Raw genomic sequence first — 72,089 nt, 5'->3', positions numbered from 1 at the left:
ACCATTAAAACCAAGACTACTGAGAACTGTAGTTCAGCAGCATCTGGAGGTCCATAAGATCTCCCATCCTTGTATGTATTAGAACAGGGGTCTTCAAACTTGACAGCATTAAGACTTGTGGACTTCAACTCCCAGAATTCCTGAGCTAACATGACCAGAGGAGGAATTCTGGAAGTTGAAGTCCACAAGTCTTAAAGTTGTCAAGTTTGAAGACCCCTGATCTACAGTATCAATCTCCATCTCCATCCATCTATCCATCCATCTATCTATTGATCTAGTCTGTCTGTCTAATGTGTCTGTCTGTCTATCTAATCTAAAGGTCTTCAAACTTGACAGCTTTAAGACTTGTGGACTTCAACTCCCAGAATTCCGAGCTAACATGACTGGAGGAGGAATTCTGGGAGTTGAAGTCCACAAGTCTTAAAGCTGTCAAATTTGAAGACCCTTGTATTAGAACAAAAGAAGTCTGGATTTGGGCCCCCGTCATGCACCTGTCGGAATCTGACTCGGAAGAGGAAGCCGAACAGCTGACAGGGAGTGTGGCTCCATTGGCTGTGGAAGAAACTGGGGAACGGCAAAGTCCAGCTGGGCAGTGCAGGAGAGTGTTAGAACAAGGGAGAGGGAATTCAGAGGAAGACCCAGGCCCACCCCCTCTTCATCCTGGGGCATGCAGGGAGGAACGGAGAAGAGAGCAACATGGCTTGTGTGGCTTATGGGGGAGGAAAGGGCCCTGATTCCCTTCATTAGCTGCAGCTTGGAACACAGTGTATAAAAAAGGCAAGCTGTGTGCAGCAGGCTGTTGGGAGCAAACGTGACTTTATCTTGTATCATTGTGGCTTATCTGTGTTCCTGGCATCTTCCCAACTGTGTGAGTTTTGCCGTGCTTTCAAGTCTGAAATTCCTGCTCCTGCTCCGTCAAAATGATTGCTTCAATTTGGTTTGTTTGGATTTTAAGTTACAGTTTGTGTGTACCTTGTTTTGGGCTGAATTTTCTACAATCAAAGGCTGTTCTCGGGAGAGTTTTTCTGTAGCCCGAAGGTAACCTGGACACTGGAGGCAAAGTTGGAGATAATAAAGGGACTCCTATTGCTTATCTGACTGTGTTGCTTTTGTGCCACACCCCGGGTCATCACAACTCCTCTTTCTGCTTTCACCCTAATCTACACAGTTGGTTCTTTGTGTAACTCACAGTTTTGTGGTAAAGCTCCGACAGAGTCATCTTAAACATTGTGTCCACCATGACATGAACTCAATCTGGGATCTTTTTTCCAACCCTATGGAAGAAAAACATACATGCGCATTAAAAAAAACCTGTAATTTCCCAGCAACGTATTTCTTGGAGTTGCTACAACTCAGCCTTGCTAACAGAGCAGATCGTGTGCACTTGAGGCTTTGAAGAGGAAGTAACAATGAGTTTGTTCTTTTCTGATTAAATACCATTCACAAAGGACACCAAACACACTGCAATCAATAACAGTAAATGCAATCTTGGAAACTAGCAGAGAGGGATGTCAAGAAAAATAAAATTTGTGGAAGGCAAGTCACACTGTGCAGCGGATAACCAGTTCTGAAGATTACTAAAAACTCACTTGCATTTGGTTCTCGCACTAAACTATGATTTAGATTCCTCCTGGACTCTTTTTTCTCTAAGAGAAAAAAGGGTTTTTTCTTTTTCCTTCTTTTTGGCTGGGTTCATTTGTCTTTAATAACTCCACGATAAGCAGAAATGCCACAGAGTTCCATTAGTTGTGTTAGTCAACAGCTCACTTGCTCAAAGAACAGTTCAATCTACCCAAGTCACTCTTGGGGCTAAGGGTGTAAAGGAAGGAAATAAAAACATCCTAGTCAGGAAGGTAGAATACAAGTAGTCCTCGACTTTTGACCACAACTGAGCCCCAAATTTCTGTTGCTAAGTGAGACAGTTGTAAAGAGAATCTTGCTCTGTTTTACAACATTTCTTGCCACAGGGGTTAAGTGAATCAATGCAGTTTTTAAGCTTGTAACGTGATAGCGAAGTGCATCTGGCTTTCCCCATTGACTTTGCAGGTTTACAGATCGCAGATTAACAGAGTTGGAAGGGACCTTGTAGGTCATCTAGTCCAACCTTCCACCCAAGCAGATCCTACACCATTTCTGACAAATGGCAGTCCAATCTCTTCTTGAAATCTTCCAGTGATGAAGCTCTCACAACTTGTGAAGGCCAACTGTTCTCATTGTCAGAAAATTTCTCCTTATTTCCAGGTTGAACCTCTCCTTGTTCAGTTTCCGTCCATTATTCTTTCTCTGGCCTTTGGGTGCTTTGGAATATAGGGTGACCTCTTCCTCTCTGTGGCAGCCCCTCAAATATTGGAACACTGCTATAATGCCACCCTTTGTCCTTCTCTTCACTAGACTAGCCATGCCCAGTTCCTGTAACCGTTCTTCATAAGTTTTAGTCTCCAGTCCCCTAATCATCCTGGTTGCTCTTCTCTGTACTTTTTCTGGAGTCTCAACATCTTTTTAATAGCATGGTGACCAAAACTGAATGCAGTACTCTAGGTGTGGCATTATTAAGGCTTTATATTAATACCTCACTTGATTTTGATTGTATCAGTGGTGGTATTCAGCAGGTTCTGACAGGTTCTGGAGAACCGGTAGCAGAAATTCTGAGTAGTTCGGAGAACCGTCAAATATCACCTCTGACTGGCCCCACCCCCATCTATTCTCTGCCTCCAGAGTCCCAGATGATCGGCTGGGTCTTCTTTGGTTGCCCTGCACAGGAGAAAGGAGCTGGAAAGCAGGTTAGTGGGGAGAGAACGAGATTTTGCAGTAACCTTCCCCCTGGAGTGGGTAGGGAATGGGGATTTTGCAGTTTCCTTCCCCTGCCACGCCCACCAAGCCATGCCCTCCATGCCACACCACACCTGCCACACCATGCCCACAGAACCGGTAGTCAAAAATTTTGAATCCCACCGTTGGATTGTATCCCTCTGTTGATGCAACTTAGGATTGCATTGGCTTTTTTGGCTTCCGCTGCACAGCGTTAGCTCATAAATAGATAAAGTATAAACAAAGTATAAATGGCTTGACTCAAATTATCATATTTTGGACACATTATAGAAAGACCTAGCTGTCTGGAGAAGGCTTTGATGAAGGAAAAGGTGGAAGGACACAACCAGCAGCAAGATTGATGAACTTAATTATAGCAGCAACAGGGGGGGCACTATTAGAAGACTTGAAGGACCAGGTTTAGGACAGATTCTCCTAAAGAAAATGAGGTACCTGGCTCAACAATAACAACCGTGAGAGGGATCTGGGATCCTGGTGGATCATCGCTTAAATATGAGCAGTGTGTGTGGCCGCAGCCAAAAAAGCTAATACAATCCTTGGTTGTATAAACAGAGGCTAATAGAATAAAAATCATGTAAAGTATTAGTACCGATTTATAATACACTTGGAATCAGGGGTAGGATTCAAATTTTTTAACAACCTGTTCTGTGGGTTTGGCCTAGGTGGTGGGCGTGGCTTGGTGGTCATGTTATTGGCTGGATGTGGCCAACTCAACATCACTCACAACGAGGCACGCATCTCCTCGCCTGGCCTCTCATGACTGTGGGGATGCTGCAACAGTCGTAAGTGTGAAAAAAGGTCATAAGTCACTTTTTTCAGTGCCATTGTAACTTTGAATGGTCACTCCACACAAGCAAAATACCAGCAAAGGAGGGGAAAAAAACTCCAGAGAAGTTCCAGAGACAGGAAGTCTAGTCCTGTCAAGAATGTAATAAGGGTTAACGGAGAGGCCGTTTCTGTAAGCAACACCAGAATGTTTCCTTCCTGCCTTCCTTAAAGGATTAGGCCAGTAATTACTTCTAACAACTGCTTAGAAGGTTAACAACCAGTTCTAGCGAATAGGTGCGAACTGGTAGAATCCCACCCCTGCATATGTACCACTTCACAGTCCTTTACAGCCCTCTCTAAGTGGTACCTATTTTAGTGCAGCGATGCTGAACTAATTCAATATTGGGGTGATATAGCAATCTCATGCATTTATGCAGCACATGAATTAGTTTATGCTATCATAACTCTTAAGCACTTTTTTTTTTCTATTCCCTGGGCATAATAACTAAGTAGTAAATGTTTGACAAAATATGTTGGAGGCTCTTTTACATTGCTGAATGCTAATGAAATTATCCTGCATAGGCAAGAATATTTCCTGCACAGATTAATTGATTTTTTGCAGCTACAACATGATCAAACTCAACACAATTTATTAATGGGGGTGGCATAACAATCCTGATTCGTTATGTTAGCAAAAGATGCTGTATTTGTATGACCAAATATAACACGTAATGTTGGAGGAGTGAAATGAAGTTTTAAAAATTCTGTCCCTATATCTAACATGGCTGATGATGTTATTTCCCCTTTTGATCAGAGGGAAAATTGGAAAGAATCAGACAATCCAGCTATTTGTATTGCAGTGGTAAGTGGTAAATGCTAGATCCCACTGTAACTACATACTCCAAAAGGCTTTAAGCATTGTTAACCTAATCTTACGTAGCTTTTTCTCTGTATTATTACACTAATAACTAGAGCATACAAAACATTTGCTAGACCAATACTCAAATACAGCTCATCAGTCTGGAACCCACATTACGTATCTGATATTAGCACAATTGAGAAAGTCCAGAAATATTTCACAAGAAGAGTTCTCCACTCTTCTACTCATTGAAGAATACCTATGCCACCAGACTTGAAATTCTAGACCTAGAAAACCTAGAACTACTCTGCCTTCGGTCTGATCTAAGTATAGTATATAAAATCATACATTGCAATGTTCTACCTGTCAATGAATACTTCAGCTTCAACCATAACAATACACGAGCAAACAGTAGATACAAACTCAAGGTAAACCGCACCAAACTTGATTGCAGGAAATGCGACTTCAACAACAGAATGGATAGTTGTCTGGAGTACTCTACCTGATTGTGATTTCTTCCCCAATCCCCCAAAACTTTAACCTTAGACTGTCTACTATTGACCTCACCCCTTTCCTAAGAGGGGGTAGGGGGCGTGCAAAATCGCATCAACATGCCTACCATCCCTGTCCTATTGTTTCTTTTATTTTTCTTATATGTATCCATGTATTCATAACTATGTTTTTACTTATACCTGTTATCTTGTAAGCAATCGACAAACCAAGTAAAATAAAATAAATAAATAAACAATCCTGCTATTTGTACTGAAGTGGTAAGAACACATTGGAATACTGCATCCAGTTTGGGTCACCATGATAGATCTTGTTGAGTCTAAGAGTGCAAAGATAATAAGGGGTCTGGAGACTAAAGCCTATGATGAACAGTTGTTTGCACTGAGTATGTGTAGTCTGACAAAGAGAAGGACTAGGGCCGTGATGGCGAACGTATGTTATGCGCAGGAGTGGGCTTCAAAAATTTTAACAATGGGTTCTCTGCCCCGGTTGCTGGGTGGGTGTGGCCATAGTGGGCGTGGCCTAATCAGCCTCCTGCACCATGGGGGGGTGTTTTTGCCTTCCCCAGGCTCCGGAGGCTCTCTGGAACGGGCCCATTTCCGGCTTTCCAAATTTCCGGGAGGCCCATTTTTCATCCTCCCCGAGTCTCTGCATGCGCCCTGCACTTACCTGCATCCATAATGGGCCACATGGGGACTCCTGGAAGGAGAGGGGCTGGATGGGCGGGGCCAGCCAGGAGTGGGATTTGGGGGTTCTCTGAACTGCACAGAATCTTAGCTAGGGGCTCTCCCGAACCCCTGTGAACCCCCCAGCAGCCCACCTCTGGCTACAGGTGTCAGAAGTGGCACCCAGAGCCATTTCTCTGGGCACGTCAGCTGTTGCCCGTTGCTCTTCCAGGTTCTGGAAGCTGGTCTTCACATGCGAGGGAGCACCAGAAAGTGAAAGAGCAGCTCTTCGGTGCATATGTGGGAGCGCCGGAAACCGGAAGAGTAGCTGAGCTTCTGGTTTGCGGCACACGCATGCGTGCCAGCCAGCTGGTCTTCATGCACGCATGCATGCCAGAAATTGGAAGACCAGGTGGCTGGTGCACATTTACACACTGGAAACCAGAAGCTCAGCTACTCTTCCGGTTTCTGGCACTCCTGCACATGCACCGGGGAGCTGCTCTTTCAATTTCTGGTGTTCTGCCTCACGCGTGCGCACGCTCCCATTTCAGCACTTGGTGCTTGAAAGGTTCACTAATATTGGACTAGAGGGGTGACATGATAACAGTCTTCCAATATTTAAGGGGTTGTCACAGAGAAGAGGGGGTCAACCTATTCTCCAAAGCAACTGAGGTCAGGACAAGACGTAATGGGTGGAAACGTACCAAGGCAAGAATCAACACAGAACTAAGGAGAAATTTCTAGTCAGTGAGAGCAATTAACCGAGGGAACAGTTTGCATCTGGAATTTGTGGGTTCTTAATCACTTCAGGTTTTCAAGAAGAGATTGGACCTTTCTCTGGAATGCTAATACCATTATTGTATACAGTCTCTTGCTTGAGCAGGGGTTGAATTAGAACAGTGGCCCCCAACCTTTTTTGAACCAGGGACCGGTTTCACGATTATTTATTCTTCCACGGACCGGTACCTGAGTAACGCAAAACTCCACCGCCATCAGGACGGTTCTTCGTTCAAAGCCGCCGCCCCCTTCGACGAAACTTAGGTGCGAGCACCCAAACGCCACTTTCCAACCGAAAACCCGGAAGCGCCGTCAAAACAAGATGGCGGCACCCAAGCTTTGCGGCCCGGTAAAAAATGATCCACGGACCGGTACCGGTCCAGGGACCGGTGGTTGGGGACCCCTGGATTAGAAGACCTCCAAGTTGCCTTCCAACACTGCTATATTTTCCTCTCTGAAGCAGAAAATATGAACATTTCCGTACAGTATACCACAGAAAGCACACAACAGCTTTGAAGCCAGATTACCAGATAGAATATCTTCAAGGAATGGGATTTTACAACGTGTAAAAGAATTTAGAGACAACCTTGATCTTAAAAACAGCAACCACCATAAAGTACAACTATGGAGAAGTAACTATAGTATCTAGGCAGAAGCTGAAGCATAAGAAATAACCTCAATGACTTGTGAAAAAGCAAAGGAATTCTGGGTGGCAATGCAAAAGATACTGAGGATTAATACTGTGATGGAACCAGAGTTAATATATTGTGGCTTATGGATGTTGAGCTAGAAAAGAAATACCGCGTGGGAAAACTAATATTGTACATGGTAACTCTGGCAAAATTATTGCACTCACAAAGATGGAAGAACAATTAAATGCCCACAGTAGAAGATTGGATTATGAAAATTGACAGAACTTATAGAAATGGCAAAGGTGACAAGTTCAGTCAGGAGGGGAAAAAAATGATAAAAGCCTTTAAAAAAAAAAAGATTGGAAACTTTATATTGGCTTTTTACTGAAAGAAGAATAGCTTGAGCTGGTGATTTATGGTTTTGGGAATGTAAAAGGATCAAATGTTAAATTTTTATTGTTTCATTCCTTTACTAGTATTATTTTTGCATTTTAATCTTTGTTTTTTCTGTTTTATTTCTGTAAATTGCCCGCTGTGAGTTCTAATCCTGCCTTAGGCACAAAAGACGGACTTTTGGGGCAATCCCCAGGAGGTGACAGTGAGTTCTAGTCTCACCTTAAGCGTGAAAGTCAACTGGGTGACTTTGGGACAGGCGACAGTGAGTTGTAGTTCCACCTTAGGCATGAGAGTCAGCTGAATGACCTTGGGCCAATCACTCTCTCTCTCAGCTGAACCTACCTCACAGGGTTATTGTTGTGGGGAAAATAGGAAGAGGAAAGAGCATTATGTATGTTCACTGCTTTGAGCCATTTATAAAAATAAGAAAGGCAGGATGAACATCTAACAAACAAATAAATAAATAAAATGTCCTTCATCCGGGATTTTCAAATTCTTAGCCAAACCTTTATTTCTAGCCTCCTATTTACATATTAACTAGACCTGCTCCTGTTTAGCTTTTGAATCCAGACAAGGTAACGCTCCAGTTATTTATCCCTAAGAGATAAATAAAGAGATAAAAACTCTGCTTTCCAGTTCCCCTCAAAACTCTTTAATTCCGCACCTCCCCACCCATCGCACAGACCGATTATTTTAAATCATATTAAAATGATATTGTCTTTGTTAATAGGTAGAGCTTGCCTAAGATATAATGAAGAGGGGGAGTGAGAAGGCATCTGTAAGAAGAAAAATTCAGTTGGGTTCCAAGTCGGGAGAAAAATGCTGGAAATAAAATGGAGGCTGTCTACAAGGAAAGAAGGCCTCTTATTTATTTGGTTTCCAAAAATTTTAGTGGCAGCAGAATGTTTATAGGGTGGCTGACAAAATGGCTGGGTGAGCGGATGGGTTTTTACAGGGTTCTGGGGTTTGGCGATTGAGATGCTCCAGGGGATTGTGCGATGCAGTGAGCCTTGTGTCTTTTACTATTTCAATGGTGGTGGTTAAATGCCATTATATCCTAAAGGTCATGTCCTGTCCTTAGAGTTTGGGGGGCGGGGGGGGATGTAAATTCTGAATCCCATCAGGTCCAGCCTTGGGTGGGAGCTTGTGGCTGAAGGAGTTTTGTTTATGAATAGATTAGCCCAATGTTTCTGGATGGATACAAAATCTGCATTTCTAACAGTCAGCCTCTTCAAGCTTCTTAATTTGAAGCTGTTTCCCTCTAGCAAGAAGACTGGGGGCTGCTTCCTGCCTTGTTAATATTTTTCTCCATTTCTGCTTTGGGGAAATATTCTATCCTGCCTCTTTTTATTGTTAAGAATAACGCATATTTTAATCTGGGGAGGGGAGGGGGCTCTTCATACACATTAGTCAGTTATGTAACAATGTCCAAGGATAGAGGATAGAACCTTCAAAGTCTGGCAAGTGCATTTTTTTTTCTTTCTCAAATTTATTTGTGCAGATGTGCTATATAAACAGAGCTTTCTCAAGGTCACGGAGAAAACCAAACATGTCGGAAGAAGTTGGAAAACAATACCGAAGCAGCGAAGGGAAAGGGCTGCCCACCTCAAAAACATCTTCCAGGGAAACAGGCTTTTAAAAACATGATCCCTTTTCATCATAATTCTACAAATTCTACATTTCTTTAAACACACACACACACACACCTCCCTGGATGTTCAGCTTGCTTTGTTCAGTGGTTATAAACAGGAGTGGGCTGCTGGGACTTTGCAGGGATTCAGGAGAGCCCCTAGCTAAGATTTTGTGTGGTTCAGAGAACCCCCAAATCTCACTCCTGGCTGGCCCTGAGCACCACGCCCCTTCCTTCCTTCCCAGGAGTCCCTACACGGTCCATTTTGGATGCAGGTAAGTGCAGGGCGCACGCAAAGGCTCAGTGAGGGTGAAAAACAGGCCTGCCAGAAGTTCAGGAAGGCCGGAAATGGGCCCGTTTCTGGCTTCCAGAGCACCTCCGGAGCTTAGAGAGGCCCTTTTCGTCCTCCCAGAGACCCGAGGAAAGCCTCCGGAGCCCGGGGAGGGAAAAAATGCCGCACACACCATGGTAACAGATAACAGATAATCAGAGTTGGAAGGGACCTTATAGGTCATCTAGTCCAACCGCCCGCCTAAGCAGGAGAGCCTACACCATTTCTGACACATGGCAGTCCAGTCTCTTCTTGAAACCTTCCAGTGATGAAGCTCCCACGACTTCCAAAGGCAACTTCTGTTCCATTGGTTGATTGTTCTCACTGTCAGAAAGTTTCTCCTCATTTCCAGGTTGAATCTCTCCTTGTTCAGTTTCCACCCATTATTCCTTATCTGGCCTTTGGGTGGCTTGGAAAACAGCTTGACCCCTTCCTCCTCTCTGTGGCAGCCCCTCAAATATTGGAAGACTGCTATCCTGTCTCCCCTGGTCCTTCTCTTCTTTGGGGAATATGGTGCAGGAGGCTGACTAGGCCACGCCCACCATGGCCACACCCACCCAGCAACCGGGCAGAGAACCCATTGCTAAAATTTTTGAAGCCCACCCCTGATTATAAACCCACTGCACCAGGGGTGATTCTGGGTGCAGATGTACAGGCAGTCCTCAACATATAACCACAATGGAGCCCCAAATCTCTGTTGCTAAGTGAAACTTTTAAGTGAATTTTGCCCTATTTTACGACCTTTCCGGGCGCAGCTGTTTAAGCGAATCGCTGCCGCTGTTAAGTTAGTAACACCATCGTTAAGCGAATCTGGCTTCCCCCATTGACTCTGCTCATCCGAAGGTCGCAAAAGAGGATCACACGACCCCCCCAGGACACTGCAATCGTCATAAATATGAATCAGCTGCCAAGCGTCTGAATTTTGGTCACGTGATCCTGAGGCTGCTGCATCGGTCCTGTGAAAAGCAGTCATAAATCACTTCAAACGGTCACTAAATGAACTGCACTGAGTCATATCTCTGCTGCCATCTGCACCCACTTCAGCTTGTTGGGCCACAGACCTCATTATCCTCACAGCAACGGAAGCTTATGTGGCATCAGTCTTGCTCAAACTCTCCCACTTGAAGATATGTGGAATTCTGGGAGTTCAACCAACCAAGACTTCACTAGATGAATGTAGCTCAGTCTTTGCCCAACCTCCAGATATCTGGAGGAGTGAAAATGGAGGAAGTAATTCTCTAATGGGTTACCTTGACTTCCTGGAGATAAAAAAAAAAAGGCAAGAAAAAAGTCAATTGGATCCATACAAAGATTTTCTTCAGCAGAGATTATACTACCTGAGACTTCTCAGAAAACAACAGCTGAATGAAAAACTGCTGGTGACCTTCTACGGCTGCACCACACAGAGTATCTTAACTTGCTGCACCTCTGCATGGTTTGCCAATTGCACAGTGGCAGATAGGACAGCACTCCAGAGGGTTAATGTCATTGCCCAGAAGATCATGGGTTGCCTTCTCCCCTCTTTGGAAGAGCTTTATAGCTCCCACTGCCTTAAGAAAGTTCAAAAGATTCTCAAAGATCCATTTCATCCTGGGCGGCCTTTTTTTTTTTGAACTATTACCACCTGGCAGAGGTACAGGATAATAAAAACAAGGACAAATAGGCTGAAAAACAGCTTCAATCCCAGGGCAGTAGCTCTGTGGAATTCTACTGTATAGTGCAGTGTTGCTGTGGTGTTGGGGTTTTCAATTCAATGTGTGGAGTGTGAAGGATGTGTGTTTGTGTTTATTTTCCTGGTCATGGTGTGCACTGAAGATGGTGTTTGATTTCGTTGTACCGAGGTGCAATGGCAATAAAGTAAACTAAATTCTTCCAATCAATCCCCTCAACATCTTTGTCACTCTTCTCTGCACTCTTTTTAGAGTCTCAACATCTTTTTTACATCATGGCGACCATAACTTAAAAAGTATACGTAGTGATACTACAGGTACCGCTCAATTTACATTTCACTTAGTCACTCAAAGTTACAACAGCACTGAAAAAAGTGATATGATTGTTTTTCATGCTTATGACTATTGCAGTGTCCCCAGAGGTGATATTCAGTAGGTTCTGACCAGTTCTGGAGAACCAGGAGTAGAAATTTTGAGTAGTTTGGAGAACCGGCAAATACCACCTCTGACTGGCCCCGCCCCCATCTATTCTCCGCCTCCCGAGCCCCAGCTAATTGGCTGGGTCTTCTTTGGTTGCCCTGCACAGGAGAATGGAGCTGGAAAGCAGGTTAGTGGGGTGGGGAGGGAATGGGGATTTTGCAGTTTCCTTCCCCTGCTGTGCCCACCAAGCCACGCCCACCAAGCCACGCCCACCAAGCCACGCCCACAGGACCGGTAGTAAAAAAAATTGAATCCCACCACTGAGCATCCCCAGTTGGTCACATGATCAAAATCCAGATGTTTGGCAATGTTTATGACTGCTGCTGCTGTGTCCCGGAATCCTAAGATCCTCTTTTACGACCTTCTGAGCAAGCACAATCAATGTGGAAGCCAGATTCACTCAACGACCAGGTTACTCACTTAACAACTGCAGTGGTTCACTGAACCACTGTGACCGGGGTGGTTGTAAAACGAGGCAAATATCACTTAACAGCTGCTTCACTTAATCACAGGAATCTTAGGCTCCATTGAGGTCATAAGTCAGGAGACTTCAGTTCTGGTGCAGGAGCTTCGTCTCCCTAAATGGATATTTAGCCACCTTCCAAAATTTAATTTCCTCAGATGTGAGAGTCCAGCTCCCATCCTACATTTCAGCCAATGTAGTTGGGAGAAAATGAGAGAATTGAATGTTGGACTCTCCTCTTCGGCTCTGGCCAGACAATGCTACTCAAGCAACGGAATTGTTTTATCTGTGCTCATCTCATTAAATTACATTACTCCTTAGTTAATCAAGGCTAAAAGCTTCAGGGCTGCCTTCCTGAATTATGTTATTTGACGGGGATAGAAAACGGGAAGGAGGAGGCTCCCCTTTGCCTGTTACCATAGCAACAGGCTGAAGTTTCCGGAATGTAGAATCAGTTGCTAAGATGCATCCAATACTTTCATGTGTATATTATACTGGAGAAAGTTAGCACCCACCCTCCTCTCCGAGAAGACTGAACTATTTTGAGAAATATTAAAAAGGCAGAGTATTATATTTCTCTGGATGAGAAGTTTTTTTTAGAGGGAGAAAGCAGCCCCCACCTTTTCTTAATAGCCCACAGCAGATGTCAGCACTTAAGAGATAAAGAGATAGATTCATAAGCAAATACCCTTACCTAAGATCCAACAGAGGTAGGATTAGCCCTCAGCTGCAATAGGAATTGCCCAATGCCCCTTCATTGCACCACCCTCAGAAACTTCAACCAAACTCAGACAAACTCGTAGGATTTGTACTTTGCCTATAGAGCCAGCTATGACCCCTACATGGCCCTGTGGGAGCCTGACAAGAGCCAATAGAATACGTGTTCTTGCATAGGAACAGGAAGCTGAAGTTGAAGCCCAAGAGAAGGTATTAAAACCGTTCACTCTCAACTCCATGCTTGGTGGTTCCGTTTCATCAATAAATGGACCTTGTTTCCAATCAGCCTCCAGCCTCCATTTTGTCTCCAGTGCCTTTCTCCCATCTTGGAACTAAACCAGATGGATATTTCTTCCAACAATACATATATACTGAAAAAAATAAATTACAAAAATGCTATTTTGCTGCCCATTCACACAATTAACAACAAAAAAAAGAGAAGAACTTAGACTAGCATCACCTGTATCTTGGTCAGATGCAAAATTATTATTAATAATAATAATTTTATTAACATTATTAGAATATAAAATACAAATGAAAATAGTGAAAACAAATGGGAAAGGGGGGGAGAGAGATGTAAGATAGAGAGAAAAAAAGAAGAAAGCGTTGACTTCCAATTCTTTTCAGTATGTAAATAAAACCTCAATTCTTCACTTTTACATATTTAATATGTAGAAACCGTTTCTACAACCTTATCTAATCAGCAAAAAACAAAGTCAATGTTTCACGCACACACACACACACACACACCACATCTCAAGCACAAAATCCAGAAAGGGTTTCCAAGGAGAAACAAAGTTGCGTGTTTTCTTTTCTCTAATTGGAGCAGTTAATTTGGGCATTTCTGCTAATTCCATTAGTTTTTCCATCCATTCATCCATTCTGAGAATTAGACTATCTTTCCATTTTTATCCATGAAGCATCCTGGCTACCAACAACAGGAAAAACAACAAAGTTCCTGAATTTTTTTTCCATATTCTTTGCCTATTAAGCCTAAAAGGAGTATCTGGTTTGATTGTTATTTTCACTTTGAGAATCTTCTATATTAAAATATAAATCTTACACTCCAGTGTTTCTTTGCTTTATTACCAGTACAAAAGCCTGTTTTATCTTCTGGTGGAAACTCATCACTGAATAACAGAATAATGGAAGGGACCTTAGAGGGTCATCTAGTCTAACCCCCCCACTCAACCCCTAAACCATTCTGGACAAATGGCTGTCCAATCTCTTCTTAAAATCCTCCAGGATTGGAGCATTCACAACTTCTGATGGCAACATTCCACCTATTAATTGTTCAGTCAGGAAATTCCTCCTTAGTTCTAAAGTTGCTTTTCTCTCCTTGATCAGTTTCCATCCATCACTTCTTGTCTTGCCCTCAGGTGCTTTGGAGAAATGGGTGGATCCTTTCTTCTTTATGTTCTCCATTTAGATATTGGAACACTGCTATCATGTCACCAGAGGGGGTATTCGGCAGGTTCTGACCAGTTCTGGAGAACTGCACTTACCTGCATCGAGAATGGGTCATATGGAGACTCCTAGGAGGGGCAGGGCCAGCCAGTCGGTTCAAATAGTGGTTCGGTAAACCAGATGCAAATTTAACAACCGGTTCATCTGAACGGGTCCGAACCGGTAGAATCCCATCCCTGGAAATAACTGTCGCTACCTAGGATCGAACTCTCAACTTTTCGAGTGAAAGGTGATGGACTTCACCACTATGCTACCATGCCACTCCAAACAACCTCTTCAAACAACTCAGTATAACCTTCATAAACCCAGGACTTCTTCACTTGTCACACCATAAAATGTTTCATTTTGTTCCATGTTATTATCTTTTCCCAGGCCTTCATCTCCCCTCCCCGCCCCAAGTGTTAGTCTGCAAACTATTTCTTGACTGCTTGTTCCTTTACTGTTGGTAGTTGATCTTAAAAGAGAGAAGTTATCCGTCACTTCAATATCTTCATTCTCAGTTCAAAGGCTGTTGCTATAACTTCAAAGGCGGCTACTGTAACTGTTCTCATTAGTTTGGTCTTCTTTGCGTCTAATCTTAGTTCCATTTTCCCCCCACTGTATTCCTTTCCACTTTGCAACGTTCATTACTGAAGCCTCCAGATAATTTGCATTTTGAGCTATCAGAGTAGTGTCATCAGCTAATGCAAGTTAATGATATCTCTCCCTCCAATTTTAAAATCCCAATTATCTTCCAGTACAATCCGGTAACATTGAATTGTTAACTAGGACATACAAAACCATGGAACCACATACAAAACCATGTAATGGAATGGGAAAACGATAATCATTTATTGTATGTTCAATATAATTTGTCAGAGTATATTCATGAACTGAAATAGAGCTTAGGAACAAGATCCGCCAATGAGAACTGAATTGAGGGCTGAAACTTAAAAGAGAGAATCTGAGCCTGGTTTATCTCTGTTCTGTGCTCAGCTCTAAAGTGAAAGAGAAACTTAACTTGCTTGCTTGTCTGCTGAAGTTGAGTTGCTGCTCTGGTCTGAACCTGTAACATGTCTGCTTCTGTTTGAGTTTGCTCCACGTTGGAGAAATCTACAACTGGTATTATAAAATTTACTTTAAGTGTTTATAAAGAAGTTCAATGAAGCCTCAGCGATCTGTGTTTACTTTTCTGGCGCTGAATTTACGCTGCAATACTCTGTACATAATTGATTGGTTAGCTACCCCTCAATCAGTCCTCCATTATAGATTCTGGTAAAATCTGCCTGTGATGAATCAGATCCTAGACTGATGGCAATTTATTTATTGACTCATTGTATTTATATAACTACCCATCTCACATCATATTTATATAACCACTCATCTCACATCCATGACTTTGGGCAACCTACAATATTGTGAGTTTGACAATTCTGGAGAGACATCACAGTGGCTAAATACAATTCTTACTAATTTACTCCTTTATAACCTGGGGGAAGAACTGGGAAAATTAAATCTAGTATATCACACCTTCTAATGATTTTGGCAAAGAGACAGAAAAAAAATTGTCTTCCACGATATTAAAAGAATATATCCTGAGGTGACTATATGAATCTATCCATCAACTTGCCCATTAATTTTTTGCTGCTGTAGTGAAAATACCTTTGCTTGTATTGATCTCAGCTCTAGTTTGGGCACTCAAGATGTTCTGGACTGAAAGCTAAAACCTCCAAAATAAGGAAAATCAGCATCCATTGACCAAATTAAATGTCAGCATGCCTAAGTATGCTAATTAGACTGTCAATACTTGGATTTAGGTCAGGTTTTCATATCTGTGGGATGTTTTGTAAACATCATAGCAAAGAGTTCTCTCTTGCACAATGAGGGGTATCCGTTGTAGTGTAATATCACTTGTATTATCACTAGGGTAAAGGAAGGGAGGGAGGGAAGAAAGGAAGGAAGGAAGGGGAAGGGAGAGGAGGGAGAGAAAGGAAGGAAGAAAGACAGGCAGAAAGAAAGAGGGAGGAAGGGAGGAAAGGAAGAAAGAAAGAGGAGGAAGGGAGAAAGAAAGAAAAAGAAAGAAAGAAAGAAAAAAGAAAAAGAAAAAAGAAAAAGAAAGAAAGAAAGAAAGAAAGAAAGAAAGAAAGAAAGAAAGAAAGAAAGAAAGAAAGAAAGGAGGGAGGAGGGAGGAGAGAAAGGAAGGAAGGAAGACAGGCAGAAAGAAAGAAAGAGGGAGGGAGGGAGGAAGAAAGAAAAAGAGAAAGAAAGAAAGAGGGTGGGGAGAGAGAGGAAAAAAGAAAGAAAGAAAGAAAGAAAGAAAGAAAGAAAGAAAGAAAGAAAGAAAGAAGGAAAGAAAGAAAGTGGGAGGGAGGAGAGAAGGAAGGAAGGAAGAAACTTTGGTTGATTAAAAAGGAAAGGAAGGAAAGTTATTTTAAAAAAAGAATACTATGAGACATGAGGTGGGCTTGGATGAAAAATCTTTGCTTCTGCTGGTTCGTTTGTTACATGCTGACCATCAATTAAAAAACTGTTGCGACTTAACAGCATCTTCCCAAAATATACACTACCAACTGTTACTGATTATATAAATTATAATTACATCATTTTCTTGAGTGTTGAGTCCTCCAGATCTCAGAATCTATCATATCTGAAGCTTTTGGGGACATTTCTTGCAACACAGGTGAGTATTCAACTTACAGCCACAACGGAGCCCTAAATTTCTGCTGCTAAGCAAGACATTTATTAAGTGACTGTTGTCCCATTTTACGACCTTTCTTGCCACACTTTTGTTAAGGGACTCACTGCAGTTGTGAAGTTAGTCACTCAGTTGTTAAGTGGAACCGGCTTCCCCGCTGACTTTGCTTGTCAGAAGGTCGCGAAAATTGATCGTGGGACTCCAGGGACACTGCAATAAATATGAAGCAGTGACCAAGCATCCCAATTTTGATCACGTGACCATGGGGGTGCTGCAATGGTTGCAAGTGTGAAAAAACGGACCTCAGGCGCTCTTTTTAGTGCCGTCGTAACTTTGAATGGTCACAATGGTTGCAAGTCAAGGACTGCCTGCATTGCCACTTGCCCTTCTCAAGCCCCCATTTGCCAATGGGAGGTTTGCCTCAAAGAAATTGAAGCTTTTTGGACAGTGGTGGGATTAAAAAAAACTTGTACTACCAGTTCTGTGGGTGTGGCTTGGTGGGCGTAGTGTTGCTTGGTGGGTGTGGCAGGGGAAGGATACTGCAAAATCCCCATTCCCACCCCACCCCACTAACCTGCTTTCCAGCTCCATTTTCCTGTACTGGACAACAAAAGTGCTCACATTGCAGCCCCGGTCAAAAGGGCCCAGCAGAGATTATACTACCTGAGACTTCTCAGAAAACAACAGCTGAATGAAAAAACTGCTGGTGACCTTCTACCGCTGCACCACACAGAGTATCTTAACTTCCTGCACCTCTGTATGGTTTGCCAATTGCACAAGGGCAGATAGGACAGCACCCCAGAGGGTTAATGTCATTGCCCAGGGGATCATTGGTTGCCTTCTCCCCTCTTTGGAAGAGCTTTATAGCTCCCGCTGCCTTAAGAAAGCTCAAAACATTCTTAAAGATCCATCTTATCCTGGGCGCCTGCCCCTTTTTTTGAACTACCCTGTTTCTCCAACAATACGGCCTCCCCCAATAGGAAGTCCCAGCATGTTTTATAGGCATGAAATGAAATTAAGACCCTCCCCCCAAATTAAGGCCTATATTAAAATATGCGAAATGGGGGGGAATGGTGGGGGGGGCTTGCCGTTAGGAAGCACTTTTGTTGCACACCTGGATATGGTGCTGCCTGCGTTGACCCCGATACGAAGTGCCTCACCAACGCCAAGGTCAACATCCAAGCCGTCGCCGCTCGCCCACCCAAAGATGCAAGGGGGGGGAATTAAGTCACCCCCGAAAAGACGGCCTAGCCATTTTTTCGGTGCTCAAAAAAAAAAAAGAAGAAGACCTGGCCTTATTATATGAGAAACACGGTATTACCATCTGGCAGACGGTACAGGATAATAAAAACAAGGACAAATAGGCTGAGAAACAGCTTCTATCCCAGGGCAGTAACTCTATTGAATTCTACTGTAGTGCAGTATTGGTGCGGTGTCAGGGTTTTCAATTCAATGTGTGGAGTGTGAAGGATGTGTGTTCTGGCCCTTGGCAAGTTTGTCAGTGCATTTAATCATGAATAATCTGTAGCCCTACAGGTGCCCACCCACACAGGTAGAAAAATTTCACTTAAGAAAAACTCTGCCTTGGCCAACTGCTGGCAGCTGCTTTGCAGACCAAATGGCTTGTGAGAAAGCTCCGGAGGAGCAGTGGGTGTAAAGTGGGGAGCAAATTGTGGCTTAATGCAACTCAACAATTCCCTCCCACACTGTGGAGGTTGTGCTTTGAAGCTCAGCCTGGATTGCTTGGCCTAATTACCCTGAATTCCTTTTGGCAGCTGAAATTTGTGCTCGGGCGGCATGCCAGCACTTCTCCTGAAAGTTTGGACAGCTAAGGAGAGCTTTCTTTACAAAAAAAAAAAAAAAAAGCCAGAATTTTAGCACATAAATGTATTTATAGCATTTAGACCTCCATATCTTATGGTTCTCCACATTCCAAGACGGCCCACCAGCCATACTTGGCAGCAGTGGTGGGATTCAATTTTTTTTTTAGTACCAGATCTGTGGGTGTGGCTTGGTGGGCGTGGTGTAGGTTGGTGGGCGTGGCCTGGTGGGTGTGGCAGGGGAAGGTTACTGCAAAATCCCCCTCCCCACTCCACTAACCTGCTTTCCAGCTCCGTTCTCCTGTGCAGGGCAACCAAAGAAGACCCAGCCAATCAGCTGAGACTCAGGAGGCAGAGAATAGACGGGGGGGGACGGGGCCAGTCATAGGTGGTATTTGCTTGTTCTCCAAACTACACAAAATTTCCCTTACCAGTTCTCCAGAACTGGTCAGAACCAGCTGAATACCACCACCTACTTGGCCGCTGATGTGAAGATCATCTACTCTAAGGCTGGTCTAGAACTTGTTATAACATACCTTCCTGGTACAGTGTGCAGAAAAGAGAGAGGATAACCTAAAATCGTAGGGGGTCTGTAGAGATTCTGAGTCATCCAGGTCATGGTTTTCCCAAAGGTGCTTTTATGGGAGGACTTTCTTGTTTTTCCTTTGAAGATGTTTTGCTTCTTATTCAAGAAGCTTCTTCAGCCCTCACTGGACTGTGGGGAATGGAAGGATTTATACTCCTTGAAGACAGCTGGTCATTTGCATCCTTTTTGAGGGTAGTTGAAGCACTTGGAGGTTTACCTGTGTCCTCAAGGTCAGCCGAATAGTGCTAATGATTCTGTAGTCTGCCATTTTTCTGGAAATCTGTTCATACACACCATTTGAAGGGTGTTCTTATCCCAACTTGCATAGCTAAAAGTGTTTCGAACACCCTTTGAATGGTATGCATGAGTGGATTTCCAGAAAAATGGCAGACTACAGAAACCATTAGTATTACTTGGGTGATCCTGAGTAGTGCTAATCCTGGTCCTCAGTTTACGACACAACTGAGCCGAACGTTTCTGTTGCTAAGCGAGACGGTTAACTTTTTAGGATCCAATCTGGTTTGGTCACCAAGACCAGAGGTTTGTCTTCCGTGCTTGTGATGGAGCCCAACTTCAGAGAACTTCTCTCTCAGGTAAGTGAATTTAGTTAAGTGAATGTTATCCCATTTCACAACCGTTCTATCCACAGTTCTTAAGTGAATCATTACAATTGTTAAATTAGTAACACGGTTGTTAATGTCAACTCATAAAATCTTTCTATGGTCTTTTTAGACCAAACAGAAAGGGAGGCAGCTTGCATTCCATAAATGTTTTCAAAGATAGTTGCTAGGTGACTGAAGTTTCTGCCTCGCAAAATTCTAACTGGAGAGTATGATTGATGACGCTTGACTATGGATGTGTCCCATTGGAGAATATGAATTATGATACATACGGGGGGTGGGGGAAATCCAGGGTCAAGGGTGACAATGAATTATGTGTCTCAGAGTTGGCTACACCCAGGAAGCGCCGGCATGTTTATTCCTAATAAATCTTTAAGTTTGGAATTTCGGCTAGAGACTCATGATTTAAATGAGGGTAACTGCTGGAGCCCTGACAGTTAAGTGAATTTTGATCACATGACCATGGGGATGCTGCAATGGTCATACATGTGAAAAACAGTCATAGGCCACTTCTTTCAGTGTCGGTGTAACTTGGAACAGTTGCTAAATTAACTTGTGATGACCCGGGGCGCGACACAAAAATAACTAAGCCACAAAAAGAACTAAGCCACAAAAAGAACTAAGCCACAAAAATAGAATAAAGTTCCTTTAATGTCTCCAACTTAGCTCCAATGTCCAATTATCCTCGGCTGGAAATCAAACTTTTAAAGAAAACAGTTTACGGAGGGAGTAAATGCAGTCTGCACCCAAAGTAAAGTTAATTCGAAATTAAAAAACCAAACACAAACCACACTGAAGGAATTACTACAGCAGGCAAGGATGATTAATTGCAGACTTCTACCAGATAACGCAGCCACCACAGTTGGGAGGAAGCCAAAACACAGATAAGCTCTGACAAGAATACACACTTTGCTTCCAGCACTGGGCTATGCGCAGTTTGTCCTTTTAAACAGTCCCCATAGCTATAGCCCATGAAGGGGATCAGGGCCCCTTCCTCCCCCGTAGACCACACCATTCACATTTCTCCCTTATCCTCTCCTCCCTGCGAGCCCTAGGATGAAGAGGGGATGGGCCTGGGTCTTCCTCTGACTGCCCAGACGGCCTGTGCCCTTCCCCAGTTTCCTCCACAACCTCCAGAGCCACACTTCCACTCCCTGTTGGTTGTTCCTCCTCTCCCTCGGAGTCAGACTCCAACAGGGGCATGACTAAACTATTGTAACTCAAGGACTAATAATATCTGAAAATAATGTCTTCCATCAGCTGCTTTTTCCAAGGGTATGAGAATAGAGACAGACAGGGAGAACCCATCTGTTCCACGGTTACTGAACATACCTGCGTAAAACATTACATTTTTTCCTTGCAAAATCTTTCCGGATTCAGTACCATCCTCCTGAAAAATTCAAACATGTACAAGTACAATTGCTGTGTTTATCCCAATTACCCTAATTGCTACACTGTGGGGTTTGGAAACAATAGCAAACTCTAATGCCACCTAATTATACCTGTTACATTAATTGCAAATGGCCCTGGACTTTAGATTTCTTCCTATTGCAAACGTGTCTATCTGAATCTGTTTTCTTCCTACTCTTCTCCAAAGGTCAAGAGTCCGTACTAAAATTAGTATCAGCACTTCAGAATTTTGGAATGGACCAGCGCTTGGTGCAATAAATTAATCTAACAGGGCTTAATGGATGAGGGTGGGTGTTGGAATTTTCTCTGACTTAATCGGGGGCATAACCTCCAAGTGACAGGAGGCAATTTTAGAAAGACAGGAGTTCAAAAGCAATTTTAGAAAGTATGAGTTCATACTTCAAGTGGTGGAAAAGAGTAGCCAATTTCCAGCGGAAGTTGTGGGTCAATCCTCAGTAACTGAGTTTACACATGCTTGGGATAAGCACACGCCCATCCTCCGACAAATATTAAAAATAATAAATACCTAAATTACAAAGAAAACAACAAAGGACAGATTCAGTGGATCACTAGATCTTTTTCTGTTATCACTTTTCTACGTTTCTAATCCTATCAAGACCAGGTGGGGGGAACGTTTGGTCTATCCAGATCTAGGGCTATTCCACCTCTGACCTTGGGTGGAGTATCATTTCTCCCTCCAAAGTTGATATGAAATCCTGAACTTTTTATATAGGTAAAGGTTCTCCTAGCACATACCTGCTAGTCATTTCCGGCTCTAGGGGGCGGTGCTCATCTCTGTTACAAAGCTGAAGAGCCAGCGCTGTCCGAAGACGTCTCCGTGGTCATGTGACCGGCATGACTAAATGCTGAAGGCGCAGGGAATGCTGTTACCTTCCCACCAAAGTGGTCCCTGTTTTTCTACTTGCGTTTTTTACCCGCTTTCGAACTGCTAGGTTGGCAGAAGCTGAAACAAGTAACGGGAGCTCACTTCGTTAGGCGGCGCTAGGGATTCGAACCGCCAAACTGCCGACCTTCCTGATCGACAAGCTCAGCATCTTAGTCCCTGAGCTTATATAACCTACAAAAAAGCAGCATTTTTCTCCTGATCTCCTGAAAGCCGGCTGGCTCACTTTGAACCAATGAGACAGTGAATTCTAGTCCCGCCTCAGGCATGAAAGCTGGGCCAATCACCAGGAGACTGTGAGTTCTAGTTTCATCATTGGCATGAAGGCCAACTGGGTGACTTTGGGCCAATCACTCTGTCTCAGCCCAACCCACCTCACAGGGTTGTTGTTGTGTGGGAAAAAGGGCAGAAAGAAATATTAAACACATTGAGTTATTTATAAAGTAATAAAGACAGGATAAATAAAATCAAATAAATATTTCTATCCAAACTGTCCAGGGACAAATCCTGCTCAGTAGAGTTACCACATCTAAGCTACATAAGTTCCCAAGGGCCTTTTAATCCGCCTCTTTGCTGAATGAAGAAAACCCCCAACTGAGGTTACTCCTGCCTTAAAAGTATCTGAAAATACTAGTCAAGACACTAGAGTTATAAAGTTAAAAGTTGGCAAAACTTGCATATTTACAAAGCAAAAACTGGTTTGAAAAAGGCTACAGCTCTTCTTAAAGAAGATTGAAGAAATATCTATTGAACATAGATCAGCCAAGCTTAATAAGCACATCATTTTTCCATTTGAAAAAAAAAATCCCTCGTTGTTTAGAATAGCTCTATAGAAAGGCCACTGAAAATTACATTTTTCCTCCCTGGCCACTTTCTCCACATAGAATTATTACTCTGTATTAAACTGCTTCTGGGCTAATGAAATTTGTACATTGGTCTTAATTATCCTCAATTTGTAGTGGTGATTTGCCAATCTGGCTATTTACAAGCTTGCTGGAAATATTGGTTTCCAATCGGTGTTCAGCACACATCATCATTTTGCCGCCCTGGGCAACCTGCAATTTACGAGAGAAAAATGATGCTTTTTTAATATGTTATATAAAAAGTGAGAGGCAGAAGCACCTAGACTTATATATGCTGCTTCGCAGTGCTTTACAGCCCTATCTAAGCAGTTTACAGAGTCAGCCTGTTGCCCCCAACAATTTGGGTCCTCATTTTACCCACCTTGGAAGGATGAAAGGCTGAGTCAACCTTGAGTCAGTCAGGATCGAGCTCCTGGCAATCGGCAGAGGCAGCCTGCAATGCTGCATTCTAATGACTGTACCACCACAGCTCGCTCCTTCCTTCCTTCCTTCCTTCCTTCCTTCCTTCCTTCCTTCCTTCCTTCCTTCCTTCCTTCCTTCCTTCCTTCCTTCCTCCCTCCCTCCCTCCCTCCCTTCACTCCCCTCTTTTTTTTCTTTCTTCCACCCTCCCTCCCACTTTTCCTTCCTTCTACCTTTCCTTCCTTCTCTCTTCCCCCATTCCTTCGCAAGAGCACTTTGACTTATATACCGCTTTGCAGTGCTTTTCAGCCCTCCCTAAGCTGTTTTACAGAGTCAGCCTATTGCCCCCAACAATCCGGGTCCTCATTTTACTGACCTCAGAAGGATGGAAGGCTGAGTCAACTTTGAGCCTGGTGAGATCTGAACTGCCAAATTGCAGGCAGCCGGCAGTCAGCAGAAGCAACCTGCAGTACTGCACTCTAACCACTGCACCACCGAGGCTCTTAATTGAATACTGGGGAGCGGGATTTATTATATGCCACCACAGGATGGAAGTTTGGAAACTCCCACAAGGGAACAATATACAGGCAATCCTCGACTTACGACCACAATTGATCCCCCAAATCTCCATTGCTAAGCAAGACAGTTGTAAAATGAGTTTTGCCCCGTTTTATGACCTTTCTTGCCACAGTCGTTAAGTGAATCGCTGCAGTTAAGTTAGTAACACGATTGTCAAGTGAATCTGGCTTCCCCTTTTGGACTTTGCTTGTCAGAAGTTCGCAAAAGGGAATCACGTAACCCCAGGACATTGCAACTGTGACAAATACATGCCAGTTGCCAAGTGTCCAAATTTTGATCACATGACTACGGGAATGCTGCAATGATCATTGTGTAAAAAACAGTCCTAAGTCACTTTTTTCAGTATCTTTGCAACTTTGTAATAAACAAATTGTCATGCCCATGTTGGAATCTGATTCCAAGGGGGAGGTTGAACAGCTGATAGGGAGTGAGAGTGTGGCTCCAGTGGCTGTGGAAGAAACTGGGGAAGGGCACAGTCCAGCTGGGCATTCAGAGGAAGACCCAGGCCCACCCCCTCTTCATCCTAGGGCACACAGGGAGGAATGGAGATGGGAGCAACATGAGTTACGAGGGTTATGGGGGAAAAAAGGGCCCTGATTCCCTTCATTAGCTGCTTCTGGGAAAACAGGATTTAAAAAGGGTGTTTGCGCACAGCACCTTTTTGGAAGCAAAGCATGCATTCTCTTTGTTTGTCAAGTCTTATCTGGGTTCTGGCGTCCTCCCAACTGTGTGTGTTTCGTTATTTTTTGAAGTCTGCAATGCCTTATCCTGCCCTGTCTCATTAATTCCTTCAGCGTGGTTTGTGTTGGTTTTTATTTATAATTTATATGTACTTTGGGTTCGGACTGAATTTCTTCCCTTTATAAACTGTTCTTGTGAGAGCTTTTTCTCCAGCCGATGATAACTGGACATTGGGGGCCAAGTTGAAGAATTAAAGGGACTTTACCTACTTTGGGGACTTTGTTGCTTTTGTGCCATGCCCCGGGTCATCACACAAATAGTTGAAAGTCACAAACTATCTGAATCAGTAGTGGGCTGCAACTGGTTTAACAACCATGTCAGGACTCCAGTATTCACCCACATTTAAATTAAGAGCCTTTTAGAGCTTAAAGATTTATTAGGAGTGAACATGCCAGTGCTACTTGAGTATAGCTGACTCTGAGACACATAATTCATTGTCACCCTTGACCCTGGTTTTCCCCCACCCCCTGGTGTATCATAATTCATATTCTCCAATGGGACACATCCATAGACAAGAGTCATCAGTCATGCTCTCCAGTTAGAATTTTGCGGTCGCCTAGAAATTATCTGTGAAAGCATTTAAGGAAGGCACTTACTTCCCCGCTCCCTTTCTGCTAGCAACTCTTAAGAGACCAGAGAAATATTTTATGAGTTAACATGCCAGTTCTGTGATCACGTGCACTCGTGACTAACTCGCATGTTGTGCATGTGCGGAACATTCAATAAACACACATTTGAACCTCTCCAGCTTACCTTCTAGCTTTCCCCGGTAAGTAGAACAGCTGAGGCGCATTAATCCACTTTGCTACGCAAATCAGCTGAGCTGCAAAAGAAGGAAATGTAAGACAGGATAGGGCGCAAGTGGTGGGTGTGGCCAACAGTTCGTTGTTCATCCCGGTTTATCCTAGAACCGGTCCAAACCAGCACAGCCCAACCCTGATCTGTATGCTCCTCTGTTTTCAAAGGAAGACTAACCTAGAATCCACATGGCCAATTGCATTATGGTTTCATGTGTTCCATGCTAAACCAGGGAACTGGGTTAATTTAGAAAACTATGGTTTAAATAAGGATGAGTTAATTAAGAATGCCATTTAAGCCATTCTACCTTAATCTTGTGTTCTCAAAATGAGTTGAAAGTCCCAACATCTGGAAAACATCAGGGTTGCCATAAGGAAAACAGTATCTACCTTTGTTCATCCATTTTGGATTCAGAAATGAATATTAAACTGCTGTTAATAATGATTCTAAAACTGAGCTTGTATTTTTTTTCAGTTATGATAGGAGTGTCACAGAATGCCCTCGGTTGTATTCCAAACCTGCTTTCGCCTAATCTTTCCTGCAGGCTCATGGTTTCTCTGGCTAGGTGAAATCACATAATTTTCGGTTCCCAAGCCCGTGGTGAGCTGGGTTTGTGTTGAAGGGGGGCAATTTACTCAGAGTGGTGCGTTGGCACTTAAGGAACAAAAGGCCCGCCTGTTTTCCCAAAATGCTTGTAGAAAAAATAAATCATGAAAGTGTGGTCCGAGAAAATAGTCAAAAATCAACTTTTTTTTTGATTTTTGTCAGCGTAGATGTTGCTCTGGGTGACAATGTCATTTTTTTGACTCCATCTTAACGTTATAAAGCCAGCCAATAGTGGCTTATTAATAAACGACAACTAAACACACCATGCTTGAATGTGAATTGAAGGCAGTGACCACGTCCTTCCATTTATGCTTTCTCTACAACCCCAAATGCTCCTTGGTGTCATCAGGAGCGTCTGTAGCAAAGTGGTCAAAACAAGAATATAATGGGATTTTTTAAAAATGTCACTTTTAAAACTTTCCCTTCCCCACTTTTCCTGGAATTTTATGTTTCAACTATTTTATTTTTGGAAATTTAATAAAAGATTTTTTTAAAAAAGTTATAATGCCAGCCACACCCATGTGCTGACGCCTTGCTCCATTTTAATGTATGATGCACACAATCCCTGACCTAAAGTTTGTTAAAGCTGTATCTGATGAGTTGAATGCTAAAAATCAACTGGCAAAGATGTTTGTAGGAATTGTACTTACATAAATCCAGCTTCCTGAGCATTAAACTATTACTTTGTATTTATTTATTTATATCCCATTTTTATATACAACTCAAAGTAGCAATAATATATAATACTCTTCCTACAAGAATCCAGTGAGGTAGGTTGAGCAGAGAGAAAGAGACTGGCTCAAAGTCACCACGCTGGCTTTTCATACCTAGGGCAGTATTAGAACTCATGGCTCTCCCAGTTTATTTGAGTTTCAATCAATCAAAATAGAGCTAAAAGGGATCTTCTAGTCCAACCACCTACTCAAGCAAGAGACCTATACCATTCCAGACAAATGGTTGTCCAATCTCTTCTTAAAAGCTTCCAGTGTTGGAGCATTCACAACTTCTAGAGGCAAGTAGTTCCACTGATTAATTGTTCTCACTGTCACTGTCCCTAGTTCTAGGTTGCTTCTCTCCTTGATTAGTTTCCATCTATAGTTTCTTGTCCTCAGGTGCTTTGGAGCAGTGGTCGCCAACCAGTGGGCCGGGGACCACTGGTAGTCCATGAGAAAATTTTGGTGGGTCACAGAGATATGTCAACCCCCCAAAGCAATTAATCCAGGCTGCATGGGAACACAAGGCTGTGCCGCCCACATGGCCCACGGGAACACAAGGGTTGTGTCGCTTGCATTGCAACACAACATGAGGTAGTGAGGAGAGGGGGAAGGGCGAAGGGGAAACTTGCCCGATTCAACCCACATGCCTCGCCTGGCCACCGGGCTGCTTCTTTCCGCTTCTTTCTTCTTCTGCTTTTGGCTGCACACAAGGAAAGCAGCAAAAGTCTTTCTTTGTCTCCCCCAAACTCCGCCAGAAATGAGTCTGGGACCCTGCAAGGCATCCTGCTCCAAGAGGCTATGCAGGCAAAGACTCATTTCTGGAGGAGTTTGGGAGAGAGAAAGAAAGACTTCTGCTGCTTCTACTGCTTTCCTTGCATGAAACCAAAAGTCTCTCTCTCTCTCTCTCTCTCTCTCCACCCCTCCCCCCGCCCTGAGAAGGGAGCTGGAGACGGTATCCTGCGATCCCAAATAAAGAATGATCGATTGGTAGAAAAACAGGGTGGGGAGTTTTCCTGTAGACTTTTTTTAGGATTTTCCCGGGGTCTCTGCTGCTTTCTGCAGAGACCCTGGGAAAATGTCAGCCAGCCACCGTCAGTCAAAATTCATATTAGTGGTCCGCAGGATTTAAAATTATGAGTTTGGTGGTCCCTGAGGTCCAAAAGGTTGGTGACCCCTGTTTGGAGAATAGCTTGAGTCCCTCTTCTTTGTGGCAACCCCTTGTGAGATACAATATAATGTTGTAATTTTCCACAGTCTATATGCATTCTACTTTTCATCACAGATTATCTTGACCTCATTATCTGTAAGAACCGAAGTGACTAACAAAAAGACACAGGGTCTTATGACTAATGACAAATCCAATTGTTAAACTTCCCCCATCTTTATCAACCTCCCATATTTCTCTGCCTTGGCAAGTTTAAGACGTGTGTGGACTTCAACTTCCAGCAAGCTTTGCCGGTTGGGCGATTCTTGGGAGTTGAAATCCACCCATCTTCAAGCTGTCACGGTTGAAAAGCACTGCTCTAAATAGAGAGACCTTTGCCTAATTTGAGTTCAAATATAGCTTGGCAACATTTTCCTGCCGCCAGTGGGTCCCACTTATATCTTCAACTCATTCTTAACTGTACAAACTCTTCACAAATTATTTTTCCCCCCTAATTCAAGGACGCCATTTAAGGGCACCAAAATTGCCTGAAAACCCGGGTTTTGACAGTGATTAGGAGTAAAAACATAACAACGGTGAGCAATTCAGACAGCTAATTTCATATACAGCTTTCTTGCCAGAGCAAGTCAACCCAGCCCTGGCCAAAGGCCCTTAAAAGCTTTTTGCTCTTTTTAGTTCTCCCATAATTTCAGATGCACTTTCCTTCTTTTATAGCTCTTGACCCTTTTCCTTTCCTACTGACAGTGCAGGTAATCCTCGACTTACAACCACACAACCGAGCCCAAAATTTTCTGATGTTAAATGAGTTTTGTCCCATTTTACGATCTTTCTTGTTGATAAGTAAATCACGGCAGTTGTTAACTTAGTAACATGGCTGCCAAGGGAATCGGATTTCTCCATTGATTTTGCTTGTCAGAAGGTCACAAAAGGGGATTATATGACCCCAGGACACTGTACCCGTTGTAAATATGAGTCAGTTGCCAAGCTCCTGAATTTTGATCACATGACTGTGGGGAGGGGGAAAATGCTGCAATGGTCATAAGTGTAAAAAAACTGTCAGTGTGAAAAACAATCCTAAGTCACTTTTATCAGCACCGTTGTAACTTTGAACGGGTCACTAAATGAACCATTGTAAATTGAAGACTCCCTATACCCTCTCCTGATGACTCTCTGATTCCCGCCGCTGTTACAAACCAACTTGGGAAACCGATTTGAAGACGGATTGTCCCACTTCGCATCCCCATCAGCTGAAGCATCAAGAATGCTAGAGAGGCACAAAGACACACCTATAGAGGAGAGTATAGTTAGAAAAAACGTTAGACTGTGCAGAGATGGATAGATTAACATTAATTATAAAGAATATGGAAGAAACAGAATACTTTTTAACATGGGATATGTTTTATCAATGGTTGGATAAAAGAGGTGGAAACTAGATGAAAGATTAATACTATATATAAGAAAAGAATGCAAGAAATTGTATTACATATAAGCAAACATTAATATTACAGTTCTTGTTATTATTATAAACTTTGATTCATTAAAAATGAAACTCAGTCAACTGAACATTTAAAAATATCACAGAGACTGGCTCTGATGGTTGATAGGGGTTGCTGTCAGCATCCTAGATATCAACCAAGCATCTTAAAATCTACAGTTATTATTAATATTATCTCTTTTACATATGAATATATGATCTGTATCAACCATCAGCACCAGTCAATAATATTTCTGATACATTTTTAAATGGTCAGTTGACTGTGTTTCATGTTTAATGGATAAGTTATTATTGTTGTTGTTGTTATTATTATTATTAATAATATTATTATTATTATTATTAATATTATTATTAATACTATTATTAGATTCACAGCCTTTGGGGCTGGTTGGTAGCTCAACAGCTCGAGTCCTAACCAAGGACCTAGGAACTGTTCAGGTAGAGTTGGAAGATATTAAGCTGTTCCAAGTAGGGTGTTTTTTTGTAGAATCAGGGTATTCAAGTCTGATAAATTCAGGATTTCCAAATAGCGAGGCAGCCCTTTAGGTATTCTTCCAAGGGCTCCAATTACAATTGGGATAACACACAATTTCTTTTTCCAAAGTCGCTCAACTTGAATTTGTAAGTCCCGATACGTTCTTCTTGTTGTTGTTGTTGTTATCATCAGTATTATAATTATTGCATATTAGCAAGTAAATGATGTAAAAATCACATTACAAAGAAGCAATTATTAGTATTTAAAATATGGTTGTTATTATTAATATCACTCTCACTATCAGTTTATTAACACTTTGTATGAACAAATGGATCCAGACTGCTCATTATGCATTTATGTAATTTAAAGAAGGAAAAATGTACAAATAAACAATTTCAAAAGAAGAATGCAAGAGAGCCAAACTTTCCAGCGGAAAGCAAACAGCCAGCTGGAAAAAAAAAGTCACCGGATCGATTCCGGGCAAACACGTGCAAAGTAGATCTCTGTTCCCGGAATCCACCCCGCAGTAGGCGAATAGTAGACTCACGCTGCAGCCGAGGCGCCATGCCAAACCTCTCGGAGCCCGGGGAGGGGAAGAAACAACCTCGGCCCTTTCACATGTGACACGCAAGGGCGGGCCTAGCCGAGCCCCGCTGTTCCGGTGACACGGAGCCCGCCGGCTGCAGACGACTCGGCAGGAACCCTCCGTGCCCGCCTCTCCCTCTCTCCTCTCTCCACCCTGCACGGTGCCATGGCGCGCTTGGCAGCCTGGCTCTCCTTCTTCCTGGCCGTCCTGCTGCAATTCGGCCCGTGCACGGCCGACACTCCGGCCAACTGCACCTTTGAAGACCTGGAGGGCACCTGGGTGCTCCAGGTGAGAAGCGGGCAGGGGCCCCCGACCCGGGAGATCGATTGTTCCGACGTGGGTAAGTCGCGCGTCTTTCTGCTCGCCGCCTTTTGACTTTTCCTCTCTCCCTCCCTTCTATTCTTCAGGAAACAAAAAAGAAGAATGAAAACTTTCCAAAGGCAAAGAAAACACTCAAGTTCAACGATTCCCAATGGAGTTCCCATTTTTCCAAATGGCAACTGGAGGGTTTTGTTTTATTTCAAACGAAACTTGGTTTCCAAGTTTTTCTTTCTTTGTTCTTTTTCTCTGGTCCAAGAAGCTTCTCACTTCACTTCACTTCACTTCACTATTTCTCACTTCATTTCACTTCACTTCACTATTTCTCACTTCACTTCATTTCTTGAGAAGCGAAGGATTTCTCAAAGAAAAAAAGCCAAAGAAAGTCCACTTGCCTTTTGGAAAAATCACTTTTAGGACAATCATGATCTGGATGATTGAGAATCTCCATAGACAATCGATTTAATCTATCCTAGTTCCTCCCCCCCCAAATAATTAGCTCATTGAACACAACTAGAGAGGGGTAGTCATTTCATCTGCCTCTCCCCACTGAATTACAAATCCCATCGTCCCCGGTTTGTATGAACATTGCTGGTTGGAAGTTGGTAACTAAACACAGTTCGGCGATGCCAAGTTGGGCCTTTTATCCATCCTGCTCAACCAAGTTAAAATGAGAATGGGGTAATTTGCAATTCAGCATTGTAGAAACTCAATGACCATCTTTAAGATGAAGTCAGCCACCCCCTTGTGATTCATACGGTTGATTGGTTTGGATTTTGTAGATTGTGCAAACAAAAGAATTGTTTTGACAATCTGGGTTGTGCAAACAGTTTTTCCTCCATTCCGACTCACTGCCCACTAACTCACATTTTTCCACTTCAATTGAAGCGATACACAAACTTGGCAAATACGTTTAGGTATCAAACCACAAACCTGTTGCTTTTGAGAAATATTTCTGGAGTGGCCTTGCTTCAGCAGAGATGTTACTCTGAAAAGTTTTGTAGTTCCCTGTTTGGGAAGGAAAACTTAAAGTCGCTTGATAGTGAGATGGGCAGCATATAAATTTAGAATAGAACAGAACAGAACAGCATAACATAGCAGAGTTGGAAGGGACCTTAGAGATCTTCTAGTCCAACCCCCTGCCTAGGCAGAAAACTTCAGACAAATGGTTATCCAACATCTTTTTAAAAACTTCCAGTTTTGGAGCATTCAAAACTTCTGGAGGCAAGTTGTTTCACTGATTAACTGTTCTAACTATCAGAAAATTTCTCCTCAGTTCTATTTTGCTTCTCTCCTTGATTAGTTTCCATCCATTGCTTCTTGTCCTGCCCTCAGGGGCTTTGGAGAGTAGCTTGACTCCCTCTCTTTTTTTAAAAAGGAATTTCTGAGGATATTGCAGGGCAAATATGACAGAGTTAATAAATATGTCTACACCATCACTCACACTGTTGCCACCACCCACCCCTCCTCTTCCTATCACTTTTCTTAATCTGTTTCCTTACCCCACCCCCAGTTAATGGCCTTGGCTTGGTTAATACTTGGCTTGCCAATCTTTAACTAGAGCAAAATCTTCCCTTTTTCAATACCCTAGCCAAACTAATCCCATCTTCAGGGATGTCCAATCTTGGCTACCTCAAGACCTATGGACTTCAACTCCCAGAATTCCTCAGCCAGCCATGCTGGCTGGGGGGAATTCTGGGAGTTGAAGTCCACTGGTTTTTAAATGGCCAAGGCTCAGCTCATGTTTCAATGCTAGTTCAGGACACACACACAAACACACACACACACACCAAAATCAGCTGCCCATACGGTTTGTGTGCATAAGGCCGAATAGTTAATAATGTGCAACAGCACTTAACTCTCCGGTGAAGCCTCATTTAACTCATTGTAAAACCAATGCCTTTTTTATGGCTCAAAACTTTGGCAACTGATATCCTGCCCCCAACTAACTTTTCTTTTAATTAACATAGTCCACCTAAAGTCTGAATTTGGGGAATATTTACGATCAGGGGACAATTGCTTTGCAGTTTTTATTATCAGAGGTATGTTGCTAGTTCCAGAGTCACGGTTAAGAGCTGTGGTTTCTCTCGTCGTATCTCAAGCAGAAATTTCATTGGTTTCTAAATCAGTGTTATGCCTCTTAAACTTCCTCTTCTTCATCCTTGCTATTGCTATTTTTTTTGTTTTGTTTTGGGTTTGTACCTCTTTTCTGGATGTCTGTGCTCTTATTTGGTGCTTATTTGCAAAAAATCAGCTTCTCAAGTCCCTAAAAATGACAGTTATCACTTATAGCTATGAGAAGTACATCCCCATTAATGCAAAATGAGTTAGCTTTGTATTTTTTGCAGGTTATTTTCCTCCAGAAGACGATGGGAGAAGGCAGTCCTTGGAGAGGAATATAAAAATAAATAGCATTTTCTTTTATTGCCACTCCACTGCCCTAAAAATAGTAATAATTGAGATCAGCGGGGAGGAAAACATTTCCATTGAACAGAACTATGAATTCTTTTTCTTGTATTTCTCAACTCTTTTTGGTTTTTAACCAATGCTCCTTATGGGAGTGTAGAGATAGTCTTCCATTTACAAGGACAATTAGGATCACAGTTTCCGCTGCTAAGCAAGGAGGTTTTTAAGTGAGTTCTGCACAATTTTATAACTTTTTGGGCCTTGGTTGTTAAATGAGTCACTGTAATTGTTAAGTGACTCATATGGTTGTTAAGTGAATCCAGCTTTCTCCACTGACTGCTTATCACAAGGTGACTGGAAAGGATGCTGCAATTATTGTAAATACAGGTGTCCTCGATTTACAACAGTTCATTTAGTGACCATTCAAAGTTACGACACTGAAAAAAGTGACTTATGACCATTTTCACACTTACAACTGTTGCTGCATCCTCATGGCCCAATTGATCAAAATTCAGAGGCTTGGCAACTGACTCATATTTATGACGATTGCAGCGTCCCCGGATTTACGTGATCGCCTTTTGCGTCCATTTGCCACGCCATGTCCATGGGGAAGCCAGATTCACTTAACAATTGTGTTACTCTCTTAACAAACTGCAGCGATTCACTTAACAACAGTGGCCAGAAAGATTGTAAAACGGGACAAAATTCACTTAACAAAAATGTTTCGCTTAGCAACAGAAATGTTGGGCTCAGTTGTGGTTCGTAAATTGAAGGTACATGCCGGTCACCAAGCATCCAAATTTTAATCACATGAGTATGGGGATACAGTGATAGTCATAAGTTTGAGGGCCAGTCATAAGTCAGTCATATAAGCCACTTTTTCAATGGCATTGTAACTTAAATGGTCCCTAAACAAACAATTGTAAGGCGAGGACTACCTGTATGAGCTATTACAGCAATATTTTATGAAAATAGTTCTTCAAAAAACATGAAAGATCGCCATTTATGGAAATGGGTATGGAAAAATTTATTGTGGCTGCCTTTACTTTCTCGGCTAATTTTTGTTTCTAATAAAGAGAAAAATGCAAAGTAAAAACATAATATACCTCAGATGCAAACAGTTGTCTGTAACTCCTAAACCAAGTGTGACTTTTCTTGGGATTATGCTAAATTTGCAGGAGGCAACTATATAATCTCCGGTGGGGGAAAACCCTGCTGCTTTAAGGAACAGACAGTTAGAAATATTTTGTCTTCCTGGTCTGGGTTGCTCAACCAGACTTTCAAAGGAGGACAAAGAGGGAAATAAATGGTGGTATCGTTTAGGAACTGAACTGATTTTACATTTTTCCTTTGTAAAGTTTTTTCTTAAATTTGTGATCGCACGCCCTTTAACCAAGAGATCTAGGCAGTGGGATTTCCTCACCCTCAGAGGGCTTTATGAGGTGCAGTCAGCCAGCTGTTTCCATAAAAGAAAAGAAAAAAATAAAATAAAGTTGTACTCTGTAGCTTTAAGTAACAGAAATGAAACTTGCCTTGTTGCGACTGAAACTTACGATTGAGTCAGCTGGAATTTCAATCATGTGAATGTTTTTTTTTTCTTTTAAGGAAATGTAAGCAGATTTTTGTGCTCGCCTTTTCCTCTCTCTCTCTCTCTCTCTCTTCTTTCTCTTTCTTTTTTTCTCATTCACTCTCTTTTTTCTCTCCTCTCTGTCTTTCTCTCTCTTTCTCTTTTTTCTTTCTCTTCTTTCTCTTTCTTTTTCTCTCATTCACTCTCTTTTTCTCTCCTCTCTTTCTCTTTTTTCTTTCTCTTTTTTCTTTCTTTTTCTCTCATTCACTCTCTTTTCTCTCTCCTCTCTCTTTCTCTTTTTTCTTTCTCTTCTTTCTCTTTCTTTTTCTCTCATTCACTCTCTTTTTTCTCTCCTCCTCCCCTCTCTCTCTCTCTCTTTACCTCTATCCATTCCAATGGATCTGGCAGAGAAGACTTGTTGTAGTTATCCATTTTAGGCACTCACTTTGGGCGAGTCCCAGGTGGCAGGCCTTCTCTACTGTGGCACCTGCCTTCTGGAATTTTCTTTCCCCAGAAGTGAGATTGTTACCATTAGAATTTGAAATTGAAGCATTAATACAACTCAGCCACTAACCATATTTAATTGGCATGGTTGATCTTAAACCAAGCTAAGCACGGTGGTCTTGATAAATTCCCAGATTGAGAGATTATGCTTCATTTTCTAGATAATAATCTAGAAAACAGTCTGGGTTTAGATCAGGGGTGTCAAACACAAGGCCCATGGGATGGATCCGGCCAGTGGGATGCTTAGATCTGGCCCATGGGGCCATCCTGGAAACAATAAATGACCAGCCCGCAGTGCCTCTGCCAGTGAAAACAGAGGCTGTGCACATCCCTCCCAGACTCCATTTTCGGCTGCGATGACCTCTTGCAGCTTCCACCAAGCAAAACTAAGCTCGGGGCATATGCAGCTCCCCTGTGCTCCATTTTCACTGCAGGAGGGCTGCAGGAGGCCGTCGCGGCCAAAAACAGAGCTTGGGAGCCCATTTTCGCTGGCAGAGCGCTCTGACCACCACAGGCACCCCCTGTCATTAGTGATATCAAGCTGACCACACCCACCCCGGGCCTCCGAGGTCAAGCACAACCCTAATGCAGCTCTCAATGAAATCGAATTTGCTACCCCTAGTTTAGATGCTTGAGCAATAGAAGACAATATTGTAGCTCCCAGTTGAGCTGTGAAGTTCCTGGTGCGCTTGCTTTGAGACATTTATTTATTCTCTTTATTAAATTTAGAGGCTGTCCCTTTCGCTCACAGAGCAATTTCACTCATTTGCACTGACGATCCCCAAGTACTTTTTCAAGAGGCAACTGGACTTTTAGAGAGTCGTTGAGACCACATGCAGGTTTATCTATGTTCTCAAGGTCACCCAAATAGTGCAAATGGGTGTTGGAGCCTTGTTGGAATTGCTGAAAGTAGAAGGCTATCAAGAAGGCTCCACACCCATTTGCACTACTCAGGTGACCTTGAGGACACAGATAAACCTCCAGGTGGCCTTAACAACTTGCTAAAAGAATGCAAATGACCAGCTGTCTGCAAGGAATATAAATCCTTCCATTCCCCACCATCCAGTCAGAGTTGAAGAAGCTTCTTGGATAAGAAGTGAAATGTCTTCAAGGAAAAACAAAGAAAGTCCAGTTGCTTCTTGAAAAAGCACCTTTGGGATAACCATGACCTGGATGACTGAAAATCTCCACAGACTCCATTGATGATGTTATCTAGTTGGGTAATGAAACATCTGCAAGCAAACAAGCAAGCTTGCAGAATACCAAGAACTGCATAAAATGTTGAGCATTTCAGCTCAACTAGAAGGAGGTTTTATCTTTTTAAAAAAATGCCAAATTACATTTTAAAGCTTTGTTTAAAAATAAAGAAAGGAAGACAATGTTAGTAGCATAATCTTTTTTTAAAAAAAAATCCTTTATAGATTGTAGGCGTCATTTAAAATAACACTGCAATATTAACTTCTAAAGACATCATCAAAAAGAAATATGATCAAAGCAAAAAGAAGTAAAATGAATAAAAGAAACATTTGATATAAGGTCAAACTGAAAAGACGGTAATGTTCAGAACATTAAACTAGCCAAGCTATACAATGAAAGATAAACTCACAAATACACCAAAAAAATAACTAAACGATTCTATTTTTCTATTAAAAACAGAACACAATAAAACGGTAATAAACGTAAAAATGATACATAAAATTATATTATATTAAATATTTGACCAGAGTATTTTATAGTGCTGAAGAATCTTCTTCTTATCTTTATCAATAATATTCATAAAAAGTACCACATATCGTAAATACCTTTTGTGTCTGCCATATTAACGTATTTTAGGTGTTAATTTTTCTATAGATACTATACTGTGCTTGGTTTAACCATATGTTGGGTTATGTGATAGAATCCAATTTCTGTCAAAGAGTTATTACCAATCTATCTAGTATCAGCAGAGCAATTAATATATATTTTGATGTGGTTCTTCAGCTTAGATTCAAACAGATAGCCAATAAAACTGTTAAAGGACCCAAAAAATATTCAAAATTGGAAAAGGGCAATTTATATGCTTGCACATTTATTCAAACATTTAAAGTCTGCTTTTTTTTTTAACAATTAATCTCAGGTCTGAATTCAGTCAGCTAAAAATAAGGCCAGATAAAAACAGTTTTTTTTAAAAATAATATTGCATATTAAGAAATAGGCAATTAACACTGTTACTGCTATGTCAGCTCTTCATCGTCAGTTACTAAAAACTCTTTGCTGTTTCGTTTTTAGGTCCTGTGGAGAAAAAAATAACTGTACATCTTCAGAAACTTGACGTAGCTGAGGATGATCAAGGGAATTACGGCTTTTTCACCATAATTTACAACCAGGGCTTCGAAATTGTCTTGAATAACTACAAGTGGTTTGCATTTTTTAAGGTAAATGAGGACTCCCTTTCCAGAAACTCATATGCCATTTATCCCAGAATGTATTGGCATTAAAATGTAGCTCCAAAACTAAAACCTTGCTGAGCAGAGTTGGTAAAAAATTCATTTTATGTTTTTCCCCCCTGGCTGTGTAACAACCGATAGCTACATCTCCCCTTTGAAGAGCAAGCAAGGAGCAATCAATACTTAACCCTTGTAAAATACAGAATTGTATAAATAATTGAGGAAAGCAATCAAGCGCGATGTGTGACAATTTGCTGTTTAAGGTATTTCAGGGGAAACTTCATTGGTTGGTAATGAGCATAACGAAGTACATGGGGCGAATTGCCTTCTATGCTGTAAGCCTAGAATGGAAATTTCTTCGCTTAAAATCTGAAACTGTTCTAAGCTTCACCATATCAGATTGCATAAGCGTTAATACATTGGCAAAACTACTTCTTCTTGGGTTTGGAGGGAGCCTGAAGAAGTGAAGCTTGTGTGTTACCATGTGTGTTTGCAAGGCTTTGTGGTGGCACAGTGTTTAGAATGCAGTATTGCAGGCTAACTCTGCCTACACCCTGGCGTTTGATCCTGATGCAATAGCACTTAGACTTATGTAAGTCTTATAAGAGTCATGGTGGCGCAGTGGTTAGAACGTATTACTACAGGCTACTTCTGCTGACTGCCGGCTGCCAACAGTTTGATGCTGACCAGCTCAAGATTGACTCAGCCTTCCATCCTTCCAAGGTCAGTAAAATGAGGACCCAAATTGTTGGGGGCAATAGGCTGACATTGTAAACCGCTCAGAGAGTGGTGTGAAGCAGTATACAGAAATAGCAATAGCATTTAGTCTTATATACTTCTCCATACTGTCATCATACTGCCCTCGCAACAATCTGGCTCTTTATTTGACCAATTTCGGAAGGATGAAAGGCTGAGTCAACCTTGAGCTGGTCAACATTGAACTGCTGGCAGCCGGCAGTCAGCAGAAGTAGCCCGCAGTAATACTTTCTAACCACTGTGCCACCATGACTCTTATAAGACTTACAAAAGTCTAAGTGCTATTGCTATTTGTGGGCCTATTCCGCACTCATGAGACCACGCTTGGAATACAGTGTCCAGTTCTGGTCACCCCGTTATAAAAAAGATGTGACTCTAGAACGAGTGCAGAGAAAAGCAACAAAGACGATAAAGGATCTGAAGGCTAAATCGTATGACGAACGGTTGAGGAAGCTAGGTAGCTGTAGCCTACTGAAAGGAAAGATTGGGGGGACATGATAGCTGTCTTCCAGTATTTGAGGATAGTGGTGGTATTCTACCGGTTTGGCCCGGTTCAACCAAACCAGTAGCTCCGAGGATAATCTGTGAGAGAACCAGTTCGCTCCAACGATCAGCTGCTGGATATGCCCAGTCGTCCACCCCAGCTCTATTCTGACCTTTATTTCCTGGTTTTGAAGCTCAGCTGCTTCGCGCGGCACAGCGGATTGTCGTGTGTCAGCTGTTGAAGACACACAGAAATTGCAGGATTGCAGGAGAAGGTCAGTAGCAAACCCTCTGCGCGCATGTAAAGCGTGTGTTTGGCACATGCGTGTGCAAAGCGCGCCCACCAAGCCACAGAACTTGTGGTAAAAAAAAATTGAATCCCACCACTGCTTGAGGGGCTGTCACAGAGAAGAGGGGTTGGCTTATTCTTTGAAGAACCAGAGGATAGGGCAAGAAATAATGGGTGAAAGCTTGTTAAAGAGAGATCCAACCTAGCAGTAAAAAGAAACGTTACCATAGTGAGAACAATTACTCAATGGAGTCGCTTGCCTCCTGGAGTTGTGATTGCTGCATCACTGGAGGTTTTCAAAAATGGAAAGGACAACCATTTGAGTAAAAGGATCCTAGGCTCCTGTGATTCTGGGTTGAACAGCACATCCAGTTTAATAATTTGCACCTTGTGTTAACAAACATTTAAATGCATTGTGTCAAAACAGGCTCAGGGATTCTGAAACTGGTGGCACCTTCATTTTAAACATCCTTCTGGGGGAGCTCAGAAAATAGATGTTCACTGCCACCATTTTGCTCTCTTCTGTCCACTGGTTTTCTTTTTCTGGACACTGTGGTTTCTAGAGCAAACCATTCTTGGAGTTTAGCCTTGGTCTCCAATGCAGAGGTCTTGTTTCATGGCCCTTCTTTGCTTCAGAAGCATTTGGAAAAGTCAGAAATGTGATTTTAATCACGAGCACTAGAAAACTATTGCAAGATCTTGTGGCAAAGTCAGAGCCACTGAAAACACAACTTCCCCTTGTCCAAAGGTTGTGATTGAGTAATCAGTGTCCTGATCAGATGTTTGTCTTCTGAGGTCTTGCAAGCTACATGCTTTAGGCTTGGCTTGGATTCTGTTTTCACAGATGGTAGTTGAAGTTACGAGGTATAAGGCACCAAACTATAAAGCGGGGGAGACTGTGAGTTTTAGTCCCATTTTAGGCATGAAAGGCAGCTGGGTGACCTTAGGCGAGTCACTCTGTCAGCCTAACTCCCCTGTCACACTTGTTCTGTGGGAAAATAGAAGGAAGACAGTGGGTTGAATCTGTTTGCTGCCTTGGATAATTTGTAAAAATAATAGACGAGAGGGGAGGGGAGGAGAGAGGAGAGGAGGGGAGAGGAAAGAAGGAAGGAAAAGAAGAAAGAGGAAGAGAGAAAACAAGAGAGAAAGAAAGAAAGAAAGAAGAGAGTATACAGAATGCATAATTTTATGTTATTCTATTTTACATACTTATGTATTAAATTATTGTGGTTTTTTATCCTATAACTATTGTATTTTTTCCAACTCTCATTTTAAATTGTTCATTTAGAATTTTATTGGTAATATGTGTTATTACCTTTAGATAGGTAGGTTGGGAAGGGGGGGAGAGAGAGAGTTTAGTTTATTGTCATTGCACGTCGTACAATGAAATTAAATACCATCTTCAGTGTACATTATGACCATGAAAATAAACACAAACACACATCCTTTGCACTCCACACATTGAACCGAAAACCCCCAATACCGCACCAATACTGCACTATACAATAGAATTCAACAGAGTTACTGCCCTGGGATAGAAGCTGTTTTTCAGCCTATTTGTCCTTGTTTTTATTATCCTGTACCGTCTGCCAGATGGTAATAGTTCAAAAAAAGGGTGGTCAGGATGAGATGGATCTTTGAGAATGTTTTGAAATTTCTTAAGGCAGCGGGAGCTATAAAGCTCTTTCAAAGAGGGGAGAGGGCAACCCATGAGAGGGAGGGAGGGAAGGAGAGAGAGAAATCAGGTTTTCTCAACAAATTAATATTACACTAAGATAGAATGAGTAAACTTTGTAATGAAAAGAAAGAAAAAAAGAAAGAGGAAAGAAAAGGAAGGAAGGAAGGAAAATTTGGGCAGAGTTTTTCTCCTTGTCCCTTTTCCAAATAATTTTGATTAGCGGGGCTGTGCAACAGTTCCAAGTCTGAGGACCGGTGGCAAGTCACTTTTCTCAGTGTGATCATAACTTCAAGTTATTGTCAAGGACTATCAGTACAGCAGATGGCAGACCCTTAGCCAAACCTGAAGAACATCAGAAACAAGCATAGCAGAGGTGGCCTTGGTATTACGTGGAGAGGAGACTACAAGGGAATGCAAAGACTGTAGTATATATTAGGAAACTAGCTGGATACCCGTGTTTCACGACGAAACTTTGTGATTGGGCTGTGCAGGAGAAATCTGGTTTACAATTTGTTGGCTCAGTGGTGGTCAGTGATTGAAACACGTAAGGGAATATCGCTCCCGCTGCCTTGAGTCCGTAAGCAATTCCATAGGTCGAAGGCGAAGACATTTTGGTGAGGTACTGACATTTAGTACTGTAAGGAGCCCCAGGCCACTCCTGAGTGAAGGAGTAGAATATCTGCCGGTTTGAACTGAGGTAACGGAATGTGAGGCAACTGGCAGTTGGAACAGAGTTCTTTTCAGGTGTGGAGGGGGAGTAGAACTCCTTAGCATCAGAGCGTGTTAATTGCTGTATTAAGGAATAGGAATGATCTGATGGTCATTTCGAAAAATCCTTTCTTAGCGAGTACCTAGAAGCCAAAAGGAACATACGGGCCAAATTTCAAGTTTGTAGGCTTTACGGTTCTGGAGATTTCGTGATGAGTGAGTGGTACTTGGCTTTTATATATAGAAGAGATTGCGCATAGGCGAGAAATACAAGAAGTCAGTGACAAATTCCTTCCGAATCGCTGGCCAGAAAATAGCAGGAACATGTCCATAAAGCCACCAGTAATTGAGTATTGAGAAGTCCCTTTTACCTCTGAAATATCTTGCCTTCTTCAATCCCAGAGCAGAAAAACAATCTTAAATCACTCCTTACCAGGAATGGTGAATGTTTGCAAAAGCTGCTGTGCTTTCCAGACAAAAAGCCTAGTTATTTTCTGTGAAGCAATTTTCTCTAATAATGAAAAACGTCCTTATGGTATATAGTAGGAGCCTGGAAGAAGCTGCAGCTTTTGAACTGATCAAAGAACACGAAAGATTATCAGGATAGAATTTGTCAGAATTTGAGGAAGCTCGCTTGTTCTTGCTGTATTCGTTCTAATTTTTCTCTATCCGCTTCCAATCATAAGTGGAGTGACCGAGTACATTTGGGTGATTATTTTAGGGAGACTGATATTTTCTAGGTCGTTTATTCTGGATTCATCTCAGCATTGACCGGGGTCTGCAGGATTGTCAGGGATGCTCTACATCCTCTCCATGATCAATTTTCTTTGTTACTTTACGTGAGGAAGCTTCGTGGTATCTGAAGTGGAACAACTAGATTCTATAATAGCTTTATATCATGTAGCATCAACCTTGTTAACTCTCAAGATTCTTTTCCCCCTCACTATGTATTCTAAAGGGTTTGTGATTTGTGTGTGTGTATGTGTGTGTGTCCCCTAAGCCAGGGGTCGCCAATGTTTTGGACCTCAGGGACCACCAAACTCATAATTTCAAATCCCGGGGATCACTAATGTGAATTTTGACTGACAGTGGCTTGCTGATGTTGGTGGGGAGAAGAGAGAGAGAGAATCTGATCTAACCTCTCTCTCTCTCTCTCTCTCTCTCACACACACACACACACACACACACACACACAGGCAGGGGTGGGATTCAAATTTTTTAACCTGTTCTGTGGGCGTGGCCTAATTTGTGGGTGTGGTTTGGTGGTCATGTGACTGGCTAGGCATGGCTTGTATGTAAATATTATAAATATTTATATAAATATTGACTGTTTTTATAATAAAAGAGCAAAAGCAGGCAAAGCAGGCAGGCAGATTGACTTGCTCACAGAATCACAGATTCATTCAGAGATCTGTGAGATCAGCTACCTGAGTCTGTCACATAAAATTTGCTAGCAAGCAAACTGACAAAATTTACCCACAACACACCATATATGTAAATATTGAATTTTTTATTTAAAAAAGAGCAACTTTTACAGTTGCTCTTTTTTAAGCAAGCAGGCAGGCAGGCAGATTGAGTTGCTCACAGAATCACAGATTCACTTAGAGATCTGTGTTTCTGCCATCAGCTAGCTGAGTCTGTACTTCTTCAGTCCTAAGGAAGGTTCAGCTCTGCTTAAAAGCAGAGCTGAAGATCTAAAGATTAGCTAGAAAGCAAGAAATCCAACGATTTCCTGCTTTCTAGCTAATCTAAATCTCCTGGCACAACAGAACAGCTGATGGTCAGAAGAAGGAAAAATAGCAATTTAGCAGGCAAGTTTGCCACGTAAGGAATGAGTAGGTGGGAAGGGTTCCCATGGGCCATGTGGGCGACGCAGCTTTGTGTTCCTGCGCAGCCTGGATTAATTGCTTTGGGGGGGTGCTATGGGGGTGACATTTCTCCGCAGACCAACAAAATTTTCTTGCGGACTACTGCCCTAAGCAACTAAGATGATTAAAGCCCTGGAGACTAACATATGAAGAACAGTTTCAGGATTTGGGTTTGAGTAGTCTATAGAGAAAAGTAGGACTAGGGGGGACATGATAGCAGTATTTGAAGGGCTGCCACAAAGAAGAGGGTGTCAACTTATTTTCCAAAGCACTGAGGGCAGGTGAAGAAAGAGTGGTTGGAAACTAATCAAGGAGAGAAGGAACCTGGTATTAAGGAGAACTTTCCTAACAGTGAGGACAATTAACCAGTGGAACAGCTTGCCACCAGAAGTTGTGGTTGCTTCATCACTGGAGGCTTTTAAGAAGAGACTGGACAGCCACTTGTCTGAAATGGTATAAGATCTCCTGCTTGAGCAGGGGGTTGGACTAGATGACCTACAAGGTCCCTTCCAACTCAGTTATTCTGTAATTTTGATCTCCATGATATAAAGAAGACCTTGAGTGGGTTCAGAGTGCAGAGAAGAGCAACAAAGATGATTAGGGGAGAGAGAGAGAGAGAGAGAGAGAGAGATCATATGTATGTGTATGGGATATATATCGATATACATACACACATACATATATACTTTTGAGAGTGGGCATCAGAAGTTCATTTTTAAGTACACAGTAAAAGTGACAATAAAGCTTATCTTATTTGATGGTTAAAAAAACTAAGGTTTGTTATTTTTATTTAATATTCTTAATTTATTTTAAGGAATGGTAAATCCAATAGATATTTTACTGTTCAGTCAAAACCATAGCACACACACAAAACTATACAACTCAGTATAAAAAAATATCCTCTCATACCATCAAATAATCCATAATAAGCCAATTACAAGAATTGGAAAATCTCAAATGAACCATTGTATAGACAGGATTCCATGTCCTACTGCTACACTTGCCCAGTGGTGATTATATACTAATGCATTGTTGATATTAAGCATGCAAATTAAATTCTTAAATCAACGTTAGAGAAATATTCAGTGGATTAACCAACTGTTATGAAATTGGCAACCTCACAAATTTTAACCACTTTTAATAAATTTGTGAAACTGGTCTTTGAGTTCGGCCTACAAAGCTTGTAGAAACCTGCAGGAGCCTTCCTTTGGGAGGTCGAAAAAGGCCTCAAACCCGCCAAAAATCAGCTGTGAGGTGCACATATGCGCAGTGAAGTAAGTTTGCATGCAGCTTGCGTGCAGCAGAAATGGCTCTGTGTGTCACCTGTGGCACGCGTGCCATAGATTCTCCATCATGGGACTAGGGGGTGACATGATAGCACTCTCCAATATTTGAGGGATTGTCACAGAGAAGAGAGGGTCAACCTAGTCTCCAAAGCACCTGAGGGGAGGACAAGAAGTAACAGATGAAAAATCATTTGAGACCGATCTAACCTAGAACTGAGGAGAAATTTCCTGTCAGTGAGAACAATTAATCAGTGGAACAGCTTGTCTCCAGAAGTTATGTGTGTTTCATTATTGGAGGTTTTCAGAAGAGATTGAAAAGCTATTTGTCCAGAATGTTATAGGGCTCCTACTTGAGCAAAGAGTTGGAATAGAAGACCTCCAAAGTCTCTTCCATTATTTTGTACTACGTGGCACAAAACGTACTGCTACAGGGGTGTCAAAATCAAGGCCCGCGGGCCAGGTGCAGCCTGTGGGGTGTTTAGATCTGTCCCATGGGGACTTCGTGGAAACAGGGGAGGACTGGCCTGCAGTGCCTCTACCAGCAAAAATTGAACACCGGGAGGGCTGCTTGCAGTCCTCCCAGGCCCCGTTTTTGGCCACAACGGTCTCCTGCAGCCCTCTGCCAGCGAAAACGGAGTTCATGAGGGGCAGAAATGGAAAGAGGAAAGAAAAAGAAGGAAAGATGTGAAGAGAGCAAGGAAGGAAAAAGAAGGAAAGAGGAGAAGGAAGAAGAATGGAGAATGAAGAAAGAAGGAAGGAAGGAAGGAAGGAAGGAAGGAAGGAAGGAAGGAAGGAAGGAAGGAAGGAAGGAAGGAAGGTTATAATGAGAGGGAGAGTCTGAGGAAAGTCCTGCCTTAAGTGTCCCTGACACAAGTGACATTGGGCTGGCCATGCTCACCCTGGCTACACCCACCCTGCTGCTCTGAGATCAAACTCAACCCTGATGCATCCCTCAATGAAATCAAATTTGGCAAACCCCTGTACTAAAAGTTAGCCACCATTCTTGGCTAACATAATATTGTATGAAATATATGCAGATGGCTTCAGTCTGCTTTTCAAATCCATTAACAGAGAAGAGTTGGTATCAGCACTTAGATTTTCCTGCAAATTAGAATCCGGTCAATGCTGCTTAATCACTTTCCTTTCCTTCTTTCTTTGATCAAGGAGATTACATTTTCCTTAGAGACCCCATCGAAGGAAAGCTTATCTGACAAAATTCTGCCCTCGCCAGGCCTGGAATTATCAGCTACAATTAACAGATTGAGACAGGTCTGGAGGGGAAATCAATTTGGACTAGAGATCAAATAGATTTAAAGCCAGGCCTAAGGCTTTGTTGAATCTGATCTCAAAAGTGTAATAGAGCATTTGGGGCAAACCTAGGTAGAACTGAAATTGGTGGAAGAAGTTTAGTCTGGATATCCTCCAATGGACCCACCTTTAGGCATATAAATCTGAGCTCGGCATGAACTGAATTATTACCTCTCTTCCTCTCCTTTGAGAGCTGCAGGGACTTAATAATCACCTTTCCAACTCGAAATACCTGTGAACAGCAACAGCCTTTTCTCAAGACATTTTCAGTTCAATAATTGATGCCTACTCTTCATGCTGTTGAAGGTTGAATAATACCCCAAGTTATTTATAGAAGCCTCGCTTGTTCATTCTGATTGCTACCCAGCACCTCCAGAAGATGGTATAACTATAAGATCATTCAAAGTAATCCGGTTCAACTTTAGGGGATGTCTGAATGTTTGATTGAAAGGAGGGGCTTGTGAGGCCCACAGATAACAGGTGTGCCTAAACCAGAGACTTGGCTATGGTGAAGGGAGAACATTTCACCTGTTTTGAGTAAACCACTCACAGCTCCAGTGGCTGTGGAGGAAACTGGGGAAGGGCACAGTCTGGCTGGGCATTCAGAGGAAGACCCAGGCCCAGCCCCTCTGCATCCTAGGGCACGCAGGGAGCAATGGATAAGGGAGCAACGTGGGTTATGGGGGAGAAAAAGGCCCTGATTCCCTTCATTAGCTGCAGCTGGGGAAACAGGATAAAGAGGATGTTTGTGCACAGCACTTTGCTGGAAGCAAAGCTTGCATTATCTTTGTTTGTCAACTCCTATCTGGGTTCTGGCATCCTCCTAACTGTATGTGTTTTGTTACCTTTTGAATTCTGCAATTCCTTATCCTGCCCTGTCTTGTTAATTGCTGCAGCGTGGTTTGTGTTGGTTTTTATTTCTAATTTATACATACTTTGGGTTCAGATTGAATTTCTTCCCTTTAACAACTGTTCTTGGGAGAGTTTTTTTTCTCCAGCTGATGATAACTGGACATTGGAGGCCAAATTGGAGGAATTAAAGGGACTTTTACCTACTTTTGTGACTTGGTTGCTTTTGTGCCACGCCCCGGGTCATCACAACAACAGCAGAGAATGAATGTCCGCAGATTCGGAGAATAGCAATAGCAGTAGCACTTAGACTTATATACCACTTTACAGTGCTTTACAGCTCTCTGTAACAGTTGTGGGTTTCAAAAATTTTTCCTACCAGTTCGATGTGAGCGAGTGTGGTTTGCACACCTGCAGCGTTTGCAAATTTCCTTCTGCTGAAAGCCCTGTGTGTAAAACAGCTGACGCGCTACAATCCGTTGTGCTGCACTGAGCAGCTGAGGTTGAAAAGCAGGAAATAAAGGTAAGAATAGCGCTGAGGCAGGCAGGTGGGCCCAGCAGCTGATCATCACAGTGAACCAGTTCACTCACAGATGATCCTCGGAGCTACCAGTTCAGCTGAACTGGACCGCACTGGTAGAATACCACCACTGCTCTGTAAGCGGATCACTCTCAGCCTATTGCCGCCAACAATCTGGGACCTCATTTTACCGACTATGAAAGGCAGAGTCAACCTTGAGACGGTCAGGATCAAACTCCTTCCTTCCTTCCTTCCCTCCCTCCCTCTCTCCTTCTCAATAGCACTTAGACTTATATACCACTTCACAGAGCTTTCCAGCCCTCTCTAAGCGGTTTATAGAATCAGCATATTGTCCCCAACAATCTGGGTCCTCATTTTACCTACCCCGGAAGGATGGAAGGCTGAGTCAACCTTGAGCCTGGTGAGATTCAATCTGCCAAATAGTAAGCAGCCGGCAGTCAGCAGAAGTAGCCTGCAGTACTGCACTCTAACCACTGCACCACTGCCGCTCATGGCCTAACAGAGTTCTGTCTAGAAGATACATCTTCCTGGTTAGTTGAGGATTTAACAGGTTGTCTGATTACTTGATCCATGAGCTTTCTCCCCTTAGCTAACCAAAAGATTCTACAGGTAATCCCTGGTTTGCAACAGTTCATTTAGTGACCATTCAAAGTTACAGCAGCACTGATCAAAATAGCCTAAGGCCATTGTTCGCACTTACGACCATTGCAGCATCTCCAAGGTCATGGGATTGACATTGGGATGCTTGACAACCGGTTCCTATTTTCTGGCGGTTGCAGAGCCTCGGGTTAGTGATCCCCTTCGATGACCGTCTGAGAAGCAAAGTCAGTGAGGAAGCCAGATTGTTTAGTGACATGGTTGTTAAGTGAATCAGGCTTCCCCCCCTTGACTTTGCTTGTCAGAAGGTCACAAAAGGGGATCCCATGACCCCTGGGAGACTGCGACTGTCATCAGTATGAATCGGTTGCCAACCATCTGAATTTTGATCCCATGACCCTGGGGCTGCCCCAATGATTGGGTGAACGTTTTTTCAGTTGTAGCTTTGGATGGTCCCTAAATGAACTGCTGTAAGTCAAGGACTACCTGCACAGGTAGTCCTAGGCTCACACAACAGTTTATTTAATGAACTTTTTGAAGTTGCAATGGCACTGGAAACAGTGTCTTAGCAACATGTTTCACACTTACGACCACTGCAACATCCCCACGATCAGGTGATCAAAATGCGGACGCTTGGCAACTGACCCATAATTATGACGGCGGCAGTGTCCTGGGATGACGTGATCCCTTTTAGCAACCTGGTTTCTGACAAGCAAAGACTGGGGGGCAGGAGGGAGTCAGTTAGCAACTGGGTTACTAATTTAACACCTGCAATGATTTATTTAGCAAGAAAGGTCTTAAAAATGGGGCAGGTCTCACTTAGCAAATGTTTCGCTTCACAACAGAAATTATGGTTCTCAATTCAGAGGGGGTATTCGACAGATTCTGACCAGCTCTGGAGAACCACTAGCAGAAATTTCAAGTAGTTTGGAGAACCAGTAGTGGAAATTTTGAGTAGTTTGGAATACCGCCTCTGACTGGCCCCGCCCCCATCTATTCTCTACCTCCTGAGTCCCAGCTGATTGGCTGGGTCTCCTTTTGTTGCCCTGCATAGGAGAACGGAGCTGGAAAGCAGGTGAGTGGGGTGGGGAGGGAATGGACATTTTACAGTAACCTTCCCCCAAGGAGTGGGGAGGGAATGGGGATTTTGTAGTATCCTTCCCAGTGGTGGGAGTGAAAAATTTTGACTCCCAATTCTTTGGGTGTGGCTCGGTGGGCGTGGTGTGGCTTGGTGGGCGTGGCAGGGGAAGGATACTGCAAAATACCCATTCCCTCCCCACCCCACTAACCTGCTTTCCAGCTCCGTTCTTCTAGGCAGGGCAACAAAGAAGGACCCAGCCGATCAGCTGGGACTGGGGAGGTGGAGAATAGATGGGAGCGGGGCCAGTCAGAGGTGGTATTTGCCGATTCTCCGAACTACTCAAAATTTCCGCTACCGGTTCTCCAGAACTGGTCAGAACCTGTTGAATACCACCTCTGATCCTTCCCCTGCCATGCCCACCAAGCCACACCCACAGAACCAGTGGTAAAAAATACTGAATCCCACCACTGTCTCAATTGTGATTTTTAAGTCAAAGATGACCTGTATTGGAGAAGCCGTACCCACCATATTCTCGCTTATTAAAAGTTTGGGCACTGTTAGCTCAGTATTATACGGACAATCACTGTACCCCACTGCTTTGAGTCTTTTCCAACTTGCTTGGAGGGCGATATCCTGGCATCTTTCAACTTGGTTTATACGTTCCTGCCATCACTGTCCGTGGCAGCTGTGGATGATGGAAACTTGTAAGATAGATGGGGAACATTGCAAAAAAAAGCCAACAGCCCCAAACCCTTTCATCGCTGTTTCTGCATACGGTGGCATTCTTCGGCTGTGTAAAACCTCGCATTCGTGCCAACATGATTAATCACCATCACCAGCCTATTCTCCATAAGTATAACTACCATGTCTCGAGGCAGTGAATTTCATGAATTATACATTGTGTGAAGATATAATGCCAGTGAACCGCATCTATTGCTATTCAATTGATTGGTCGAACAAGGATTAAACTCTCGGTAGGGTGAGCGGGGGAGAGAGAGAAATTATGAAATAAATTTTAAAAATGAATATAGGAAAAAGATGAGGGGGAGGGAAATCTATCTACTTTCTTCGGAGCCGTGCATAATTATCCAGACTGCAATTACGTTTTACCCTTTAGTTCCTAGCTGCTATGATTTATCCAGGGGTACTGTGCATGAGGAAATGGCTTAGTGGCCCATTAAATTTATTTATGTATTTCTTCGAGTTTTATCCCGCCTTTATTACTTTATAAGTAACTCAAAGTCAGCAAACATATATAACACTCCACCCTCTTCCTGTTTTCTCCACAGTAACAACTCTGTAAGGAGGGTTGGGCTGAGAGAGAGAGAGAGACTGGCCCAAAGTCACCAGCCTAAGGTGGCACTAGAATTCACCTTCTGGTGATTGGCCCAAAGTCACCTGGCTGTCTTTCATGCCTAAGATGGCACTAGAACTCACCATCTCCTGGTGATTGACCTAAAGTCACCCGGCTGGCTTTCATGCCTAAGACGGGACTACAACTCACCATCTCCTGGTTTCTAGACCACTATCTTAACCGCTACACAAATTGGCCGTCCGAAGAGAGATGTCTATTATGAGCACAATGTTTGGGAAGTCAAAGTCAAATCATCTTTAAGGGCTGCTCTCGTAAAAATAGGTGGGACAAGGATGAAGAAGAAGGCCTCTTGATTGTGAATGCCTGCCTTGTCTTCAGCCAAATGTTGGTCCTACCTGATCCAAAGAGACCCCCAAGGGTACTTCAGGGACCAGAAATGCAGAACATCCTCCACTGGAAAAATCTGTCAGAATGACAGATGCAGATTACTTTTCCTCAAATGTCCATAGCAGAAAGGGTAGAAAAGTTACATTAGGTTGTATCCTTGTGTGCGATGGACAGCTATGGTCTCTGTTGCTTGCCGTTTCTTACTGTGCCTTTCCATTTCCTATCATTGCTGATCTCTCATTCTTTCCTACCACCAACGTCTGTTTCAACTGAAAAGATCTTCATTTGCATTTCTACAGTAACATACAGTAAGATCATTCTCCTGTTATGACACAACAGACCTATTTTGGCTATTAAGAAACTTAGAATAACGAGTTAAACAGGATTAGGCGATTGAAGGCTAAAACATATGAAGAACAGTTGCTGGAATTGGCTATGTCTAGTGAAAAGAAGGACTAGGGGTGAGATGATAGCAGGGTGCCAATATCTAAGGAGCTGCCACAAAGAAGAGGGAGTCAAGCTATTCTCCAGAGCACCTGAAGGCAGGACAAGAAGCAATGGATGGAAAGTAATCAAAGAGAGAAGCTATCTAGAACTAAGGAGAAATTTCATGACAGTTAGAACAATTAATCAGTGGAACAACTTGCCTTCAGAAGTTCTGGATGCTCCAACACTAGAAGTTGTTAAAAAGATGTTGGATAACCATTTGTTTGAAGTGGTGGAGGGTTTCTTGCCTGGGCAGGGGGTTGGACTAGAAGACCTCCAAGGTCACTTCCAACTCTGTAATTTTGGATTTGGATTCAGAACAGCCACCCACAATTAATAATTCTCCTGTAGTTGATGGATTTTGAAGAAGGGCTGTTTCTTCAGTATTGGAAAAGGTAGAAAGTCACCTGGCAAAGATTTAGCTTGTTGGCTCATTTTTACTAAGCTTTCATTCCCTAAGGAAATGATCTCCCATAAGGGATTGAGATAGTATAAGTTCTAGCATCCACGAGAACCAACACAGTTAGTAATTAAGATGTTGGATTATTCAAGTCCATTTTGTAGAGAATAAAGATGATTTTCATGGACACAAGCCAGATCCAATCCCAGGGGGAAAAACCCAAATTCAAAAACACTCTTTAAAAAAAGGATGAAAAAGCTCAGACAGACATCACCTTGGTTTCACAGGTGTATAGTGTGGAGAGAAATAAAGAGACATCACTTAAAAGATTCTTTTACTACAGCCAGTATAGTAAAGCAATTTTAACCTCCTTTGGAGTTACTTTCTTGCTCTGGCCTACCTGATAGAACCAACTTTTAGCCATGGATGACTTTGGGACTCTCAAACTCTCCCAGTCCAACTTATGTTAAGACGGCTTGATTGAATCAAAGCTATCAATTTAGTAAACACAAACAAATAAATCTGAGAGCACACTATTTTGTGAAAGTCTGGAAATTGGATAACCAGTAGCTGTGTTGTAGGATTTCACAGGGATTGAGGCCAGAATGTTTTGCATGCAATCATCATCATCATCTTCTTTTTAACAACCCCATAATCCCTTCCAAAGTGGAGTCTGGGCAACTGAATGTTTACTGGCCAGATGCCCTTCCTGTCACCAGTGCAAAGTTTCATTCAGCAGATATATTCTCAGTGTGCCCAGAGAGAGAAATATCTACCTCTACCTAGGATCGAACTCACAGCCTCCTGATTGTGAGGAGAGAGCTTCACCCCTAGGCCACCGCACGACCCAATCATTTGCACGCGATGCCTTCTGTGGAATTGCTGGTATCCTGTCTAAAATCCTATCTATCTTCTCTTCCCTTTTCAGTATAAAACAGAGGGCTCTACTGTGACGAGTTACTGTAACGAGACTCTACCAGGCTGGGTGCATGATGTCCTGGGCCGTAATTGGGCTTGTTTCACTGGATTCAAGGTCTCATCTTCAGGTCCCCAAGTTCGTGTCCATCAACTGCCTCCTTGGAAGGCCTTGAGAAGGTGAGTCTTGTTTAGCAAAGCGGCACAGAAGACCTACCTGTCCTGTTGTAATTCAGAAGAGTGCAGTCGACTCAACTGGTTTTCCTTCACGCCGCTGTAGCAACAGTGATTCCACACACACACACACACCCAATTTCAGTTAAATGTCTCCTCAGCAGACAATCATCGTAGTCTAATACAGGGGTGTCAAACTCAATGTCATTGAGGGCCGCATCTGTTGTATATTATACCACTGTTAATGTCTAAGTCTCTGTGTGCTGTGTTTTGCTCCTGGGTTAAAGGAGGTTCTTGTCCCATAAAGATAGTCATGCTGCCGAACACTCAGACAAAACTGTTTCAACTCCTACCCTCAAAACAACACTATAGAGCCCTGCACACCAGAACATAAAGACATAAGGACAGTTTTTTCCTGAACGCCATCACTCTGCTAAACAAATAATTCCCTCAACCTTGTCCAACTATTTATAAAGTCTGCACTACTATTACTATTAATCTTGTCATGATTCCTTATCACCGATCCCCTCCCAGTTGTGACTGTATCACTGTAACTGTTGTCGCTTATATCCTTACGATTTATACTGACTGTTTCCTAATAAGATTTGATTGCTTTTTGTACCCTATGACTATTATTAAGTGTTGTACCTTACGATTCTTGACTCTTGACGAATGTATCTTTTCTTTTATGTACACTGAGAGCATTTGCACCAAGACAAATCTTTTGTGTGTCCAATCACACTTGGCCAATAAAAAATTCTATTCTATTCTATTCTATTCTAAGTTAGGGGGCTGAATTTGGGTATAGTTAGGTTGTAATTGTAAAAACTGGGCTTCAATTAAGTAACTGACAACGTCTTCTGTCCAGAATTCAGCAGAGGTTCTACGTGACCAACTATGATTTTGTGAAAGCCATCAATGCTGTTCAGAAATCGTGGAGAGCAACTGCCTACAAGGAATATGACGGGCTTACTTTACAGGACCTCGTTTGGAGAGCTGGAGGATTGAGATCCAAAGCTCCCAGGTAAAGCAAGTTACTTGTCAATGAGTAGATTTAGGGAAAAAGATGGTGCCGTGGAGCCCAGAGACATTTTTTTATCTTGACTCCTGACTTATTTCATGGTTTCCAACAAGGTGATGGTGTTCAATGTCCAGATAAACAAAAGAAAAGATTGTGGATTGTGCGTATCTTCAAGAGCAATCCTAAATTGCATTAACAGAGAGATACAATCGAGATCAAGTGAGGTACTAATACCCCTCTGTAAAGCCTTAGTAAGACCATACCTAGAGTCCTGCATCCAGTTTTGGTCACCGCACTATAAAAAAGATGTTGAGACTCCAGAAAAAGTACAGACGAGCAACTAGGATGCTTAGGGGACTGGAGGCTAAAACATATAAAGAACGGTTGCAGGAACTGGGCTTGGCTAATTTAGTGAAGAGAAGGACAAGGGGAGACATGATAGCAGTCTTCCAATATTTGAGGTGCTGCCACAGAGAGGAAGGGGAGAGGAATTTTCCAAAGCACCCGAAGACCAGAGAAAGAATAATGGGTGGAAACTGAACAAGGAGAGGTTCAACCTGGAAATAAGGAGAAACTTTCTGACAGTGAGAACAACCAACCAATGGGACAGCTTGCCCTCAGAAGTTGTGGGAGCTTCGCCACTATAAGCTTTCAAGAAGAGATTGGACTCCCATCTGTCAGAAACAGTGTAGGGTCTTCTGCTTGGGCAGGGGGTTGGACTAGATGACCTACAAGGTCCCTTCCAACTCTGATTATCTGTTACCTATTACATCTTTTTTCTGGAGAAAAGAATAGGTATAGCAAGCCTTGTCAACTACATTTATGTACATTTTAATCTTTGAAGGGACTTTGGAGGTCTTCTAGTCCAACCTCCAGCTCAAGCAGGAGACCTTACTCTATTCCAAGACAAAGGGCTGTCCATTCTCTTCTTAAAAAGTCCTAGTGATGGAGCATCCACAACTTCTGGACGTAAGCTGTTCCACTGATTGTTCTGCCGGGAAATTTCTCCTTAGTTCTTGCTTGCTTCTCTCCTTGATTAGTTTCCATCCATTGCTCCTTGTCTTGCCTTCTGGTGCTTAGGAGAATAGCTTGACTCCCTCTTCTTTGTGGCAGCCCCTGAGATATTGGAACACTGTTATCATGTCACCCCTGATCCTTCCTTTCATTAATTTAGACATACCCAGTTCCTGCAACTGTTCTTTATATGTTTGACTTCACTTTACTTTATTGTCATTGCACCTCGTACAACGAAATCAAACACCATCTTCAGTACACATCATGACCATGACCATGAAAATAAACACAAACACACATCCTTCACCCTTCACACATTGAACCGGACCCCACCAACACCACACCAACACTGCACTATACAGTAGAATTCAACAGAGCTACTGCCCTGGGATAGAAGCTGTTCTTCAGCCTATTTGTCCTTGTTTTTATTATCCTGTACTGTCTGCCAGATGGTAACAGTTCAAAAAAAGGGTGCCCAGGATGAGATGGATCTTTGAGAATGTTTTGAGCTTTCTTAAGGCAGTGGGAGCTATAAAGCTCTTCCAAAGAGGGGAGAGGGCAACCAGTGATCTTCTGGGCAATGACATTAACCCTCTGGAGTGCTGTCCTATCTGCCCTTGTGCAATTGGCAAACCATACACAGGTGCAGTATATTAAAATGCTCTATATGGTGTAGCGGTAGAAGGTCACCCACAATTTTTCATTCGGTTGTTGTTTTCTGAGAAGTCTCGGGTAGTATAATCTCTGCTGGGCCCTTTTGACCAAGGCTGCAATGTGGGCACCCCAGTCCAGGTCCTCTTTTAGGGTAGGACACAGAAACTTAAAACTGGCCAATTGCTCCATTCAGTCTCCCTTGATAAGCAAGGGCTGGATGTCTGATCTGTTCCTTCTATAATCCACTATAAACTCCTTGGTCTTATTGATGTTGAGGATCAAGTTATTGTCTCCACACCACGAAAGAAACCAGTCCATCTCATCTCAGTAGGCAGACTCATCCCCCTCCCCCGCAAGAGATTAAGTCCCACCACTGTTGTATCATCTGCAAATTTTGCAAATTTTAGCCTACAATCCCCTAATCACTTCAGATAGAGGTACTCAAGAAGCTACTTAGCATTAAGTAGGCAATAACAAAGCTCAGTCATCATCTACTCACTAACCACTGGTGAAGTTTTTTTTTTCTTTTTCATGCCTGAAACACGTACTTGAGCACATGTGAAGGTGGGGGAATCATTCCGTGGGATGGAGGCATTCATTATCATTTCAGTTCCTTGGTCTTTGCAGCTCAACTCTATCTGTAGCGGAGGCAGTTTTGTGGTTGTGGTATTGCGCTGTTCAAAATCATCCCACTGCTTTAAGCACTCCACAGTCATTTTAAAAAGAAATGCTTGTGACCAGCGTTACACTCCTTGTTGGGAGCCATGTTCAATTTTGCTAAGGGCTTCTTACTTTAGCCTCTAAAATGAAGTGCTTACTCGGGAGGGCAAAAGTGCTGATAATCTTCCTTTATAGCTTTGTTGTGATTTTATTTTACCTCCGCCTATAACAAGAGAATTCCTCTGGGAAACTCTTGAAAGGAGTTTATCGCTACACTAGTAAGACCTCAGACAAAGCGACGCAAAGCTCATAGCAATTAATTGTTCCATTTGGCAGACTTGAAAAATGCCAAGGTACACATTGGAGGGCGGGGTGGAGGGGAGTTAGGGGTCTAATGGTTAAGACATTGGATTTGTCGACCGGAAGGTCAGCAGTTCAAGACCCGAGCACTACATGATGGAGTGAGCTCCCAGTATTTGCCCCAATGCCCCAGCTCCTGCCAATCCCGCATTTGAAAGCATGCAAATGCGAGTAGATAAATAGGTACCAACCCTAACCTATGCTAAGACGGGGATAGCAACAGTAATACATATTTATTCCATGTAGACACAAGAGGCTGTTAGTATCATTTCACCTGTTGGATTGGAAAAGCATGTAATAAGCCACAAGCCAGAACTGAATATTAATAGGGCATTTCCGACTTGTTTTGTTTTAGTATTGGAACATTTAAAGGATAAAGATGCTGAGAAAGCAAAAGGTTGAGGGAAAAAATTAAAAATGATTGAACTAGTGGGGTGATGGTACTATTTTCACGTAACAATAGCACTTAGACTTATATACCATTTCACAGTGCTTTACAGTCCTCTCTAAGTAGTTTACAGAGTCAGCCTATCGCCCCCCAACAATCTGGGTCCTCATTTTACCGACCTCTGAAGGGTGGAAGTCTGAGTCAACCTTGAGCTGGTTAAGATCAAACTGCTGACTGTGGGCAGAGTTAGCCTGTATTTTAGCCTCTGCACCACCACAGCTCTTAGTATGACTATGTGTTGTTTTATTTTCTTGATGCTTTGAATTGAGACAAGTATTTATAGATTTTTAGGGGGCGCGATGGCTCAGCAGTTAAAAGATACTGAGCTTGTCAATCTGACAGCTTGGGTTTGAGACCTGAGCGCTGTGCAATGGAGTGAGCTCCCATTCCTGCTTTGGCTCCTGCAGTTCAAAAGCATGCACATGTGAGCAGATAAACAGGTACCACTGTGGTGGGAAGATAACAGTACTCTACACTTCGGCGTATAGACTTGCCGACCACATAACCACCAAACTATCTTTGGACAATGCTGGCCTAGGGGATGGGGAGATGGGGATGAACACTGCCCCCTAGTGTCAGACCTGATTGGACAGAGGAAACTGTTGTGGTCCACCGGCAATCTGCGGAGAAAGCAGCAGAAGCAGACAGTGAGGAGGAACTTGGGCCAGTCCAGGACTCTGCGTCCAATACAGAGATGGGGCCAGGGCCATTGGGGAATGATGTGCTGACTCCGGAGCCTCCGGAATCTGACAGTAGCAAGGCAGAGGAACAAGGGGAGCCTGTTCTCAGTGCGCACATGTGCAGAGCTGCCAGAAGGCAAGAGCAGCTAAGACAAAAGGGACAACTTGGGAGTAAGGTGATTGGCCTTATTGGCCTTGGAGGTGATTGGCCCTCCCATAAGAAATAAAGGAGGAGCAAAGGGACATGAGCCTTTGCAGGAAGCAACTTTGTACTGATCGGTTTGAAACCTGAAGCTCTGTGTTGAATTTGTGCTCCAGTTGGCCTTGTATAACTAATTGGAAATTTAGTTGTTGGCAGCATTTCAAGGAAGATAAAGGTGGGTGCTTATCAGACTTATCCTGAAAGACTTTAGCAGACTTCCATGGAACTATTACAAACTGTTTGTGACTCATTACGGGCTGTGAATGACTAAAATTCACAGCCATTGAAATAAAGAAAAAAAAAGGGTTTTGGGACTAACATGTGTTTTTGTTAGTGTCTCAATAAGCCTTGGTCAGAACAGAAACCTTTACTTTTTAATGCCCACATTCCTTTCATTTCTTGTAGACCCAAACCTGCGGCCCCCACTTCGGAAATACTCAAAGAAGCTTCCAATCTACCAAAATCCTGGGACTGGAGAAATGTGAATGGTGTTAATTACGTCAGTCCAGTACGAAACCAAGGTGAGTTCAATTTTCTTCAGCCCTGTTAGACTTAACTGTGTTGCAACGCTTTTACCACACACACAAAAAAATATCATGGAGTTCCGTGGTTTGGTTTGTGTGCCTGTGCAGTTGTGTGTTTGGGATAATTATCAGCCTCATGAAAAACACTGTGAATAACAGTAAAAAAAAAGCGGGGGAGCTTATATGTTCATTTCTGGCAATGTTAGTCTGTAAGTGGCAGAGACAATTCAGCTCTAAATAGCATATTTACTGTGTTGGAAGTATGCGGTAGACTGGAGATAATATTAGTGATTTTGTTCTGACCCAGGAATCAGATTGCCACATCCCAATTTCTTCTCCCCTCTCTTATACTTTTCATTTGTCCTTTATCATATACCTAGACATAGTAGGACCATATTATAAATAATTTTAGTGGCAGGATCATGGCATCCGGCCCTCTCAATTCCTGGCAAATAAATGGGGGAAGAAATGAAGGTAGTGAAAGATTTTATTTTCCTGGGCTTCAAGATCACCGCAAATGGGGACTGCAGCCAAGAAATTAAAAGACGCTTGCTCCTGGGGAGGAAAGCTATGGAAAAGCTAGACAGCATACTAAAAAGCAGAGACATCACCCTGCCAACAAAAGTGCGTATAGTCAAGGCTATGTTTTTCCCAGTGGCAATGTATGGCTGTGAAAGTAGGACCGTAAAGAAGGCTGAGCGCCAAAGAATGGAGGCCTTTGAACTCTGGTGCTGGAGAAGACTCCTGCGATTCCCTTGGACTTCAAGGCAATCCAACCGATCAGTCCTAGAGGAGATCCACCCTGACTTGCTCTTTAGAAGGCCAGATCCTGAACTTGAAACTCAAAAGACTTTGGCCACCTCATGACTCACTGAAGAAGAGCCTAATGCTGGGAACGGCAGAGAATGAGAGGGCTGGATGGAGTCACTGAAGCAGTCGGCATGACTCCAGAAGATGGTCGAGGACAGGAAGGCCTGGAGGAACGTTGTCCATGGGGTCGCGATGGGTCAGACACGACTTCGCAACTAACAACAAAAGTGGCATGTCATTTTTTTGAGTAGGGAAAATGTGTTTTCCTCCTGGTTGTTCACACCTTTTTTTCCCTCAAGGGGCAATTTGGCTTCTAAATATCCCCCTCAGTCCGTGGTGTCCTTCCTTTTGTTAAGGTACCTGGAATAAGTCTTTGGTGAGAGAAAAGCACAATTTAGCTGCCTTTAGGCCAGCAGGAAACGGCATTGTTCCACCACAACATTTTGTCAGGTTTCAAAAACTCTGACTCAATTACCAGAAATTCCAGTGGCGAAGCAGAAGAGGCTGAATAAACGTATTTTGCCTTTCCTTGTGTTGCTAAGCAGCTGATAGCAGCAACAGCAGCATTTCAGGACTCCTAAAAAGGATGGGGTGTTAGGCAGGCCTCTTAGCGCAGTTAAGTGTATTTTACTTTGTTTATTGCAGAAAAAAATCTAGTGCCCACGTATCCGTTCAGAGTGTAAGAGACCTGTAGAGCAGGTTTGGACAAATGGTTAAGGCACCAGGCAAGAAACTAGGAGACCGGGAGTTTTAATACTACTACTCTGGCATGAAAACAGGGTAACTTGTTTGGGCCAATCCAGGGGTGGGATTTGAATTTTTTAACAACCGGTTCTGTGGGCGTGGCTTAGTTGGTGGGCGTGGCTTGGTGGTCATGTTATTGACTGGGCGTGGCCAACTCAACATCACTCACATCGAGGCACGCATCTCCTCGCCTGGCCACTCATGACTGTGGGGATGCTGCAACAGTCGTAAGTGTGAAAAACGATCATAAGTCACTTTTTTCAGTGCCATTGTAAGTTTGAATGGTCACTCCACACAAGCAAAGTACCAGCAAAGAAGGGGGAAAAAACTCCAGAGAAGTTCCAGAGACAGGAAGTCTAGTCCTGCCAAGAACGTAATAAGGGCTAACGGAGAGGCAGTTTCTGTAAGCAACACCAGAATGTTTCCTTCCTGCCTTCCTTACAGGATTAGCCCTGTGATTTCTTCTAACAACCAGTTCTCCAAACTGCTTAGAATGTTAACAGCCGGTTCTAGCGAATAGGTGCAAACTGGTAGAATCCCACCCCTGGGCCAATCCTCAAGAGACTGTGAAGTCTCATCCTGTTTTAGGCATGAAAGCCAACTGGGTGATATTCTCTTTATTCTCTCTTAGTCCAACTCATCTCTCAAGGTGATTGTTGTTTTTGTGGGGGGGGGAATAGGAGGAAGAAGGAATATTACATACATTCTCTGACTTGAATTGTTTACTTAAAAAGGGGGGATATAAATAAATAAAATAGAGGAAATTGTCATTTCGTTCGATTAAAAAGACTTAGAACAGGGGTGGAAAAACTTTTTGGCTCGGGGACCTCATTGACTTTTAAAATTTGACAGACGGGCTGCCACCTGGTGTCAAAATGCCTGTCATTACAAGTCAAAATCAAATGAATGCAATCATTCACATCAAACCTTAATTCTGTACCAATCTTCGGCGGGCCGGATTCAAAAGACCAACGGGCCGGATGTGGCCCTCGGGCCGTAGTTTGCCCACCCCTGAATTAGAAGGTTTTTCCTGCTCTTCCTCTTCCCCCCTCCCTCCCTCTCTCTTTCTCTCCCTCTCCCTCCATCCCTGTCTGTCTGTCCCTCCCTCTGTCTCTTTGTCTCCTCCTCCCCCTCTCTCTCCGTCTCCCTCCTTCTCTTTCTTTCTCTTTCTGTCTTTCCCTCCCTCTCTCTCCCCCCTCTCCTCCTCCCCTCTTTCCCCCTCTCCCTCCTTCTCTTTCTCTCCCTCTCTGTTTCTCCCTCCCTCCTTCTCTCTTTCTCTCCTTCTCTTTCGCTCTCTTTCTGTCTCTCCCTCCCTTTCTCTCCCTCTCTCCCCCTCCCTCCCTCTCTCTTTCTCTCCCTCTCTTTCCTTCTCCCTCTCTCCCCCTCTCCCCCAACTCAGAGCTAAGGAGTCTCTGGTTTCAAAGGAGCTCGGTGGTTGGCTGACCTTATTCCTGCATTCTTCTCCACAGCCTCCTGCGGCAGCTGCTATGCATTTGCCTCGATGGGCATGCTGGAAGCCAGGATCCGCATCCTCACCAACAATTCCCAGACTCCAACCCTGAGCCCTCAGCAAGTTGTTTCCTGCAGTGAATACTCCCAAGGTAAAGTAGGGTGGGTGGCATCTGGATTTTTTGGGGAAACAAAAAAAACAAAAACCCAACCTTGGGGAACATTTTGAATGGACCATCGACTGAAGGTAAGCAGTAGATAAGGATAGGGAGGCCAATGCCTGCCCATCATGTTGGTACAAGTATAGAGGCAGTAAACCTTCTAGCATGCAAGAACAACTGGTACGTAGAACTACTTAACAGGTTGACCACTGTGATGGAGGTAGGTATTAGAGCCATTTTGGATTGAGGTTGGAAGACAAGCTTCAAAACGCCTAGATCACAGGTGTCAAACTGGTGGCCTGCGGGCCAGATGCATCACGCGCAGGCCACGCTTACCCCATGGGGAATGGGGAAAGCATTACAAAACATCATGTGAAGACAGTGTGACACTACGCATTTGACTCCCGTGATCTAGAGGTAGAAGTGAGCACCTGCCTGCAACTCATTAAAGCAGCCATGTCTGTCTCTTGGATTTTATTCATTTACTGATTCGATTTCTATGCTGCCCATCTCACCAATAAAGCCAACCTGGAAGGCCTAGAAATGGTTAAAAAAAAAGATTAAATTAAAATTCAGAAGAGTGACATTAAAAAACTAGCTCAATTCCCGCCCTTTGCTATGAAACTATGTAGTCGGGCTTAGTTTTTTGGGGAGGAAAATAAGGGGGGGAAATTCTGCCTCTGCCTACCAGCATCCATCGGTATTCATCTGGGTAGCATCCTGTCAGTGTGTGAGAGAGTTGAGGGCTGTTTAGAAACTCAAACAGCATTTGCTGTGTGAGCAAGGAGACAGCAAGGAGCCTGGGCGTGGCTTAACTCAGTTGTTCTGTACTAAAACTGTTTGGTGCTGTGAAACTAAAACTGAAACGAAACTCCTCTCCTCTGCTTGTGTTTTGCATTTGGAACAGATTTCTTTTCAGGTGGGGAGGGGGAGTAGAACTCCTTAGCATCAGAGCGTGTTAATAATAATAATATAGGAAATATTAATGCTCTGATGGTCATTTTGAAAAATCCTTTCTTAGTGAGCACCTAGAAGCCAAGAGGAACATACGTGCCAAATTTCAAGTTTGTAGGCTTTACGGTTCTGGAGATTTTGTGATGATGCGTGAGTGGTATTTCACTTTTATATCTATATAGATTAAAATCAAGAAGATAGATGGTATGGGGTGAGATCTTTTTAAACTCATCAGCAGGAGCTGTGTTCCTCGTCCTACTTGATTATGAACCATGGGCTGATGTTCAGTCATGGATAATATAAATGTCTATTTAGATTCTCCATCATCCAGGCCATGGTTGTCCCAAAAGCCAAGTGGACTTTTCTTGATATTTTTCCCCTTGAAAACATTTCAGGTCTCATCCATGAAGCTTCTTCAGTTCTGAAGATCCGATGAATCTTCGTGGATGAGAGTTGTCTGTGGAGATTGTTAGTCATCCAGGTCATAGTTGTCCCAAAGGTGCTTTTTCAAGAGGCAACTGGACTTTCTTATTATTCTTTGAAGACATTTTGCTTCTCGTCCAAGAAGCTTCTTTGTGGATGAGATGCAAAAGGTTTTTAAGGAAAAACCCAAGAGAAGTCCATTTGCCTTTTGAAAAAACACCCTGCTGGTTTTCAAACATCTTTCCCACTATCAACTCTGACTCCTTAGTCAGCAGGTACTAAAGTAGAATAGAAGAATTGAATGAAAGAATAGAATAGAATAGAATAGAATAGAATAGAATAGTTGGAAGGGACCTTGGAGATCTTCTAGTCCATCCTCCTGCTCAGGCAGGAAACCCTACACCATTTCAGTCAAATGGTTGTCCAGAGTCTTCTTAAAAATGTTCAGTGTTGGAGCATCCACAACTTCTGGAGGCAAGTTGTTCCACTAAGTTGCTTCCCTCCTTGATTAGTTTCCACCCATTGCTTCTTGTCCTGCCCTCAGGTGCTTTGGAAAATAGCTTGACTCCCTCTTCTTTGTGGCAGCCCCTGAGATACTGGAACACTGCTATCATGTCACCCCTAGTCCTTCTTTTCATCAATTTAAGAATAACCGAAGTTCACCTGAAAACACCCGAGGACAGGAATGGAAAGACAAAAACTAGAGAGTGATGACCTTACACATTCTTATATCCCTGTTGATTCAAGTTTTCATTCTGAAAGATGCTTGCAGGAATTTAACTTTCCAGGAATTATTATTATTTATGATTTCTTCCCTTTTTTTAGGTTGTGATGGTGGATTTCCTTACCTCATCGCTGGAAAATACCTGCAGGATTTTGGCATCGTTGAGGAGGCCTGCTTTCCTTACAAAGGCATGGATTCCCCCTGCACTCTTAGGAGTGACTGTTACCACTACTACACCTCCAACTATTACTACGTGGGTGGGTTTTACGGGGGCTGCAACGAAGCCTTGATGAAACTGGAGCTCATTAAGCATGGACCGATGGCTGTGGCTTTCGAAGTCTATAATGACTTCATGCACTACTCGGGAGGAATCTACCACCACACAGGTCTGATGGATCCTTTTAACCCTTTTGAGCTGACCAATCATGCCGTTTTGCTCGTGGGGTACGGCAGCGATCCCCATTCTGGCGAGCCGTTCTGGATCGTGAAGAACAGTTGGGGAACCTCTTGGGGTGAAGATGGTTATTTCCGGATCCGGAGAGGCTCTGACGAATGCGCTATAGAGAGTATAGCAGTGGCTTCTACACCTATACCTAAAATATAATTGTGGGATTATCTCAGAAGGCCTCTGTCCAGAGAGCAGGCGTGTCCACCCTAGAAGTGCAATGAATGTTCCTTACAGCTAGTCCTTGACTTATGACCGCAATTGAGCCATTTCCTTTGCTAAGCAAGATGGTTCAGTGAGTTTTGTCCCAGTTTATGGCCTTTTCCCCCCCCACTATTAAGGGATCACTGCCATTTTAACATGGTTGTTAAATGGATTCTCCATTGACTTTGCTTATTAGAAGGTTGCAAAAAGTGATCACATGACCCCGGACGTTGCAACCAGCATAAATACATGCCAGTTGCCAAGTGTCCGAATTTTGATCTTGTGATGGCTCGGAGATGCAATGGTCCCAAGTGTAAAAGCAACCATAAGCCATCTTTTTCTGTGCCGTTGTAACGTTGGACGGTCACTAAACAAGTTGTAAATTGAGGACTCCCTGTACGTATTGAGAAAATTGAACGGCCTTGCGTTCCCTGCTTACAAGGCAAGTTTGGTTTTGCCATTTGTCAGACTGTGTTAAAATGAAAGCCATAATGATTAGAAGATAGAATCAAAGGATGGTTGACTCATCCAACCACTCTGATTCAGATCAGCAATAATTTGGGAGGAAGGAACTTTGACAATAGATTCATGCTCTTAACTTTCAAGCCACAATTGGCAACCATGATTGGAAGCAAGCTTACTCATCGTGATCGGTGTTTTTTCGGCTTGGAGTGATAAAATGGCCAATCATGATTGACACTCTTCTATTTCTATATGATTAAAATAGACTTGGGGAATGCTAGTTTGGAATGGAAGCGCAACTGTGACCTTATGTTTTCAACCATGGCTAGTCTGTGAAGGTTCTCAATCATCCAGGTCAGGGTTCTCTCAAAGGTGCTTTTTCCAAAAGGCAACTGGATTTCTTGTGGTTTTTTTTTCTTTGAAAATGTTTTGCTTTCCATCCAAGAAGCACCTTCAGTTCTAACATTTAGAACCAGAGAATTAACATTTAGAACTAACTCAGTTCTAAACTGAACCGAGTTATAACTGAAAAAGCTTCTTGGATGGAAATATTTTAAAATAGAAAACCAAAGAAAGTTCTGTTGCCTTTTGGGGAAAAAAACATACCTTTGGAGCATGGATCATGTACCTGAAAATTTCTTAACCACATTAATCAGCTTTCGGAGGATAAAGTGGTACACCCCGTATTTTCTCCCCATGGAAGAAAATGGTATATTTTAATGTTTACAATCTAGCTATCAATTCAATTACAATGTATGAAAACTGAATATTAAGTGTGTTATTCTCCCACACTTTCTTTCCTTGTTCAGCTGCCTTTTTTCCGCCTTTGATTTTTTTTCCTGAAATATTTTTCTAATCTGCAATAGTATTTTTTTAATTGCTGTGCCTTAACAAAAGAAATGAAGAAACTTGAATATAGAAGGGAATGTCTTGCATGCAAAATGATTATACTTTACTGTGATTTGTGTGTGTGTGTAAAAAAAGGGAAAGTTATAAGTGTCTTTTGAACCAAATACCTGGGATGACAACATTCATTTGATCCACAATTTGAGCAGTGCAGTAGAACCTTATTGTTTCTTTCTTTTGAAGATCATCGGGGTTTTTTAAATATATATAATTCTGAAATAAAGAAATGTTTCACTGTTGCCTTGGGAGTTCTTTAAATAAAGCTTTCTTATTGCCTCTTTTAAGACTCAGTGGGAGGTTGGAGAAGGGACATGATTATTTTGTGTGGGAACCACAGAGAGCTGCTTCAGTGGAATGACATTTTTTAAAGCGTTTTTCTTCCTTGCAATACACCATCTAACAAAATTTGGGCCTTTAATGCAATTTCTTCCTAAAGCATCATAAATTCAGATGTTGTATAGTCAATATGATTGGGGTATAACCTGTGATGACCCGGGGCGTGGCACAAAAGCAACGAAGTCTCAAAAGTAGGTAAAGTCCCTTTAATACCTCCAACTTGGCCCCCAATGTCCAGTTATCTTTGACTGGAGAAAAAACTCTCCCAAGAGCAGTTTTTAAAGGGAAGAAATTCAGTCAAAATGGGGGGGGGGGGGCGGGAGGGCGGGGGTGGCCCAAAAGGAAAAGCAAGGGCCTGTGGAAAATAAGGTGCCCCCTAGACCCAAAGCCAAGTACATATAAATTAGAAATAAAAAACCAACACAAACCATGCTGCAGCAATTAAGAGGACAGGGCAGGATAAGGAATTGCAGACTTCAAAAAAATAACAAAACACAAGTTGGGAGGGCACCAGAACCCAGATAAGCCTTGACAAACAAAGATAATGCACGCTTTGCTTCCAGCAAGGTGCTGTGCGCAAATGCCCTTTTTAAACAGTGTTCCCAGCTGCAGCTAATGAAGGGAATCAGGGCCCTTTTCTCCCCCGTAACTCACGTTGCTCCCATCCCCATTCCTCCCTGTGTGCCCTAGGATGAAGAGGGGGTGGGCCTGGGTCTTTCTCTGAATGCCCAGCTGGACTGTGCCCTTCCCCAGTTTCTTCCACAGCCATCAGAGTCACACTCCCACTCTTGTCAGCTGCTTGGCCTCCCCCTCCGAATCAGATTCCAACAAGGGCATGACACCTGCCTTGAGAGATAGACCAATCTCACCAGAGATAAACAAAACCAAACTTTTTTTAAAAAAAGAAAAATGTTGAAATGTACAGAACATAACTCAAGCTGTTGAATGAGGAGAGGTGATGGTGGTGAGTAGATTTGAGTTACAAAAAAAAAAAAATCCCCATTAAAAAAAGAGGCCCATTGCAAATCACGACTAAAACTTACTATATATCTCCCTGTATACAAATAGCAGTACTAGAGGGATAACTTTATCTGAGTGTTGGCTTATATCCTTCTTAGGTTAGGCACAGAGATAAATAGCATCTCCACAGCATTAAAAGGGGACAATTCAAAGCTAGAAAGGCGAACACGTCTCCAGCAGCCAACCCTCAGTTAAGCAGTGAGTTCTTTATAAAAATAAAATTAAAGGCAGGATAAAAATACAAAGTAATTATGTAATGCTTGGATTTTGCTTCCAATTGCACATTTCCCTTTGCAATAGGCCGTTTAAATATAGTAACCAATCTTACCCAATTTTTAGATAATCAGCTGCAATTCCTCTTCCCTTCCTTAGGGCTTCTAAGATAAGATACCCTGGGGTTTGAACTCCGAGTAGATCAATAATAGCAAGAGTAGCCATCTACTGTAGTTGTGCAGAGAAAACAATTGCAATGAATAAACTGGACAGTGAAATCACATTAAGTCTCAACTGTGGGAAAATAAAATGCAATATATATTTCCTCCCTATAATGTGTGCTGAGAATTGTGGGGGAAAGGTTGATTAAATGATTTGCAACCAATTGCAGGTCTGCCTTTATATCACTCAGGATCTGATTTTATTAAAAGATAACACAATGTATTTTTTTGCAACTGTTTGTAGAAGTCATAGCTTTGTTGGGCAATTTTTTTGAGCCACCGGTCTCAATGTCATAGAGGAACAGAATTCATACAAACAATGGTATGTTTGTTCTGATCAAATCCAGTTTTGCCAAAGGAATTTTTAACATTAATTTTTATGTATGGTCTCCACATCAGAACATTTGGGTTTATGGGACTTAATGAACACAGACAAATCAGGCAGCTTCTGGATCATGCGATCTACTTAATTGAACCAAGTGACGAACAAAAATGTTCAGGATACCAACAAGATTCCTACATTTGTGGTGTTTTATAAAAACCCTTCATGGACATAATCCTACAAATTACCCAAGAGATGCAGTTGCAACATGGATGCAGTGAGGCCATGCTACCTGCCAATCTGTCAGTACAGGTATTCCTCAACTTGAGCCCAAAATTTGTGTTGTTAAGTGAGACATTTGCTAATTGTGATGTTAGCTTGAGGACTGCTACGTTAAACAAATGGCTGAAAGTTTAGGACTGCATGTAAAGTTTACTCAAAGCTGGAAAAGCTATGCAAGAATTGAGAAAGAGGGGGAAAGGCGGGTAGAACTAAATTAGGTTTAATGCATGCACAGCAAACATTGCATATTTAAAACATGCGTATAGGGCTAGCTGAATAAGGTGGAAAAATGTATTTCTAGCATGTAAACTGCACATACGACAAGAATTTTCCAGATTTTCTTGGATGTTTTTGGTATGTAATTAGATCCCATAGAAGGATCCTGGAATGTATGAGGCCCAGAGGCGGACTGGCTGTATACACTTAATGACAAGAAAATGCAATCAATACTTATTCAACAGTGAGGCTATAAATACTTCGGTGTTTTTTTAAAAAAATGCTCACAGTCTCCTTGTTGACAAATGCAAGGAATGGCAAGAAACTCTCATTAGTATTTTTTTCTCTCTACATCTGGCTGATGTCCCCTTTCCAGCATGTGCAACCAGAATCCGTTTTCCAAGCCCAGCCTGTGGGAAACGAAGCCTATTCTTTATTTAACTAAGCCTGCCTGAAATATTTCTAAATTAAGATGCACTAAATTGCAACTTGTTCCTCAGTGCAGGGGGAAAAGGGAGGAGACACAAAAGCTTTTTTCTCCGCAGGTATAAAACTCTCTCTTTCTTTCTTGACCTTTCCTTGGCAGGAAGTAATAATGATCTTTTCAAATGGCACCTCGGAATAGTCATCTAATGCACTCCGTGGGCCAGTTTGACATCAGGACAAACTATGGTGTTGGGGGTTTGTTTGTTTTTTCCACAAGAGGCGGAAGCAATCCTTGCGTTCAAAGACTTCTCCTCTTTCATGTTCCTTTAGCGCAGCCTTGCTGCAACTGGAAATGTTGGTTTTGCTATGGCCATCCATACAGTACGGCCCTCCCAAGCTCCATTTTCACTGGCAGAAGGGTGCAGGAGGCCATCGAAGCTGAAAATGGAGCTCAAGGGGACTCCTGGCAGCACTCACGACTCCATTTTCACAGGCAGAGGGGTGCAGGAGGCCGTGGCAGCTGAAAATGGACCTCGGGAGCCCGTTTTTGCTTGAAGAGCGTTCGGGCCACCACAGGCACCCCTGACATGGGTGACATCAAGCTGGCCATACCCACTCTGGCCACACACACACACACACACACCCAAGGTCAAACACAACTCTAATGCAGCCGTCGATGAAATCGAGTTTGACACCCTTGTTTTACAGGAACAAACGGTTTACAATCTCCTAGGTACTTTATCAAAACCTTGTTCTTTGGCTGGTTCCCAGAATATTTGCTTCTTTCTACAAAAAGATAAAGCATATTGAAGGTCCTTTTCGGCACTGCATTGCATTGCATTGCATTGGAGATAAGGCTCGTGCGGGCTGCATTCTGAAATTGTAAAAAAAAAAAAACACCATCCATTAAAGCATGATCAATGTTAGATAAAAGAGAGATTTGCGGGGATTCCTGGCCTCGTTTGGTATTCCATCTTCTGATAAAGGTCTACCAAGTGAACCAAACTTTAGAACAGGATGTTAACTGCCAAGGTCGTGTTCTTTGGCCATCAACAAAATGTTGCTTCCCCTGCCCTCAAAACGCGATGCATATCTCTATATAGCAAATTAATTATGAAACTGCTGCATGTTTTTGGAGCATGGCTTTACATTAGAAGAACTTCCTTTCGAAAAGCATCTTGAAATATTTGTTTGAGCAACCACTAATGGTAACCCTCCACTTACCACCACAACTGAGCGCAAAATTTCTGTTGTTCAGTAAGACATTTGTAAAAAAATCAGTTTAAAAGCACGATCAATATGAGGTAGAATAGAATAGAATAGAATAGAATAGAATAGAATAGAATAGAATAGAATAGAATAATACAGTTGGAAGGGACCTTGGAGGTCTTCTAGTCCAACCCCCTGCCTAGGCAGGAAACCCCACACCACTTCAGACAAATGGTTATCCAACATGTTTTTTTAAAAATATGTTTTTAAAAATCCATTTAAACCTATTTAAAAGCATGATCAACGTGAGGTAAAAGAGAAATTTGCAGGATTCCATTGTACAACCTTTCTTCTGCCTGCACCAAAAGCTCAGAAAGCTCAAACTGCCCAAGGAGCTGCTGATCCAGTTCTACAGAGGAATTATTGAGTCTGTCATCTGCACCTCTATAACTGTCTGGTTTGGTTCTGGAACCCAACAGGACAGACACAGACTTCAGAGAGTAATTAGGACCGCAGAAAAAACAATTACTACCAACCTGCCTTCAGTCGAGGACCTGTATACAGCACAAGTCAAAAAGAGGGCTGTGAAAATATCTACAGACCCCTCACATCCTGGCCATAAACTGTTTCAACTCCTTCCCTCAAAACAACTATGCACACCAGAACAACTAAACACAAGGACAGTTTTACCCCGAAAGCCATCATGCTGCTAAACAAATAATTCCCTCAACACTGTCCAGCTATTTACAAAGTCTGCACTTTTACTATTAATCTCTCATAACTCCTTATTGCCCATCCCCTCCCACTTGTTACTGTACGTCTGTAACTTTGTCACTTGTATCCTTACTATTTATATTGACTGTTTCCTAGTATGATTTGATTGCTTATTGTACCCTATGACTATTATGAAGTGTCATACCTTACGATTCTTGACTCTTGATGAATGTATCTTTTCTTTTTTTATGTACACTGAGAGTATTTGCACCAAGACAAATTCCTTGTGTGTCCAACCACACTTGGCCAATAAAGAATTCTGTCTATCTTGCCTCAATCTTTAAGTGGATCACTGCAGCTGATAAGCTAGTAAGTCAGTTGTTAAATGAATCGGGCTTCCCTGTGGATTTTGTTTGTCAAAAGGTCACAAAAGGGGATCCCTTGTTCTTGGGACAAAGGAAAGGTCATAAATATGAACCAGTTGCCAAACATCCAAATTTTGATCACATGATGATGGGGATGCTGTAAAGGTCGTCACTGTGAAAAACGGCCATAAGTCACTTATCTTCCCAGGGCCGTTGTAACTTGAATGGTCACTAAAATAACTGTTGTAAGTTGAGTACTACTTGCATGTGTTTGTGATGACTCAGGGTGGAATACAAAACAAACACAGTCACAAAAACCCGGTGAAGCCCCTTCGTTTTGCTTTTAAGCTCCAAATATCCTTGACGGAAGACAAAAAAAAACTCCCACACAAGCAGTTACAAGAAGGAGGGAAAAAACAACACAAACAGGCAAGATAAGAGCTGGAGGATGTCTGCAGATAACAAAACACACACTGAGAAAGACGCCAAACTCAGAGAGGAACCATAAACTAGAGATATTTCCATGCTTTGTTTCCAGAGTTCACCCGTACACATGTCTGTCCTCTTATCCAGTTGTCACAGCTGCAGCCCATGAAGAGGATCAAGGCCCTCTCCTCCCAAGTAGACCACATCTCTCCCTGATCCTCTCCTCCCTGCATGCCCTAGGATGGGGAGGGGATGGGCTTGGGTCCTCCTCTGACTGCTCAGCTGGCCTCTGCCCTTCCCCAGCCTCCTGCACAACCTCCTGAGCCACACTTTCACTTCCTGTCAGCTGTTCCTCGTCTCCCTCGTTGTCCGACTCTAATAAGGGCATGACATTGTTTCTCTTCAGATTCTTGTTTGAATCAATTCATCAGCCTAACAGAATAACCAAGTTGGAAGGGACCTTGGAGGTCTTCTAGTCCAACCCCTTGCTCAAGCAGGAGACCCTATACCATTTCAGACAC

The 72,089-nt window shown here is 42.7% G+C and overlaps 1 protein-coding gene and 1 long non-coding RNA gene across 2 annotated transcripts; one reads left to right on the top strand and one right to left on the bottom strand.

Moving 5' to 3' along the window:
* Positions 1-22,975: 22,975 nt before the first annotated feature.
* On the bottom strand, positions 22,976-30,632 carry LOC148125239 (uncharacterized). The gene is made up of 4 exons (XR_015744248.1): positions 30,593-30,632; positions 29,229-29,361; positions 25,544-25,613; positions 22,976-23,263 (listed from the first exon to the last, which is right to left on the bottom strand). It is a non-coding gene; the product is annotated as an uncharacterized LOC148125239 (long non-coding RNA).
* On the top strand, positions 30,574-66,057 carry CTSC (cathepsin C). Its single transcript, XM_026706816.2, has 7 exons — positions 30,574-30,971; positions 37,695-37,840; positions 52,813-52,979; positions 53,842-53,997; positions 58,418-58,533; positions 61,560-61,691; positions 63,903-66,057. Exons 1-7 carry the CDS (start codon positions 30,797-30,799, stop codon positions 64,403-64,405), a joined length of 1,395 nt encoding a protein of 464 aa, XP_026562601.2. The 5' UTR covers positions 30,574-30,796; the 3' UTR covers positions 64,406-66,057.
* The last annotated feature ends 6,032 nt before the right edge of the window (positions 66,058-72,089 follow it).

Source organism: Pseudonaja textilis, chromosome 7, assembly GCF_049901715.1.
Source record: "Pseudonaja textilis isolate UNSWEBS1 chromosome 7, rPseTex1.2, whole genome shotgun sequence".
In the NCBI taxonomy this organism is placed as follows: Eukaryota; Metazoa; Chordata; class Lepidosauria; order Squamata; family Elapidae; genus Pseudonaja; species Pseudonaja textilis.
This window is presented reverse-complemented; position numbering and strand designations above follow the sequence as displayed.

Excerpts from the sequence above, each read along its gene's own strand:
- CTSC (XM_026706816.2), top strand. The coding sequence starts at position 30,797 with ATGGCGCGCTTGGCAGCCTGGCTCTCCTTCTTCCTGGCCGTCCTGCTG. Across the intron at positions 30,972-37,694 it reads GATCGATTGTTCCGACGTGG|GTCCTGTGGAGAAAAAAATA; the intron begins GTAAGTCGCGCG and ends TTTCGTTTTTAG. Across the intron at positions 61,692-63,902 it reads CTGCAGTGAATACTCCCAAG|GTTGTGATGGTGGATTTCCT; the intron begins GTAAAGTAGGGT and ends CCCTTTTTTTAG.